Source organism: Rhinopithecus roxellana, chromosome 5, assembly GCF_007565055.1.
Source record: "Rhinopithecus roxellana isolate Shanxi Qingling chromosome 5, ASM756505v1, whole genome shotgun sequence".
Lineage (NCBI taxonomy): Eukaryota > Metazoa > Chordata > Mammalia > Primates > Cercopithecidae > Rhinopithecus > Rhinopithecus roxellana.
Genome location: NC_044553.1, coordinates 904,722 through 966,037, shown reverse-complemented (window position 1 = coordinate 966,037; position 61,316 = coordinate 904,722). Strand labels below are relative to the sequence as shown.

General features: G+C 41.8%; 1 protein-coding gene, 4 pseudogenes and 1 gene segment (V, D, J or C); all 6 read left to right on the top strand.

Annotated features, from left to right (window-relative positions):
* Positions 1-8,028: 8,028 nt before the first annotated feature.
* Positions 8,029-8,625, top strand: LOC104674293. The segment is given in 2 exon segments: positions 8,029-8,121; positions 8,208-8,625. Coding segments are annotated over 2 exon segments (363 nt in total).
* A 2,174-nt stretch (positions 8,626-10,799) lies between these two features.
* LOC104674294 lies at positions 10,800-32,882 on the top strand. Its single transcript, XM_030930009.1, is given in 6 exon segments — positions 10,800-10,942; positions 17,847-18,207; positions 18,209-18,266; positions 31,021-31,199; positions 31,593-31,743; positions 32,775-32,882. Coding segments are annotated over 6 exon segments (903 nt in total). The 5' UTR covers positions 10,800-10,896.
* A 6,827-nt stretch (positions 32,883-39,709) lies between these two features.
* Positions 39,710-40,169, top strand: LOC104682689 (annotated as a pseudogene). Its single transcript, XR_750721.2, has 2 exons — positions 39,710-39,749; positions 39,833-40,169. The product of XR_750721.2 is annotated as an immunoglobulin heavy variable 7-4-1-like (transcript).
* A 2,659-nt stretch (positions 40,170-42,828) lies between these two features.
* On the top strand, positions 42,829-44,356 carry LOC104682690 (annotated as a pseudogene). The gene is made up of 3 exons (XR_004057267.1): positions 42,829-42,960; positions 43,044-43,367; positions 44,202-44,356. The product of XR_004057267.1 is annotated as an immunoglobulin heavy variable 4-59-like (transcript).
* A 7,010-nt stretch (positions 44,357-51,366) lies between these two features.
* LOC115897487 lies at positions 51,367-51,848 on the top strand (annotated as a pseudogene).
* Positions 51,849-58,338: 6,490 nt separating this feature from the next.
* On the top strand, positions 58,339-58,953 carry LOC115897485 (annotated as a pseudogene).
* The last annotated feature ends 2,363 nt before the right edge of the window (positions 58,954-61,316 follow it).

Below are 61,316 nucleotides of genomic sequence, written 5' to 3'. Positions count from 1 at the left end.
ACGTGTTGTATTTATAAGAAGAGGAAGATACACCAGAGACCTCTCACTTTTCACGTGCATGCAGAGAAGAGGCCATGTGGAGACGTAGTGCACTAGAAGGTGACCAAGTGCAAGTCAGGAAGAAGCCGTACCAAGAACCAACCCTGCCAGCACCTTGATCTTCAACATTCAGACTTCAAAATTTTAAGCAAATCAATATTTGTTGTTTAAGCCATCCACTCCGTGTTGGCTTCTTATGAAGACCCAGACAGATTAATACCACATAACTCTGTTAGCGCTGTTCCCTGGATGGAGAATTAGTCCCCTGAGGCTGGGCACATCTCTCAGATTTCTACATAAAGTAGGCAAAAAATAGTAGCTCTGATATAAAAACTTGTCATGTCCCTGTTGACCAATTTCTGGGCAAAGTGTTTTAATGAAGCCCTTCGGGCTTTGTCACAAAAGTTGTCTTTTGTCTTTTCTTACGACCTAACTAATGGACAATGGGTACCAGCTGGATGGAGACGGACCACTGACCATCTTCTGCTGTCTCCTTAGTATGCCACAGAAAACCACACCAACGTGACTCTATGTCTCCAACTTTCTAAATTTGCACTGAATCTAGTGCTAAATGAGGAGCTACATGAGGTCTGAGTTTTGTTCCCTTCTTCCCAGTCTTCCTCAATTATCAAGGGCAGAAAAGAATTTCAATGAAATTTGGCTGTCAATGCCCTCAACACCACATCACTTTTCAAGGTCCAGGAGCTTTCTTGGGGGGATAGTGAAATACACTTGTAAATGGAAAGCCCTAAAGCACATACAACAGCTAAAGGAATGGCCACTGTGCACCTGAAGGCTGATGAGGCAAATGGTAGGGTCCCTTCCTCCAAGATGTTCCTGGGTGTGTGATGGTTGGATGCATCATGTATATGGAAATAAGGACTGGACTGAAGTAGATACAAGGGCCATATCCCATAGGAAAACAGGAAAAAAACAGATGGGCATCTGTGAAGTACAGTTAATTAAATTTATTGGGTTTAAGTTGAAATTTTTTTCCAAAGTTTTAGTGTTCTTAACTAAATATGAATCTTTTCAATAAACTGAGAATTAAAAGGAGAATGGAGTTAGAAGTTGAGAGAGAAAGAAAGTCCTGAAAGAACAGAAAGAAAATTCACACAAAACTATCACATGGCAGAGGCCAGAATGGAGCTGACTGCAGTTACGTCATTATTCTGCAGACCTAGTTGAGACTCTTTGGTATTTAAGGCAGGCCCAGTGTTGAAGAACTCCTTTAGTTTTTGCTTCTCTGGGAAAGGTCTTATGTATTATCTTTTATTTTACAAAAAGATTTACATCAGTAAAGTTTCTTGGTTGGCAGAGTTTTGTTTGTTTTTCAGTTTTTTTCCCCCAGCAATTTGAATACAGTCATGGGCCACCTAACAATGTTATAGTCAATAATAGACCTTATGTATGTTTGTGGCCACATAACATTGCAATACCTGTATTTTCACTAAATGTGTTCCATATTTATATGTGTTTAGATAGAGAGATACTTACCACGGTGTTTCAGTTTCCTAGTGTTCAGAGCAGTAACACGCTGTACAGGCTGGTTGTCTGGAAACTTTGTGCTGTTTCAAATAGCCTATGTGTAGTAGGGTATTCTTTACAGGTTTGTGTAAGTTCACCCTATGATGCTTGCACAATGATGACATTGACTAGAAACACATTTTCAGAAATAATCTCTATCACTAAACCATACATTATCAAATATAATTCCTCTCCATTCTGAACTGAAAACCTACTGCTGAGAAATCTGCTAAATCTGCTCTTTTCCTTTCTGTTTTCAAAAACCTTTCCTTTTAACAATGTGGTTTCATACTATCTCTGATTTTTCTCATTTGGTTTACCTTATTTAAAAAATACAGAGCTTCTTGGATGTGGATGAATATTTCCTCCTCAGATTTAGAAAATTTCTATGCTATTACTTCTTTAAATAACCTTTCTGCCTCTCTCGCCCTGTCTCTCTATCTCTGTCTCTCTCTGTCTCACCCTCTTCCTTCACTACCCCTTTTATCTAATCTCTGCATAACTCCTCAATGCATAATTTCATTTTCACTGCGCTTCCTGACGCGTAAGTCTTTAACTCTTTTTTATTTCTTTCATTTAAGTTTTTCTTCTCTGTCTCTACTATTTCAAACGATCTTCCTTTGAGTTTACTGTTTCTTCTATTACTTGATCTAGTCTGGTCTAAAATCCTCTGTTAAATTTTTGTCTGACTTATTGTATTCTTCAGCATCAATATTTTTGTTTAGTCATCTTCTAAATGTTTTATCTCTATTAAAATTCTCACATTGTTCTTGCGTGATGACACTAACTCATTGAACTTGTTCTAACATTTCCTTTACATTTTCTGCCAGGTAATACATATGCTTCCTTTTCGTTGATGTCAGTTTCTGGATCTTTATGTTGTTCTTCTGTTTGGACCATGTTCCCCTCCTCCTTCATTTTCCTTGACTGTCTTTGTTGCAACCTGTTCATTATAACAAATCCGCCATACACTCTTCAAAGACTGAGGCTTATAGAGATCATCCTCACCAATCAGTCCAGGCAGTAATTTGGGTCTCTCAAAACTTCATAGTATTCAAACTTCTGTCTCTGTTCTTAATGGTCCCTGGGTTTTAGAGGATGATAGATTCTGCCAGTAATCACAGGTAGGGGAGGCAGAAACTATTTACTCAAGCAGCCCCTTGAAAATGTGGACCACTGGGCAAAGTTTTGTTATTGATGTGTGATTCATCAAAATAATGTTAGCTCAAACTTCTCTCAACCAGTCATTAAACATAGAAATTGTATCATTTCTTATTTGAATCTGGAGTTTATTCTTTGAATATATGGGTAAATTTGCAAACTAGTTTAAATCTGCCTATTTGGCAAAATTATCTGTTGCTGAATTTCCATTTTCTGTGTTAATCTCTTTTGCATTTAAATCTAACTCTGTATTAGACATGTATCTAGAATGCGGAAAATGTAGTTCTGTGAAGTGAGGGGCACTCAGCTGACTCTGTCTCCTTGTGGGAGGAATCCCAGTGCTCAGGGTGGGGCCTCCTGGGTGGATAGAGGCCCAGTTCCCTCTCAAGCCTTAGGGACAGCAGCACCTCTGCTCTGGATGCACATCTGGGAAGCAGATGCCCCAGATGTGCATTGCCCAGGACCACAGAGATGCTCAGGACTCAGGTTGGAAGGGGCTCACTGAGGAGTCGATGTGGACTAGACAAGGAGGGGAGCCTCTGGACAAATCCTGGGTCCTCCTTTAGCTGAACCATATCAAACCATCGGGAGACCTTCCACTACATTTTGGTAACCCATGCCCTGAACTTTCCAAACTCTAACACAGTAAACTTGGTGAATTGAGCTGGAAGTGTGAAAAAACTGAAATGAAGACGACTCAAGTTGATTCTGTAACAATGGATCATTTTCCAGGGAACATCCCAACAATATTGATAATAATAATGTTAATGTCAAAATCCACACACTGTCAACATGATGGCAGTGTGTCTCATGGTATAACGAATTTATTTACTTGAAAATTATGTTCACACCAGTCCTTTCCCACAGAAAATCCCACTTTCTCTTCTCACACAGTCAATTTCAGCAGCCTGATCCTCAGAGTTGGAAGCAACGTGTCCTCAGGATGTAGGAGGGGAAATCACTAGCATGGCCCTGGAGTCCTGGTGCCAGGTCCTTCTCCATCTTTTTGGGAATCAAATGTAAATATTCTGTATCTATTTGAAGAACTTTATGCACAAATTATGATTCAGTTTACAAGAATATTACTTCACACACAGACACACATAGGTTTTTAATATTTGTTTGCTGTCTTTTCCATAATAATCTCTTACAGTGTTTTACATTTATTTAATGTGTTAGTTTTATTTTAATTTCATGTCGGTTTCCTTATTCCTTCGTCTTTGTGTTGCATTTCCCTATAGCTATCACTATTTTATATACTTTGCAATGTAAAGCTCCTGGTGCAGCCAGCAGGGGGAGGAGGAGGAAATGGGTCACACTCCTGACCCTCCCTGTGCAGCCGCAGGTTCCCAAACACAGAGGTCCCTGCTCTGCACCTTCCCTGGGGACAGCTTTCTTATTGGTGGGTCCTGTGTTTAATTAATGAGAGTTTCTGTTTCAGGGGTGCCGACCCAGGTACAGCTACTGAATCCACTGCAGGAGTGGAAATGAGCTTCCAAAACACAGTATCACCTGAGAGACAACTGAGTCCATCCCTGTAGTACCATGTGAATTCCAGATTCCTGAGCAGAGCCCCAGAATCATAAAAACTTATCATATGTGTCCTGTGTTGTGGGTATTTGTGTCCCTGCATGTTCAGCTACATGTGTGATGCCACTTACACTTAATGAGATGAGATTCCTGCTGCTTCTGTCAGGTCACTGGTGATCTCTGAAGCTACTTCTGGTTTCTGCTTTAATATATAAAGAGCATGTCAATCATCATCCACATTCTTACAATAATATAAGCCTGGAAAATTGATTATCAATGATTTCTTACATAAGTTGAAGAAATGAAATTGCAGGGAAAACCTGGACCCCAAAGCTAGAAGGACATTACAATAGTGATCATCAGTCTGATGAAACAAATTTTCTGTGGCAATAAGATACCAAATTGTAAACAAGACCTAAGGTCTCACCGGGCAAGGATTAAGTCACTCATCCCTACAGTTAAAAAAAATAGAATAGATTGTAACTTCCACAGGGGTTTTTCTATTTCTCTAACAGTTAAACGAGCACTGGTCCTGAGATAAGCAATATTAAAACATTTGCAGCTTATGGAACTCCAGGCATCGGGTAACTGTGCCCCTGTTCCACAGCCATAAATAGAGCATTGATTGGACAAGAGACTGATTTCTGTAACTTTCTCTGAGAAGAAACCACTGACCATGGACTTGTCCAGGCCAGTTTCTGGAGGCTGTGCACTGTGTGTCTTTCTGCCTTGCACAAAGCCCTTTTGATGTGCATGGTCCAACTGCAATTCATTTAGTTCTTAAGTCCTCACCCCAACGCAAACCTGAAATGCATGTAGCACGTGTGTTTGCTTATTACACAAGGAGCCTGCATGCCATGCGAATATCCATAGCTCCTTCTACAGCATGCTGAGTGTATACACTTGGCCAATCCATTTGTTTGAATTCATTTCTCATCTCTCCCTATCTTGAAGTGCCTTCTCACAGTCTCTGTGGGAGGCTTTGCTTCTCAACCTGTTAAGATGGCTGCCCTGCAGTATCAACCCTTTATCAGAAATAAAGTCTCCTTTCTAAATTTATAAATTGGGTGATTCTTTGGTTAGCAGCACAAGCTGGTGGGAATAGTTCCAAGGTAATTTCATAAATGTCTGGAGGACAGATGTGGACAGGGTTAGGGTAAGATCTCCTGGGGACCACACACCCCACACTGTTATGGAATTCCCTCCAGAAACGTCTGGGTCCTCAAGATGACAATCCAAATAAATTGTCTCATGGCTCTGTCATCAGGATAACTATTCTCTGACAAATATGCTCAGATCTTCCTCCAGACAGACTCTACAGAGAAAAAATACTTTTCAAGATCTTTATTCTATGTGAGGGGAAGGGATTAATTTCCTTCCCAGACAGCTTCATCTGAGCCTTCCTGTGTCATGGAAATAGGGTACAGTTAATAAAACAACTGGGATAAGACTCAAGAAAATTATCTGTGGATGCTGCATCCAGGAGTGGGAGTACAGGATGGAGGAAAATCTGCTATACCACTGGAGACTGCTTGTAAATGGTGAAACTGGGAGAAAGAACAGCAAGAAACCATTGGAATTCAATTTCAAGAATATATACTGCTCCCGTACCCAATAATCACCTCCTCAGCAATATGATTAATCTGGATTAGAGAGAAAAGTGTGGCAATGCACAGACTCTGTCCAAGGACTAGAACTTAGGGAAACCAAAGGCAGTGGGAGAGAGCAAGTCAAGGAGAGTGAAGCGATTTAAAGCCTCTGAGACCAACAGCTTCAGGACCAAGGTCACGACCCTCTCCCTCAATGGCCCTAGATCTGCATCTCATGGGGCATCTGCAGGGCTCCCAGGTGAGAATGGGCAAAAACAAGGTGAAGACATGTTCCCAATCTCTGCTAGTACTGAGCTTGTTTCAGCTCTGTTTGAAAAACAAAAACAAAATGATAAAACAAAACAACAGCAACAACAACAAACATAACAGGACTAGGGTCAGAGTTGGAAGCACTTCTTTTTGGCAAGACACTAGGAAGGAGGGCAAATGTGAGGCTCGATACTGTGCAAATATGCCACTGTGTGTGTGTGTGTCTGTGTGTGTGTGTGTGTGTGTGGTGGGGGACTTTGAGACATAGGGTCTGTGTGTGTGTGTGTGTCTGTGTGTGTGTGTCTGTGTGTGTGTGTGTCTGTCTGTGTGTGTGTGTGTGTCTGTGTGCGTGTGTGTGTGTGGTGGGGGACTTTGAGACATAGGGTCTGTGTGTGTGTGTGTGTCTGTGTGTGTGTGTCTGTGTGTGTGTGTGTCTGTCTGTGTGTGTGTGTCTGTGTGTGTGTCTGTCTGTCTGTGTGTGTGTGTGTGTCTGTGTGTGTGTGTGTGTCTGTGTATGTGTGTGTGTGTGGTGGGGGACTTTGAGACATAGGGTCTGTGTGTGTGTGTGTGTCTGTGTGTGTGTGTCTGTGTGTGTGTGTGTCTGTCTGTGTGTGTGTGTGTGTCTGTGTGTGTGTCTGTCTGTCTGTGTGTGTGTGTGTGTCTGTGTGTGTGTGTGTGTGTGGTGGGGGACTTTGAGACATAGGGTCTGTGTGTGTGTGTGTGTCTGTGTGTGTGTGTCTGTGTGTGTGTGTCTGTCTGTGTGTGTGTGTGTCTGTGTGTGTGTGTCTGTCTGTCTGTGTGTGTGTGTGTGTGTCTGTGTGTATGTGTGTGTCTGTGTGTGTGTGTGTGTGTGGTGGGGGACTTTGAGACATAGGGTCTGTGTGTAAAGTAATAATCTGACGTGATCTTCAACCAGAGAATCATAAAAAAGAGGCTGCCCCAAATTTGTCATCAGTTCCGTGACTTCTCACGTGTCTGGACCATATCAGTGCCTCTGGAGCTCCAGGGAAGGGGCTCCCTGGTGGCTTTCGTCATTCCTTGCTTGCTGTGCTGAGGTGTCCCTACAGATTACGTTGGGTTTTCTAAGGCCTCTTTTCTATTCTAAGAGGTGTTGTGAGAAGTAATTGCTGTTGCGGAAGGAGCATGATGAGCCAAGGCATAGCCACTTCTTACTAGGCTTGAGATGCTGGGAGAAGAATTCTCTGTAAGACCAGACAGGAACCTCCATGCAGGGCAGGAGCTGAGCTTCAGTGGGTTTTGGGATGCACCCTGCACAGGATCCAGCCCTCGAGCAGGAGTACAGGAGGCTGGGGAGGGGTTTCCTCTTAGGGACTGGATATTCCTTATTTCAAAGCAATGACGACATAAAAGTTAAATAAATATTTAGCAAGTACTGATGTGTTTTTAAGTATTCTCTTGTATATGTAGTCTATACCTAATTCAAAAATTAATGCAAACCACCTTTAAAAGAAGAAATGTCTAGACCCTTCAAATGTATTTATAGTCAGGAATTGAGGGGCTGTTTTATTAACTCAATGGGTGTTACTATCGAGAGACACACTCATCCCAGAAGTTAGATGGGCAGAGGGCAAGGCTCAGGAAAAGTTCACCTTGACAGTGAGCCACAGGAACAAGGAATCACATTGAGGACCATGTCCTGTGACATTCCGGGTTTCTGTAAGACGAGTTCCGTCTTCATTGACATCTGAGCATGTCCGAGGACAAATATCATTAACCAATGATCATAGCATGGAGCTCTGAATCCCGCTGTGGCGTGGTCCACGTGTCACCTATCTTCTTCCTCAGGGTGGAGTGGCCTGAGCTATGAAATACCTGCCTCATGAATATGCAAATGCACTGGTGTCTACCGAGGTAAATATAGATCCGTCCTTGACCAGAGAGCATCACACAACAACCACATCCCTCCCCTACAGAAGCCCCAGAGCACAGCACCTCACCATGGACTGGACCTGGAGACTCTTCCTCTTGGTGGCAGCAGCTACAGGTAAGAGAATCCTCAGTTCCAGGGCTGATGAGGGGACTGGGTCTGGTCAAATGAGATCTCATACACTCCTATGTACTCTCCTACAGGCGCCCACTCCCAGGTGCAACTGGTGCAGTCTGGGGCTGAGGTGAAGAAGCCTGGATCCTCAGTGAAGGTCTCCTGCAAGGCTTCCGGATACACCTTCACTGACTACTACATGCACTGGGTGCGACAGGCCCCTGGACAAGGGCTTGAGCGGATGGGATGGATTAACACTGGCAGTGGTAGTACAGGCTACGCACAGAAGTTCCAGGGCAGAGTCACCATGACCAGGGACACGTCCACGAGCACAGCCTACATGGAGCTGAGCAGCCTGAGATCTGAGGACACGGCTGTGTATTACTGTACAACGGACACAGTGTGAAAACCACATCTTGAGAGTGTCAGAAACCCTGAGGGAGGAGGCAGCTGTGCGGGGCTGAGGAGATGACAGGATTTATGAGGTTGAAACCTGTTTAGAAAATGGGTTAATTATACAGGAAATATTATTTTCAACTTTCACCCTGTAAGTAACATTCATGGAGTGGGAAAGGCAGCCATCAATCAGGCTGATGCAAACATTCCCATGGAGGCTTTGTGGGGACATAAATTTTAAAATTGAATGGATACATCATTCGGAGCAGGATTACTTGATCACAAGGTAAGACTAAATATAACGTCTAAGAAGTGGCCGACATTTCTTCCTAAATGTCTTTGCCATTCCCTTTACATTGCATTTATTTGAAAGCTCTTTTTAAGATCACAGCAAAGTTGAGTAGAAGAAACACAGTTCCCATGTACTCCTGCCCAAGACATGCACTGAAGTAATAAATAACTTGCAACGGATGAACCCACATGGACACATTAATTGTTTCCTTTTCTGGTGGTCCCTGGTGTAACAAGCCTAAGCTACCTTGATGTACCTGAGGTTCTTCCAGTGGGTCACTGGGAATTACGGCAGGTAGAGGGAAAGTGGGTGGGGCCATTGCTCTTTGCACTTTTTCCTCAAGCATCCATAAAACGTACATTGACTTGGAGCTCCTGTTTCCCCTGGTTTTATATGCCCCCTCCCCTAGGGTAAGGTTTCCAAGTGTTTACAGCTGGGGTCCCCAATCCCCACGCTGTGGATCCGTTAAGGTGTGTGTTGTGTTAGGAGCCAGGTCGCACAGCAGCAGTTGAGTGCAGGCGAGCGAGCATCACTGCCTGAGCTCCGCCTCCTGTCAGATCAGCTGCACATTAGATTATCCTATGAGCCAAATTCTACTGTGAACAGCCCATGAAAGGAATCTAGGTTGAGCGCTCCCTGTGGGAATCTAATGCCTGATGATTGCAGGTGGAACAGGTTCATCCCGTAACCACCCACCGCCCTCATCCATGGAAAAATTGTCTTCCACGAAACTGTTCCCTGACGTCAAAAAGGTTGAGGACCACTGGTATAGAGGCAGGTCTATGCCTCGGTAAGCCAGCAGCTTCTGGTGAATTCCATAAATAATGACCTTTAATGAGAAATGGAGACTTGAGTCATGAGGGACTTCGTGAATAATTCCCTTCAGCTGCATTCTAAACATGATAAGCTCTTTTCTGGACAAAGCCCCTTGTGCAGAAAATGCAAACACATGCATGGAATCCATGCAGGAAAATAGCTTCCTTTACAAAGTGGTTTGGAACCTGGAACGAGCTCTCAGGATTGGCCACTGTATCCTTTGCTGCTTGCACTTTAGCCAGAGGCCTGAGTCTGATTGGTCTTGCAGCAGGAGAGCTTCCCTGGGGTCACAGGTTACAAAAACGCCTGTCATCCTCCAGCTGAGCAAGCCCATCTGCATGCTTGTCAGTGTCAGCCCCACGAGGGGCGCACTCGGGAAGGTGACAAGATGCTCACAAACCTCCTCCCACCAATTATCCACCACCACACACTCAACTGCAACCCGTGCTCCAGAAAGGGACAGGGGCCTGCAGGAATAAACAGAACGGAAGTGTTTTCTTACCTGGGAAAGACACTGCCAAATACCTCGTGTTTCAGGAAGGTTAACTCATAATTGTTCAGGAAGTGACTGAAGGGCAGTGGTGGGTGAGGTGACGGGACAGCCTCAGGGCTGCAGATGAGGAGGGCTCCCTCCCCACGCAAGCTTATTCTCCAGGAGCTGCACCAGGAACTCATAGAGGATCAGGAAGGATTCTGAGAACATTCTTCTGTGGTGCTGCCTAAAGGGGGAACATAAATTATAAAAAAGTAATCAATTCTAAACAAAGTATCACATTTGTTATCACACTAGGCACGTCCACCTCTGTCCTGGAGCTGGTTCAGGGAGTAATTGGGGCCAGTGATGAGGAGCACAGGCTCAGGTATCGGGGCTGACTCATCCCAGACATGAGCCCTTAGGCACATACTTAGCATTTCTACATGGAGAAACCATTGGCTCTGACAAAACATTTTACTGCAAATATGTACACATAAAATAGGGTGATCATTTCATAGTGTTTATCACAGCAGAATTTCATAATAAGACAATATATTTTCCAAATACCATCATTGTCACTAAACTCCAGCAAGGCACAGTCATCTCATTTGGGGACCGTCTTCTCCTCAGGCGTCCCACCCCAGAGCTTGCCATATAGTAGCAGACATGCAAATACCGTCCTCCCTCTGCTGATAAAAACCAGCCCAGCCCTGACCCTGCAGCTCTGGGAGAGGAGCCCCCGCCTGGGATTCCCAGGAGTTTCCACTTGGTGACCAGCACTGAACACAGACCACCAGCCATGGAGTTGGAGCTGAGCTGGGTTTTCCTTGTTGCTATTTTAAAAGGTAATTCATGGTGAACTAGAGACACTGAGTGTGAGTGGACGTGAGTGAGAGAAACAGTGGATTTGTGTGGCAGTTTCTGACCAGTGTCTCTGTGTTTGCAGGTGTCCAGTGTGAGGTGCAGCTAGTGGAGTCTGGGGGAGGCTTGGTCCAGCCTGGCGGGTCCCTGAGACTCTCCTGTGCAGCCTCTGGATTCACCTTCAGTGACTACTACATGCAGTGGGTCCGCCAGGCTCCGGGGAAGGGGCTGCAGTGGGTAGGTTTAATTAGAAACAAAGCTAACGGTGGCACAACAGACTACTCCGTGTCTGTGAAAGGCAGATGCACCATCTCAAGAGATGATTCCAAAAGCATCACCAGTCTGCAAATGAACAGCCTGAAAACGGAGGACACGGCCGTGTATTACTGTGCTAGAGACACAGTGAGGGGAGGTCAGTGTGAGCCCAGACGCAAACCTCCCTGCAGGGGCGCGCGGGGCCACCAGGGGGCGCTCGGGACCCACTGAGGACAGGACAGGTGCCAGGAGCAGGTGCAGGGGGAGGTTTCCTTTCTCCTCAGCTGGAGATGTCAGGTTTGTGTTTGCCGGACTCAGGAGCATTCTAGACTGTGATATTTTATTACTTGTGTTTATTATGAATTTATTATTGTTAGTATTTAAATTTTAGTAATTTAAAAATTATATATATGTATACACTTTAATGAAATAAACATTCCTAATTATTTGCACCGATTCTTCCAGAGTTTTATTAACATTTGTTGACATCAACAGCTACAAAGCTACAGGGACATAAATTTATAAACATAGAAAGATGTATAGGCCAGGCGCGGTGGCTCACGCGTGTAATCCCAGCACCTTGGAAACCCTAGTGGGGGCGGATCACTTGAGGCCAGGAGTTCGAGACCAGCCTGGGCAACATAGCGAAACTCCGTCTCTACCAAAAATGCAAAACTTATCTGGGCGTATTGGCGCGCGCCTTTAATCCCAGCCAATCGGTAGGCTGAAGCAGGAGAATCACTTGAACAGGAAGGCAGAGATTGCAGTGAGCTAAAATGGCACCACTGCACTCCAGCCTGGGTGACAGAGCAAGATTGGATCTCAAAAAAATAAAAAGAAAGAAAGAAAGAAAGAAAGAAAGAAAGAAAGAAAGAAAGAAAGAAAGAAAGAAAGAAAGAAAGAAAGAAAGATGTATAAATACACAGACATATTCATATATGTGTAGGAATTCATAATAAACATTACAATAAATTAATTCTAAAAATATTTCCTAAAGAATCAAACTTAGTGATGAGTTAATGTGAATTATTTGAGTATTTCACAATTGATTTTGGTTGTTTTTAATTATTTACATCAATTAATTTATATTTGTTCATTTAACTACTGTTAAATAATGGTCATTTCAAATGTGGTTGTCACAATAAATGGTAAGAATTTGAAGTGATAAATGATAATTATCTTACTCATTTCTTAATTATCTTAGTTATTCCATATTGTATTCACAAATCATAACATTGCTTCTTACCTGGTAAATATAAACAACCATAATTTGTGAATTTAAAATTTTTTATTTTAATTTTTAAAAATTAATCCCAGATCATTATCTTTTTCTTCAGTTCCAGATCTCATTTGATCATCTCGAAGGACCATCCGCACCCCTGTCTCCTGAAGACTTCTGGGAGTGGCTGCAGGATGGGCAGAAGCAGACACCCCATGTGAGTGCATACGACCTGGAGCCTCCTTCTCCCTGGGTTAGGCCATCTCCTCAGGACCACAGGCTAGTATTGGAGGTAAAACCTCTAAATGTATTTTTTCCAGCTACCAAGTCATAGGACAATAACAGAAGCATCCTTGGGGCAGAGGACCATAATGCCACAGTGCTAGTAGGAGTACATTTGTCCAAGGGAGTTCCAGGGTTTATTAAAATTATGATAATTTTAATGTAAGAATATCATTCTTCTAAACTTATGTGGAAGATTATGGGAGGTTATAACAATGTTGTGCTTTAGCATCAGCCGTGCATCACAGAATCACTTTATAATAGTTCCTTTCATGGGTGTGCTTCACTCAATTCATGCAAAATCTGGCAGGTTAGAGGCTAGAAATACAAAATACCAAAGTTTTTAATCATCTGAAAGGGCTGTAGCCTTTTCTCAAGGAATTATTTCAAGACATGGAGAACAGATAGATGATAAATAAAATACATTCACATCCCCGTAAGGAAAGTTTACCTAAATGTGTCCAAAGGACCCTGCGGCTTGGTTTCCATCTAGGTCCCAATGTTTGGGTTCTCCCAGGATTTTGTGACTAGCTGGGTCACATCTCATCAAGAATTAACCTCTGCTATTCCCTCAATTTGTTTATTTAATCTGATAACCAGTTTGTCTATAAACTGTAGAGCTGAAATGCAACAAATATTCATTTGAAATAATGTGGCACAAATTATCTAAACAAAATTGATAATGATGTTTTCTCATTCATTTGTATTTAAGATCAGAGGCCAAGCAATGATATTTTTGATGACATCTGTGGCTCTCTCAGCAGTTTTCTCTTCTGAGGATATGATATGGTGTGGCAGTTTTCTTAGCTTCAGTGTTACCTCTTTTTGCATTGACTTCCACCTTTATACTTGCCCGGAATCTGGGATATAAGAGTGCCTCTAAGAGCTCCCTAACGTGTCCATTTTGCCGGGTTTTCCAGAACATATTAAGAAATAAAGCGTATTCAATTAAGGAAAGAAGTCAAATTGTAGCTGTTTGCAGATGACATGATTGTATAGTTAGAAAACCCCATCGTGTCAGCCCAAAATCTCCTTAAGATGATAAGCAACTTCAGCAAAGTCTCAGGATACAAAATCAGTGTGCAAAAATCACAAGCATTCCTATACACCAATAACAGACAAACAGAGAGCCAAATCATGAGTGAACTCTCATTCACAATTGCTTAAAATAGAATAAAATACCTAGGAATCCAACTTACAAGGGATGTGAAGGACCTCTTCAAGGAGAACTACAAACCACTGCTCAATGAAATAGAAGAGGACACAAACAAATGGAAGAACATTCCGTGCTCATGGATAGGAAGAATAAATATTGTGAAAACGGCCATACTGCCCAAGGTCATTTATAGATTCAATGCCATCCCCATCAAGCTACCAATGACTTTCTTCACAAAACTGAAAAAAAAAAAAACTACTTTAAAGTTTATATGGAATCAAAAAGGAGCCCGTATTGCCAAGACAATCCTAAGCCAAAAGAACAAAGCTGGAGGCATCACGCTACCTGACTTCAAACTATACTACAAGACTACAGTAACCAAAACAGCATGGTACTGGTACTAAAACAGAGATACAGACCAATGGAACAGGATAGAGCCCTTGGAATTAATACCATACATCTACGACCATCTGATCTTTGACAAACTTGACAAAAACAAGAAATGGGGAAAGGATTCCCTATTTAATAAATGGTGCTGGGAAAACTGGCTCGCCATATGTAGAAAACTGAAACTGGATGCCTTCCTTACACCTTATACAAAAATTAATTCAAGATGGATTAAAGACTTAAATGTTAGACCTAAAACCATAAAAACCCAAGAAGAAAACCTAGGGAATACCATTCAGGACATAGGCATGGGCAAGGACTTCATGACTAAAATGCTAAAAACAATGGCAACAAAAGCCAAAAGTGACAAATGGGATCTAATTAAACTAAAGAGTTTCTGCACCTCAAAAGAAACTACCATCAGATTGAACAGGCAACTTACAGAATGGGAGAAAATTTTTACAAGCTACCCATCTGACAAAGGGCTAAGATTGAGAATCTACAAAGAACTTAAATTTACAAGAAAAAATCAAACAATCCAATCAAAAAGTGGGCAAAGGGTATGAACCGTATGAACAGACACTTCTCAAAAGAAGACATTTATGCAGCCAACATACACATGAAGAAATGCTCATTATCACTGGCAATCAGAGAAATGCTAATCAAAACCACAATGAGATACCATCTCACACCATTTAGAATGGTGATCATTAAAAAGTCAGGAAACAACAGGTGGTGGAGAGGATGTGGAGAAATAGGAATGCTTTTACATTGTTAATGGGACTGTAAACTAGTTCAGCCATTGTGGAAGAGAGTGTGGTGATTCCTCAAGGATCTAGAACTAGAAATATCAATTGACCCAGTCATCCTATTACTGGGCATATATACCCAAAGAATGATAAATCATGCTGCTATAAAGACACATGCACACGTATGTTTATTGCGGCACTATTCACAATAGCAAAGACTTGGAACCAACCCAGATGTCCATCAATGGTAGACTGGATTAAGAAAATGTGGCACATATACACCATGGAATACTATGCAGCCATAAAAAGGATGAGTTCATGTCCTTTGTGGGGAAACTAGAAACCATCATTCTGAGCACACTATCGCAAGGACAGAAAACCAAGCACCGCATGTTCTCACTCATAGTTGGGAATTGAACAATGAGAACACTTGGACACAGGGTGGGGAACATCACACACCGGGGCCTGTCGTGGGGTGGGGGAGGGGGGAGGGAGAGTATTAGGGGATATACCTAATGTAAATGACGAGTTAACGGGTGCAGAACACCCACATGGCACATGTATACATATGTAACAAACTTGCACGTTGTGTACATGTACCCTAGAACTTAAAGTATAATTTTAAAAAAGATGTCATATTCAACTGACAATTGTAAAATTGGTTGAAGGCAATAGAATAAAGGGATATTTTCTGACCAGTCATGGGTCCATATTGTGATCCTGAGTCTGGGTGTCAGCTTCCAGTGTTTCTGAACTTCCTCCAGATGAGATGTCCGTCTGCGTGTTCTTGCTCTTTTCCCTGGGGAGAGTCCTCTTGTTTTTCCCAGTGTTCCCTCCCACAGCTCCCATGTTCTATTATGGTGCTATCACCTTCCAGATTTGCTGAACTGACCTGTAGGTTAAGGCTCTGATTCAATAAGAAAGGGGCAGGTAGTTCTCAAAGGAACTTAGGTGAAGACCTCTCTTCCCATCTCGGTTCCTAAGGATTGCCCGAGCGCCCCTAAGATTCTGGTTTTGGTGGCTTGCCCCTGCAGAGGAATTTCTTAGTTCTGCAAAGGGGATAAAGGAGGTGGGTCCAAATGCATTTCAGAGTGTAGGTTCGTTTTCTCTCCCAGACAGACACATTGGCGGAGAAAGATTTTTGTCACTTTCCTCATTATTGGGAAAAATGATTCAAGAGGATAGGAAAGTTCTTCAGTATGTGGTCCCTGAGAAATTCACACAATAGATTTACCACACTTGACTTCAAGCAATCCAATATATATGTGTGTTTTTATCTTGTAGGAGCCCACATTTTATATGCCAGACTCTGCCCCAGTTCAGCTCATACCCCGGCCTTGTTACTGCCTACAAGAACTTGCCACTCCCTGGATTTCAGATTTGATGTTTCTCTTAAAACTTCGAGTATTTAAAATATTTTTAAAAATTTGCAAAACCCCATCTTCTCTGTTTATCTGTTATTGTTGATGTTGTTATTGTAAAAAAATAAGCAAAATATATTCTTCATCTATGTACATTTCAAAACTGAGTTGCAGATTTTTTTGGTAAGACCCAGAGTAATAAAAGAATGCAAATATTGTAAAGTTGCTTAATAGAAAGACAAATTATGGTAAATTTGTTCACTAATATACTACCCATCATTTATAATAAATAAATGCCTGAGACACAGAACAAGGTAAAATAGTTAAGTATTTATATTGAGTAAAATAAGCCAAACAAATAAGAATATATACGATGTAATTTCATTTTTATGAATTCTGATAAATAAAGATATATCTAAAAAAATACAATGAAGATTGGTAGTTGCCAGGGGAAATAATAGAAGAAGGGAAGGGGAGAGGAGGAGGAATACAGCAGAACAAGAGATGTTGAGAAGAATTCACTTGTCCACTTTCTTGATAATGATGACAGTCACATCACGTTTATTAATAATACATTTTAAATATATGAAGTTTATTATCTTTCAATTAAGCCATGTAGAATGTATTATAAGCAAACAAGTGGAAATTCAGACAGGCATCGGATAATAGAAAGATACAAAAATATGTTAAATGTCACAAGTACCTGAAAATTAATGTGCCTGGCCCCTAATTCTCTCCATATTTTCAGGTGAGAGCTGGAATGTGGCAACATAACACATGCTCTTAATACGGAAAGTGGGTTCTGAAAACCGCAGTAGGAACATCCAGCTTTGTCCTGGAGTTGGTTTAGGGAGCAGTCAGAGCCAGTGACAAGGAGCACAGGGCCAGATACTGGGCTTCACACATTCCAGACAGGAGCTCCTAGATGCATACAGAGTCCCCACCACGTGTGGGTTCACTTCCACATCTGTAAATGGAGAAAATATTGACTCCTACAGAACATAATTTATATAAATATTTAAACATGAAATAGGGTGATCAGGGCAAAGTGCTTATCACAGCACAATTTCATAGCAAGGCAGCATATTTTCCAAATTCCATCATTAGCTGCAAACTTCTGCAGGGCACAGTCTTATTATCTGGGTACAGCCTACTCCTCAAGCGTCCCACCTAGAGCTTGTTATATAGTAGGAGACATGCAAATAGGGCCCTCCTTCTACTGATGAAAACCGACCCAACCCTGACCCTGCAGCTCTGAGAGAGGAGCCTTAGCCCTGGATTCCAAGGCACTTCCACTTGGGGATCAGCCCTGAACACAGAGGACTCACCATGGAGTTGGGGCTGAGCTGGGTTTTCCTTGCTGCTATATTAAAAGGTGATTCAGTGGAGAACTAGAGATATTGAGTATGAGTGGACATAAATGACAGAAACAGTGGATACGTGTGGCAATTTCTGACCTTGGTGTCTCTGTGTTTGCAGGTGTCCAGTGTGAGATGCAGCTGGTGGAGTCTGGCGGAGGCTTGGTCCAGCCTGGCGGGTCCCTGAGACTCTCCTGTGCAGCCTCTGGATTCACCTTCAGTAGCTATGACATGCACTGGGTTCGCCAGGCTCCAGGGAAGGGTCTGGAGTGGGTCTCAGCTATTAGCATTGGTGGTGGCACATACTACCCAGACTCTGTGAAGGGTCGATTCACCATCTCCAGAGACAATGCCAAGAACTCCTTGTATCTTCAAATGAACAGCCTGAGAGCTGAGGACACGGCTGTGTATTACTGTGCAAGAGACACAGTGAGGGGAAGTCAATGTGAGCCCAGACACAAACCTCCCTGCAGGGACACTGGAGGAAATCAGCTGCAGGGGTTGCTCAGGAGCCACTGATCAGAGTCAACCCCAGAGACAGGTGCACATGGAGGCTGATTTCCTGTCAGGATGTGGGACTTCATCTTTTTACTCTTTCTCTAGGGAACCTCTCTAAGTTTAGTATCCTGTGCTTACCAATGTCATCTCTACTGATTTTTAAAATGATAATTTTAATGTGAGAACCTGTTCTCATATGTACACAACGCAGATTGATGCTTACAGAGATGAAAAGTCCTCAACCATGGTCACCAGGATCAGAGTCATGAGGAAACACAGGGGCGCCTCGTGAGTCTTCTTCAATTAGACTCAGGCCAGAAATCTCAGCGAGATTCCCTGACTAGAACAGTCTTTAGGAATTTTGATCACAGCCAGTAGAGAGGCTGGGCCAGGGTCAGTGTCATGTAGAACTTCAGAGGTTTCATGTCTGATCCTTCTACGGACACTAAAGTAGGAAATCAGAATCAGCACTGACCTGGGATGCCGTTTACTCTTAGCCCATTCTATGTCTTTTTGTTTGTTGTTGTTCTTGCTTTGTCTTGTACTGCTTCTGCTCCATGTAAAGTGGGGATGTGGTTCTCGCTGCTGAAGCTCCAGGCCTCAAGCCCATTCTCTACAGCTCAGGTGGGGCTTAGGCTGTGGCTCCTGCAGGCTGACTTTCTTCTCTCCCATTGCTCAGCACCCTGCATTGTGTTGACTTACCTGGGAATGCAAGTGGCCAATAGTAGTGAAGGGGATGAGCTTGTGTGGTCAAAATGGGATGTGGATGTGAAATTTATCCTCTGCTGTGCAAAGTACCACAGAGTCACCTTCCTCACCAGTAGTGTTAGAAAGAAGGTTGAAAGTCGTCAGAATCAAAATGAAGCCACTTATGTTAACACCTTGACAAGTGGAACTAGGAATGACCAGGAAGAAGGGTTCCCATGTACATACTCCTGATAACAAGAGCTACCATAAATGGATTCTGCTTAACCACAACCTTGGATAGCAACCACCACAACCTTTTAAAAATCGCTTCTACAAGGACATCTTCCCAGCAGCTGCCTGTTTAACCCGACACTGATGCCACGCTTGGTGTTGATTCCACATGCAAAGAATAACTCTTTCAACCAACTTATGTAACCCACCTCATTTTTACTTCATAAACCTATGGATCGACATCCTGGAATCACTGCTGCATTTGTTCTTTTTTTTTTTTTAGAAGCACATAAAAATTTGAGTTTATTTTGGACAAGATCAAAGGCAATTCGATGGAGAAATGATAATCTTCTCAATAAAGATTGATAAGATAATTGAACATTCGTAAGCCAAAAAAAGTATTTTGAACTAAATCTCATACCTCATACAAAATTTAATTAAAAATGAATCCTAGATCTAAACGCAAAATGTCAACTATAAAACTTTTAGAATAAAACACATGAGAAAATATGCATCACCTGAGTTTAGGCAAAAATTATTAGATACAGCACTAAGAGCATAATCCATAGAATAAAAACAAGTTAATTGGACATTGTCGAAATATAAGCTTTAGCTCTGCAAAAGACACTGTTAAGAAAATGAGGTAAGACAATAATTGATAGAAAACATTTGCAAGTTGCACATTTGTCAGAGAATTTGTATCCAGGACATATTAAGAACTCTATTCATAATTGCTTAAAACAGGATGTAATCCAAATGTCCATCAGTAGATATATGTGTAAACAAACTGTGATACATCCATACAATGAAACACTGCTCAGTATCTAAAAGGAACAAACTATTGACACACAACATGGATCTCAAATGTGTTGATCTGAGCATAAGAAGCCAGTCTTGAAAAGTCATACACTATATGATTCCACTTAAATAAGATTCTAAAAAGCATAAAACTATAGTTATTGAATACAGATTATTAGTCCTTAAAGTTAGAGATGGTAGAAGGATGTGAATATAGAAGGATACCTTGAGAGATGATTTTTCTAGGGTGATGTAACTGTTCTGTTTCCTAATTGTAGTGTTGCTTACACAAATTTATTCATGTACATTTGTATGCATTTAGCGTGGTCAAAAAAAGTTCATTTAAAATATTCTTACTCCTCTTAAGACAGTTCTCAAGACATTACTGACTTACGCCTTTAATGTCAATGCCTTGTGATTTCCCTCATATTTCTGCCCCTTTAAACATATTTTCAATTTATCAATCTATTCATAACATTATCAAATATTCGTTTTGTGACAAACACTTTTCTAGATTCTTGGTGATATCAACAAAGTAATGATCTCTTTGGGCATGTTTCTTCCTGATGGTAATTTAGAAGCTCATCTTGATCACTTTGGCCTCTGGTAGCAATTTAAAACTCTTAGCTGTTTTTCCCTCTCTTTGACATTTTTTTCTTCAAGAAATTTACCCAGTTGACATACTGGCAACAAATAAATTTGTATGTGCCTTCCTTCCATGCACTCCATATTTCCCAAGTAATTTGTGACTCCCTCTAACTTTATCTAATTCAACTCACTAGTTATTGGCAACCACTGGTTTCAGGAACTAACTGGGTTTAAAATGTTTCCACACTGTTGGAAAGTGAATAAACATGAACCCATGAATGGAAAAGTCACAACTATATAATAAAAGGTCAACTTTTTGTTATTATGAGTATTTATTATTGAAACAGAGACATAAATATTAAAAGGTCATGGAAGAGGAAATCTTTTCTTCTTTCTTTTCTTTTCTTTTTTTTTTTTTTTTTTTTTTTTTTTAGCTTCATTCCATAGGTTTTGCTATGCCACAATTTTTTTTTTTTTTAATTATACTTTAAGTTCTAGGGTACATGTGCATAACGTGCAGGTTTGTTACATATGTATACTTATGCCATGTTGGTGTGCTGTACCCATCAACTCGTCAGCACCCATCAATTCATCATTTATATCATGTATAACTCCCCAATGCAATCCCTCCCTCCTCCCCCCTCCCCCCTCCCCATGATAGGCCCCAGTGCGTGATGTTCCCCTTCCCGAGTCCAAGTGATCTCATTGTTCAGTTCCCACCTATGAGTGAGAACATGCGGTTTTTGGTTTTCTGTTCTTGTGATAGTTTGCTAAGAATGATGGTTTCCAGCTGCATCCATGTCCCTACAAAGGATGCAAACTCATCCTTTTTTATGGCTGCATAGTATTCCATGGTGTATATGTGCCACATTTTCTTAATCCAGTCTGTCACAGATGGACATTTGGGTTGATTCCAAGTCTTTGCTATTGTGAATAGTGCCGCAATAAACATACGTGTGCATGTGTCTTTATAGCAGCATGATTTATAATCCTTTGGGTATATACCCAGTAGTGGGATGGCTGGGTCATATGGTACATCTAGTTCTAGATCCTTGAGGAATTGCCATACTGTTTTCCATAATGGTTGAACTAGTTTACAATCCCACCAACAGTGTAAAAGTGTTCCTATTTCTCCACATCCTCTCCAACACCTGTTGTTTCCTGACTTCTTAATGATTGCCATTCTAACTGGTGTGAGATGGTATCTCATTGTGGTTTTGATTTGCATTTCTCTGATGGTGAGTGATGATGAGCATTTTTTCATGTGTCTGTTGGCTGTATGAATATCTTCTTTTGAGAAATGTCTGTTCATATCCTTTCCCCACTTTTTGATGGGGTCGTTTGTTTTTTTTTCGTATATTTGTTTGAGTTCTTTGTAGATTCTGGATATTAGCCCTTTGTCAGATGAGTAGGTTGCAAAAATTTTCTCCCATTCTGTAGGTTGCCTGTTCACTCTGATGGTAGTTTCTTTTGCTGTGCAAAAGCTCTTTAGTTTAATTAGATCCCATTTGTCAATTTTTGCTTTTGCTGCCGTTGCTTTTGGTGTTTTAGACATGAAGTCCTTGCCCATGCCTATGTCCTGAATGGTACTACCTAGATTTTCTTCTAGGGTTTTTATGGTATTAGGTCTAACATTTAAGTCTCTAATCCATCTTGAATTAATCTTCGTATAAGGGGTAAGGAAAGGATCCAGTTTCAGCTTTCTACTTATGGCTAGCCAATTTTCCCAGCACCATTTATTAAATAGGGAATCCTTTCCCCATTTCTTGTTTCTCTCAGGTTTGTCAAAGATCAGATGGCTGTAGATGTGCGGTATTATTTCTGAGGACTCTGTTCTGTTCCATTGGTCTATATCTCTGTTTTGGTACCAGTACCATGCTGTTTTGGTTACTGTAGCCTTGTAGTATAGTTTGAAGTCAGGTAGCGTGACGCCTCCAGCTTTGTCCTTTTGACTTAGGAGTGTCTTGGCAATGCGGGCTCTTTTTTGGTTCCATATGAACTTTAAAGCAGTTTTTTCCAATTCTGTGAAGAAACTCATTGGTAGCTTGATGGGGATGGCATTGAATCTATAAATAACCTTGGGGAGTATGGCCATTTTCACGATATTGATTCTTCCTATCCATGAGCATGGTATGTTCTTCCATTTGTTTGTGTCCTCTTTGATTTCACTGAGCAGTGGTTTGTAGTTCTTCTTGAAGAGGTCCTTTACATCCCTTGTAAGCTGGATTCCTAGGTATTTTATTCTCTTTGAAGCAATTGTGAATGGAAGTTCATTCCTGATTTGGCTCTCTGCTTGTCTGTTACTGGTGTATAAGAATGCTTGTGATTTTTGCACATTAATTTTGTATCCTGAGACTTTGCTGAAGTTGCTTATCAGCTTAAGGAGATTTTGGGCTGAGACGATGGGGTTTTCTAAATATACAATCATGTCATCTGCAAACAGGGACAATTTGACTTCTTCTTTTCCTAACTGGATATCCTTGATTTCTTTCTCTTGCCTGATTGCCCTAGCCAGAACTTCCAACACTATGTTGAATAGGAGTGGTGAGAGAGGGCATCCCTGTCTTGTGCCAGTTTTCAAAGGGAATTTTTCCAGTTTTTGCCCATTCAGTATGATATTAGCTGTGGGTTTGTCATAAATAGCTCTTATTATTTTGAGGTACGTTCCATCAATACCGAATTTATTGAGCGTTTTTTAGCATGAAGGGCTGTTGAATTTTGTCAAAAGCCTTTTCTGCATCTATTGAGACAATCATGTGGTTCTTGTCTTTGGTTCTGTTTATATGCTGGATTACGTTTATTGATTTGCGAATGTTGAACCAGCCTTGCATCCCAGGGATGAAGCCCACTTGATCATGGTGGATAAGCTTTTTGATGTGCTGCTGAATCCGGTTTGCCAGTATTTTATTGAGAATTTTTGCATCAATGTTCATCAGGGATATTGGTCTAAAATTCTCTTTTTTTGTTGTGTCTCTGCCAGGCTTTGGTATCAGGATGCTGTTGGCCTCATAAAATGAGTTAGGGAGGATTCCCTCTTTTTCTATTGATTGGAATAGTTTCAGAAGGAATGCTACCAGCTCCTCCTTGTACCTCTGGTAGAATTCAGCTGTGAATCCATCTGGTCCTGGACTTTTTTTGGTGGGTAGGCTATTAATTGTTGCCTCAATTTCAGAGCCTGCTATTGGTCTATTCAGGGATTCAACTTCTTCCTGGTTTAGCCTTTGGAGAGTGTAAGTGTCCAGGAAATTATCCATTTCTTCTAGATTTTCTAGTTGATTTGCGTAGAGGTGTTTATAGTATTCTCTGATGGTAGTTTGTATTTCTGTGGAGTCAGTGGTGATATCCCCTTTATCATTTTTTATTGCATCTATTTGATTCCTCTCTCTTTTCTTCTTTATTAGTCTTGCTAGCGGTCTGTCAATTTTGTTGATCTTTTCAAAAAACCAACTCCTGGATTCATTGATTTTTTGGAGGGTTTTTTGTGTCTCTATCTCCTTCAGTTCGGCTCTGATCTTAGTTATTTTTTGCCTTCTGCTAGCTTTTGAATGTGTTTGCTCTTGCCTCTCTAGTTCTTTTAATTGTGATGTTAGAGTGTCAATTTTAGATCTTTCCTGCTTTCTCTTGTGGGCATTTACTGCTATAAATTTCCCTCTACACACTGCTTTAAATGTGTTCCAGAGATTCTGGTATGTTGTATCTTTGTTCTCATTGGTTCCAAAGAACATCTTTATTTCCGCTTTCATTTCGTTATGTACCCAGTAGTCATTCAGGAGCAGGTTGTTCAGTTTCCATGTAGTTGAGCGGTTTTGATTGAGTTTCTTAGTCCTGAGTTCTAGTTTGATTGCACTGTGGTCTGAGAGACAGTTTGTTATAATTTCTGTTCTTTTACATTTGCTGAGGAGTGCTTTACTTCCAATTATGTGGTCAATTTTTGAATAAGTGCGATGTGGTGCTGAGAAGAATGTATATTCTGTTGATTTGGGGTGGAGAGTTCTATAGATGTCTATTAGTTCCGCTTGGTGCAGAGATGAGTTCAATTCCTGGATATCCTTGTTAACTTTCTGTCTCGTTGATCTGTCTAATGTTGACAGCGGAGTGTTGAAGTCTCCCATTATTATTGTATGGGAGTCTAAGTCTCTTTGTAAGTCTCTAAGGACTTGCTTTATGAATCTGGGTGCTCCTATATTGGGTGCATATATATTTAGGAGAGTTAGCTCTTCCTGTTGAATTGATCCCTTTACCATTATGTAATGGCCTTCTTTGTCTCTTTTGATCTTTGATGGTTTAAAGTCTGTTTTATCAGAGACAAGGATTGCAACCCCTGCTTTTTTTTGTTCTCCATTTGCTTGGTAGATCTTCCTCCATCCCTTTATTTTGAGCCTATGTATGTCTCTGCATGTGAGATGGGTCTCCTGAATACAGCAGACTGATGGGTCTTGACTCTTTATCCAGTTTGCCAGTCTGTGTCTTTTAATTGGAGCATTTAGTCCATTAACATTTAAGGTTAATATTGTTATGTGTGAACTTGATCCTGCCATTATGATATTAACTGGTTATTTTGCTCGTTAGTTGATGCAGTTTCTTCCTAGCCTCAATGGTCTTTACATTTTGGCATGTTTTTGCGATGGCTGGTACCGGTTGTTCCTTTCCATGTTTAGGGCTTCCTACAGGGTCTCTTGTAAGGCAGGCCTGGTGGTGACAAAATCTCTAAGCATTTGCTTATCTGTAAAGGATTTTATTTCTCCTTCACTTATGAAACTTAGTTTGGCTGGATATGAAATTCTGGGTTTAAAATTCTTTTCTTTAAGAACGTTGAATATTGGCCCCCACTCTCTTCTGGCTTGTAGAGTTTCTGCCGAGAGATCTGCTGTTAGTCTGATGGGCTTCCCTTTGTGGGTAACCCGACCTTTCTCTCTGGCTGCCCTTAAGATTTTTTCCTTCATTTCAACTTTGGTGAATCTGGCAATTATGTGTCTTGGAGTTGCTCTTCTGGAGGAGTATCTTTGTGGCGTTCTCTGTATTTCCTGAATTTGAATGTTGTCCTGCCCTACTAGGTTGGGGAAGTTCTCCTGGATGATTTCCTGAAGAGTGTTTTCCAACTTGGTTCCATTTTCCCCCTCACTTTCAGGCACCCCAATCAGACGTAGATTTGGTCTTTTTACGTAATCCCATACTTCTTGCAGGCTTTGCTCATTTCTTTTTCTTCTTTTTCCTTTTGGTTTCTCTTCTCGCTTCATTTCATTCATTTGATCTTCAATCGCTGATACTCTTTCTTCCAGTTGATCGAGTCGGTTACTGAAGCTTGTGCATTTGTCACGTATTTCTCGTGTCATGGTTTTCATCTCTGTCATTTCGTTTATGATCTTCTCTGCATTAATTGGTCTAGCTGTCAATTCTTCCACTCTTTTTTCAAGATTTTTAGTTTCTTTGCGCTGGGTACGTAATTCCTCCTTTAGCTCTGATAAGTTTGAGGGACTGAAGCCTTCTTCTCTCCTCTCGTCCAAGTCATTCTCTGACCAGCTTTGATCCGTTGCTGGCGATGGGCTGCGCTCCTTTGCAGGGGGAGATGCGCTCTTATTTTTTGAATTTCCAGCTTTTCTGCCCTGCTTCTTCCCCATCTTTGTGGTTTTATCTGTCTCTGGTCTTTGATGGTGGTGACGTACTGATGGGGTTTTGGTATAGGTGTCCTTCCTGTTTGATAGTTTTCCTTCTGACAGTCAGAAGGACTGTCTGTTGGTCTGTTGGAGATTGCTTGAGGTCCACTCCAGACCCTGTTTGCCTGGGTATCAGCAGCAGAGGTTGCCAAAGATAGAATATTGCTGAACAGCGAGTGTACCTGTCTGATTCTTCCTTTGGAAGTTTCCTCTCAGGGGTGTACTCCACCCTGTGAGGTGTGGGGTGTCAGACTGCCCCTAGTGGGGGATTTCTCCCAGCTAGGCTACTCAGGGGTCAGGGACACACCTGAGCAGGCGGTCTGTCTGTTCTCAGATCTCAACCTCCACGTTGGGAGATCCACGGCTCTCCCCAAAGCTGTCAGACAGAGTCGTTCGCGTCTGCACCGGCTCCCGCTACTTCCCCTGTTGGTCTTCAGCTGTGCGCTGTCCCCAGAGGTGGAGACTACAGAGACAGGCAGGCTTCCTTGAGCTGCTGTGAGCTCCACCCAGTTCGAGCTTCCCAGCGGCTTTGTTTACCTACTTAAGCCTCAGCAATGGCGGGCGCCCCTCCCCCAGCCTCGCTGCTGCCTTGGGGATAGATCGCGGCAGACTGCTGTGTTAGCAGTGAGGGAGGCTTCGTGGGCGTGGGACCCTCCCGGCCAGGATTGGGATATATTCTCCTGGTGTGCCTGTATGCTTACAGCGCAGTATTGGGGTGGGAGTTACCCGATTTTCCAGGTGTTGTGTGTCTCAGTTCCCCTGGCTAGGAAAACGGACCCCCTTCCCCCTTGCGCTTCCAGGTGAGGCGATGCCTCGCCCTGCTTCAGCTCTCGCTGGTCAGGCTGCAGCAGCTGACCAGCACCAATTGTCCGGCACTCCCTAGTGAGATGACCCCAGTACCTCAGTTGCAAATGCAGAAATCACCGGTCTTCTGTGTCGCTCGCGCTGGGAGTTGGAGACTGGAGCTGTTCCTATTCGGCCATCTTGCTCCGCCCCCCTCGCTGCATTTGTTCTTAACGTTCATTAGCTCCTTTACAATATTTGAGCCTGTTTTTCTCTGATGTCTCTTCTAATATAAATAATTACCATGTTGACACCAATTAAGAAGCTATTTAGGAAGATGTAATAGGAAGACATTTTTAACATCCTGTTGAATGTTTCTGCATAGCACATTGATCCCCTAAAATACTTTGCTATATCAGCATGTGATGAATCAGAGTATGATATTGAAGGTAACATGGGAAATACATGGGCTTGTGATGAATCAAGTCATAGGGTGATAATGTGTGTGTCCTTGAGGAAGGAGACCATGGGTTGTAAGTTCTAGTGGGGGTACCTTTGGCAAAGGGAGCTCCTGAGTTTCTGAACGTTATGCTACCTTTAACTCAAGGATGCAATTTACGATTTCTTTTTACTTAAATATTTCCAGAAGACATTTGGCAGTAATCCCAGGGTAGTATTCATGTAATACTGATGACTTAGAGAGTTATTTTTTAATTGTTCCTGTAAGTTATGCACATTGCTCACTTGATGCAGAAGTTCAAATTGTCAGTTAGGAAAACAGGTATACCACAGATTTTATGAACTGTAATGACAGTAGTTTTTGGCAAGAAAGTGTTTCATGTCAGCCTGAAAATAAACAGACAACAATGAAAAATATTCCAATCCACGGGGAGCCTGACCTCTGTCCCTCTCTCTTCTTATAAGTACAAGTCTTTGCGACATCCAAAATATTCTTCAGGCTCCAGGGTATAAAATGCTTTTAAACTGTGTAAGCTAATTGCTCTTGCCTCAGGCAGGGCTGAAGTATCTGGGGAATGCAGAGTTGTGTTCACGAAGAAGATGGTATTATTGTATCTTCTAATGTGCCTGGTGACAGCTCCCCAGGGTGAGTGTCTCAGATGTCAGACATGGGTCTATGTGGTGAGTGCAGGTACATGTGACTGACAGGGACTGATTCCCCTTATACTCACATGCCCTGGAGCAGCTGCAGGAGTCAACCTTAGATCTCAGGAGCCTGCACTGGCCCTCTGCCTCATCTGCACTGTTTCTGGTCACTCCTTCACAACCAGTCCTTTCTACTGGACCTGGATCAGCCAGCTCTCAGGAAGGGGCTGCAATGGATAAAATGCATTGCCAGTGGTGGTGGGATTCCATTTGTCTGGTGGAAAATGTCAGCCTCTCTATTTTATAAGGCAGAATAATGTTGTATTGTGTACACATACCACATTGTCTTTATCCATTTGTCCATTGACAGACACCTAGTTTCCATATCTTGGCTGTTGTGAATACTGCTGCAATAAGCACAGGAGAGCAGATATGTTCACAAGGTGGAAATTTCATCCACTTTGGGTATATTTCCATAAGCCAGATCGCTGGTCATATGGTATTTCTGCTTTAATTCATTTGAGAGCCTCCATACAGCTTTGCATAATGGTGGGAACATGGAATGCCATAGCCATTATGGAGAAACATTTTTGTTTTGAGGTATAATCCAAAAACAAATAATGTTTTATCATGGTTCTTCATATGAGGCTCTAAATCTGATGTAAGTCCGGAGAGGTTTCCCACCTTGGGAAAGGATGAATTTGCTCCTAAATATCTTTGAGGCAGAAGATTGGCAGAATGTGAGATGGAAGCTGTTGGCAGGATTCAGGATGATTCAGTAATAAATAGTATTGACAAAGAAAGATCATAGAAATGGAGAGAAAGAGAGACAGAGAATATGAATCGCATAAGAAGAAAATCCGCTGAATATTAGTGTTGGGTTTTCAGTCACAGACACGTCAGCATGAGCGAGGAATCACGAAATCAATTGAGGAGTGGAGAACATGCTCAGTCCAAAAATCAGCGCATTCTTGGAGGCAACCATTGCCCCATCACGTGGGTGAGTTTATTTAGTCATCTATTAATATTCATTTTGATTTATGGATGTTTATTTCATACACTGAAGAAGATCCATGCTACAGTATGCATTTTATTGTACAAATCACCACAGCTTTATTAGGTGCTGGGAGCTGATTTAGTTTGCATCTTGCATCCTTACAGCACACTTCATCCTTTTGTTTTTGAACACTTCCCTGTTTCCTGGTATTACAATAGATTCTAAGCTTGTTTTCTATGTTACCTTTTTCATACATAAAATTAGCCATTTTTATAAAGAGTGCTTGTTTCTGATTTTAAAGAACAATATTACAATAAAATATTGTGATATTGGGTATGTGTGTTGTTAGTGTGGTATAAGTACTTTTAGGACATCTCAACCAATTGGCCTAGTAAATGTGCATGCTTATATGAAGCCATGTTTATGGACACATCGAAACTATTTATGTATCTAATCTTCTGTAGCTTGATTACATTAAACATGAGAACACACTGGTGCCTCCACCCAACTATGCTACCCCAGGGACCTTTCCAGCCTTCCTTCAATGACTGTCCATAACTATCCACTGCAAAGTGAGGAACCCCATCCCATCATATGCCATTTGATTACTTAGCTGCACTGTTTCAGGACACATGCACAGCAGCATCAGTAATGTAAAGCTGTACTCTTATAGGAAACATGTTTATGTACTACATTGAGTGCTTATGTGTGATTTCTTTATAATGTAAACTTATAGAACCTCCTCATTTTCAAAGTTACTTAGGTCAGCAACTTCATTTTCCACTCTCCTCAGTGAAAGCATTGCAATTACACGGTATAGTTTCATTTGTTTGAAATTCTGTAAAAGCCAAAACTAGAGTCAAGTAAACAGACAGGATATTCCAAGAATTTAGAGAGTGGGTATAAAATAACTAAACAGATCCTGTTTAAGAAGAGTAAGAATATTCTAGTCATATGCAATGCTTGAGACGTGACACATTTAATTTGTCTAAGCTCATAATTTTGTGATGGAAAATATAAATCTAAATACATACAAATGAAATATATTTAGCAGTTCATTAACCCCTGGATTAAATGCATACTGTATAAAATTATCTAATGACGTATTTGGGAGTGTGGGGATATTATGAGATGCATGCAACAAAGAATGAAGTAATTTTCCTCACTTGCATGTGCGATGTTTCCATTCAACGAAGATATTTAATTAAAAAAAAAATTGTCTATGTCACCCAGGTTTTCTCTTCCTGACAAGCAAACAACCCAGAACATTCTTTTGCTTCCTTGGTTGAGAAAGGTTTTCCCCAAACTTCAGCTCAGTTCAGGCATGCACTGCCCCTGAATGGGCATTTACCCTCAGATGGGTACACACACCTGTCAGCATGCGGGCTCTTCTGTCAGACAAACACACGTTTACTCATGTGGATTCTCCCCTCAGACAAACACACATGTCCCCACACGGACTCTTCCCTCAGACCACCATATATGTCCTTACAATTACTCTTTCCTCAGAAAACAGACATTTCCTCATGTGGACTTTTGTCTCTGACAAGCAAACATGTCTCCATGTGAACTCTTCAGTCAGATAAGTACACACATTTCCACATTGACTGTTTCCTGACACAAGCACATATATCCAATATCGAACTGTTTTGTGAGAAAGGTATCCCTTTCCTCTGGAAGTATATTTTTATGTTCTTACTGGACATATATTTTGATAATGTTTGCTACTATGAAGATACCTGAACACTGTCCATACTAGAGAATAAAAAAGAGTGATGGGCAGATTCACCCTGTGCATCCAGACACAGGAACCTTTGACCCTGCCCTCCCTGAAATGGAGACACAGAGGATGGATGAGCAATGCTGAGCGGTGCACCCACGACCACAAAACGAAAGACATGGAAATGTGTCCTCTCCCCTCCTCATGAAAGGCAGCTCATCCCCTGTTCCTTCAGGCCCTGGTGAGGAGCCACCCCATGTCTGTGCCCTTCCTCGGTGTCCGCACCGTGGGGTCTGCACTGATCTGGGCTTCCCTGCTCATCACCCTCGATATTAGTGTCCCTTGTGAATCAGGTCCAGCTGTGGCTGCTCCACATGGGCCTCTTCTTCCATTTCCTGTTTGCAGAAGTCCTGTGTGAACTTTATTGATGGAGTCAGAGGAGGGGAATTGTACAGCCCAGCGGTTCACTGAGAATCTCCTACAAAGCCTCTGACGTCACCTTTATTGGCTGCAGCATGAACTTGGTCCAGCAGGCTTCATGACAGGAATTGGTGTGAGTGGCAACAGTGAGTGACCAAGTGGGAGTTCTCAGGGTTACTCTCCACGAGCACAAATAAATTAACACCCCCAAGCGACCCTCTTTCAAGTGCAGTTTACCTTACAATGACCAACCAGAAAGCGAAGGACAAGGCCTTGTATCACTGTGAGGGACACAGGAGAGGGAACATCTGTGTGAGCCCAGACACAAAAGTCTCTGCAGGAGAACAGGAGGGAACTGCGTTGTAGATGCTCCTCATACCCACAAAGGGGCAGTGGAGGACCACCAGGAGGCGCTCAGGACACCTGGGGCTGCTCAGAACCACCACAGGTGCTCAGGACACCAGGGGGCGCTCAGGACCACGAGGGGGTGTTCATGACACCAGGGGGCGCTCAGAACCACCAGGGGGTCTCAGGACATGTGAGTTCTCTTAGGCGGCAGCTCCACATCAGGAGCCTGAGAGGCTGTGGTTTCCTTTTAAACCTTGGTGATTCCTGACCTGGTCAAGGAAAAGTCTTTCTCAGGATCTCTCACCATGAAATTCTTTGTATAACCATGATTTCTTTTAACTACAAAACATTAACTTAGAGCAGGGATTTAATTCAACTTTGAATGCTGCAGATTTTCCAAGTAATACTAGCAATGATCCCTCAGGACAATTTTAAAAATAGTTTATTTGCATACTTTTTTAAATTTAAAATGATACTATTTTTAAAACGGTAAAATTTTTATAATCACACCTGTAATCTGAGCACTTTACGAGGCTGGGACAAGCAGATCACTTGCGCTTAGGAGTTTTAGAACAGCCTGGCAACACAGCTAGATCTTTTCTATACACAAATACACACAAAAAATAGCTAGGTGTGGTGCTACCTCTGGTACCAGTTACTTGAAAGGCTGAGGCAGGAGTATCCCTTAAGCCTGGGAAGTTGATGCTGCAATCAGCTGTGATTGTGCCACTACACTACAGCCTGGTTGACAGAGAGAGACCCTTTCTTTAAAAAAAATGCATATCCTCAATACAAAATGTTTTAATAAATAGAGCTTTGTGTTTTTCTGCTGTAATAATCAGTTGTACATATTTTCTAATTTTAACTCAGCATATGCATGGTATTTTGTTTCTTTTTCTTTCATCTTTTTTTTATTTTTCTTTTCTTTTTTTTTAAAATTAAACACCACTTTAAACACTCCTGTTCTCCCCTTTGGTTCACTTCGGGTATACTGTTTTTCAGACTATTTCTCTATCTTCCCTTTTTCTTTGAAAGTCTTTTTTCTTCCTCAGTCTCCACCCAGGATAAAGAACTTCCCTTTACTTTGTGTCCTCCAAGTCTGGTGAATCAGATCCCTTCTCTTCAGAATCACTGAAGCCAACCAAGTTTAGGAGGATAACAGTTCTCCTTAGAATATGCACATCTACATGCAGACTCTCTGCCCTCCTCACCCTTTTCTAGGGTCCTGCAAACATCACCTTCATCCCATCCTCTCCCTTCTCTAAGTACCACCGAGTGGGCTCTGCAGCTCCTGCTGGCCTCTGTGTGCTCAGCCCTGGGGCTCACTAGTGCACTGATGATGAAATCTAAATCCCCGTGTGCTTGGACTCTCCCAGGCTACCCTCTAGGTAACTGGCGTTGTGAGTGAGTCCTGAAAAGCACGGGCTGTGTTCAGTTTCATATTGCTGTATCTTCTCTATTGTAAAGGAATACTGGCAAATAAAGACTCGAGTTTGTATTGAATATCCATGCCAAAAAAGTTTTCTTTTAAAACTTTTCAAGTGAAACAATTTTTCCTGCCTACTTTGAAAACCACAAAAATGTAAATTCAGCAAATAACGTAATACAATTTTAAAGGTGATGTACACCTTATTACTTATTCAATTTATTAAAAGCAGACTGATATTTAAAATAAATTCCATTACACATTTAAGTGACATATTTGACAAGAATGGCATTTACATACACTTTTACCAAAACATGTATTTAAATATATTTGTCTTTTTAATATTGGTATAGGCAGACACACATGTGGAAAAGCATTATTTTGTACTACAGCCTCAAACTGCAAACACAATTTAAATTCAATTAAATAATTAGAATAACATGACACAAATAGGTGTGTTGTTTTGGTTTCTGGATACACATTCACTTTTGCATGGGCACATGTATGTGTCTTTGCTGGGCTGTTGTGTGTGTATGTGTGTTTGTATGACCATGAAGTTTTCAAATACATCATTAAATTACATATTTATATTAATCTTAAGCAGGCACAGAGGCTCAGGCCTGTAATCCCAGCACTTTGGGAGGTTTAGGCAGGCAGATGACTTGAGGTTAAGAGTTCAAGACCAGCCTTGCCAACAGAGCAAAACCCCATCTCTACTTAAGTTAGAAAAATTAGCTAGGTGTTGTGGCACATGCCTTTAGTCCCAGTGTGACAGGGAAATGTGGGGTCAGAAATCCCACACAGAGTCTCCACTGGGTTACCACATAGTGGAGCCTGTAAGAAGAAAGCCACTGTCCTCCAGAACGCAGAATGGTAGATCCACTGACAGCTTGCACCATGTGCATGGAAAAACCACAGACACTCAAGGCCAGCCGGTGAAAGCAGCCAGGGCAGCCTGTGAAAGTGCCCTGAAAAGCCACAAAGGCATAACTGCCCAAGACCATGGGAACCCACCTGTTGCATCAGGTAACCTGGATTTGAGACACTGGAGTGAAAGAAGATTATTTGGAACTTTAAGATTTGACTGCCCAGCTCGATTTCAGACTTGCATGTGACCTGTAGTTTGGACAAATTTCTCCCATTTGGAATGGCTGTATTTACACAATGCCTGAACCACCATTGTATCTAGGAAGTGACTGGCTTATTTTTTATTTTATAGGCCCATAGATCGAAGGGACTTGCCTCGTCTCAGAAGAGACCATGGGCTGTGGACTTTTGAGTTAGGGCTCAAATGAGTGAAGACTTTGGGGGCTGTTTTAAAGTCATTAATGTTTTTGAAATGTAAGGACATCAGATTTGAGAAGGGCCAAGGGTGGAACTATATGGTTTGTCTGTGTTCCTGCTCAAATTTCATCTTGAATTGTGTCTCACACAATTTCCATGTGTCGTGGGAGAAACCCAGTGGGAGGTGATTAAATCATGGAGGGAGTTCTTCCTTGTGCTGCTCTTGTGATAGCGGCTGTCTCTCACGAGATCTGATGGTTTTAACAAACGGGAGTTTCCCTGCCCTCTCTTTGTCTGCTGCCATCTCCATGTGAGATATGACTTGCTCCTCCTTGCCTTCCACCATGACGTTGAGGCCTCCCAAGCCATGTGTAACTGTAAGTCCATTAAACTTTTTCTTCTGTAAATTACCCAGTCTCATGTATGTCTTTATTAGCAGTGTGAAAACAGACTAATACAGCAAATATCAATCCTTAAAATATTTTGTTGTTTTGCATGTAGCGTAGCAGAGTCTAATACAGGAGGTAAAACAAATAATCCATAGACATTCAAATATTAAGTCATAGGGTAATTATGCCTGTGTCCCTGAGAGAGTGAACCAGAGGTCATACACACTAGTGACAGCACCTTGGGCAAAGGGTGTTCCGGGGTTTCTGACAGTTTTGATAATTTTAACTTTAAAATTGAATTCACTATTTATTTCTTCATCAACCTTTCCAGAAGATTGTTGGCAGTAAGAACAGCCTAGTATTGGAGTAATACTCATGAGTTAGAGAGTTATTTTGTAATTATTCTCCTGAGATTTGCATGAGTCAATTGATATGGAAGTTCAGATGTCCTTATTTGAAATATCAGAATCAAGAAGTTTTCATCAACCTTAATGGCTGTAGTTTTTGGCAAGGCAGTGCTTCAATTCAGCCAGAAAGAAAGACGACAATAAAACTTTCAAATACAGTGGAGTCTGACCTCAGTCTCTCTCTCTTATTAAAAAAACCTGTCCCACATCAAGATTTTTCTTCAAGCTCTCAGATAGAGTCAACATTGGGAATGGAAAAGCTAATCACTTTCTCCTTAGAAAAGGCGAAGGTCTGAGAGGAATGCAGAGTTGTGTTCATGAAGAAGACGACATTGTTATGTCTTCTCCTTTGCCCAGTGACTGCTCTCAAGTTGAGTGTTTCAGATGTCAGACATGGCCTATAGGGATGGCTGTGACTGCACGTGACTGACAGGGACTGAGTATATCTCTAAGTGTCCCGTCTGAGGAGCAGCTACAGGAGTCAGCCCTAGACTGGAAGTGCCTTCACTGACCGTCTGCCTCACCTGTGCACTCTCTGGCCAGTTCAAGAAAGTTTTACCCCTGCAAAATCTTTTGCTAAAAAGTACTCCAACTGGTATGTATGACCTATGGTCCACACCCTCAAGTACACAGCCATGGTCATCCTATGACTTGGTGTCTAGAAGACCCCTGCACTTTTAATTTTACCTCTAATATTAGACTCCACTTTATCACATGCAGACACAGCAGAATATTTTAAGACATCGATGTGTTATGCTGAAAAATACAACAGTTCATAAAAGTCTACTTCCCATCACAGCCAGTATTTACTGCTGAATAAGGATCTGCCATCCCCTACAGAAGAACTATAATGGATGGCGTGCCCTGTTAGTAGTGATGGGATTCAATCCATCTTGTGGAAAATGGCAGCATCTTCTTCTTTTATAAGATTAAATAGTATTCTATTGTGTCTACATACAACATTGTCTTTATCCATCTGTCTATCTACTGACACTCAGATTGTTTCCATATCTTGGTTGTTATTAATAGTGTTTCAATAAACATAGGGTTCAGATATCTTAACAAGGTGGTGAGTTCATCTGCTTTGGGTTTATTTCTAGAAGCAGAATTTCTGGTCATATAATATTTCTAGTTTTAATTCATTTGGAGCCTTTATAATGCTTTCCATAATTGTGAAAATATAGAATGATATAGCCACTAGGAAAAACAGTTTCAGTTTTGAGGTATGATCCATAAACAAATAATGTTTGATTATGGCTCTCAATGAGAGTTTCTAATAAATATGATAGAAGTCAAGAAAGTTTCTCACCTTAAAGCAGGATGAATTTGCTCCCTTGTTCCCTTAAAAGCAAAAGGTTTGGAGCATGCATGATGGAGGCTGTTGGCAAGGTTCAGAATGATATCATAAGATGAAACTCAGTTGGATAAAAGTGGTGGGTTTTCATTCACAGACATGCCAATTCTAAATATGAAACCATGAAGTCAAGTGAGGATCTAGAACGTGTTCACTTGAAGCATCAGCACATTCTCAAAGGCACCTACTGCTGCATCACAAGGGAGATGAACTTTTGAAACCAGTAAAGTGTGAGTTCACAGAAAGGGATAAAGTTATCATGTTTAACATGAGATTTGTTTAATATGCCAAAGGCTTGTACAGATTAATTATACACAAATATACACCGTGTGTTTTGCATACCTACATGTCTAGAGGATGATTCTCTTAGGGAAATTTCTTCAGGTCACAGAAATCTGTGTAAGTTGTAAGTCCCACTAAAAGTCTATCTTTACGAATACTGGTCTATTTTTCAATTAGGGAAAATTATCTCTGCTGGAGTAGGCTTCCAATTTTGTAGATTTTTTCGTTGTTTCTTAAGGTTTAAGACATAAACCAAAAAATTGGAGATTTTTTGGAGTTTCATGGCTGGAGTTCACAAGATCTCAGGAAACCACTTCTTTGTTGCTTTAGTTTGAAAAACTAACGTCCTAGGAAAAGAAGCTTCTGTCTAACCATGATGAGCTCATTTCTTCTGCATACCACGAAGTCTGAGACCCCATTGTCAAGAATCATGAAAATTTTACGCTCCAGTTTACTGAAAATCCTGACTCTTGAATTTAATATTGATTGGCATTGACAAAAATGTTCATTTTTGGATGTTTCCTAAGTTGCTGGCCCAATGTATCAGTGGACTGAGAATCCTCCATTAGCTCCCTGTCTGTAGCACTGAGTTGATTGACAATCTTCAGAATCATCCCTGAAGAAGAGTCCTGAGGTTCGTCGGATTCTTGTAGACACTCAGGTGAACCAAAGGAATTAACTAAATTGAGGGCTGCCAGCCATTTCCATGTCACTAGGAATAATTACCACATAAGTGTAAAGGTCTACATCACTCAGAATACCCTGCATGACAGGCTGATTAAAAAAAATCCAACCCCACAGAGGCTCCACAGCAACCCTTACAGTTCTTTCAAGGAAGAAATAATCTCCAAGTTAGGTGAGTCATTATAGGTGTTCTGAGCTGTGGTAAACATTGGATTGGGCCCAGATTTGTCTGAGTTCAATGTGATTATTATACTCAGCTGCTGGTCCCATATGGCCTGAATATGGATAATTTAAATGAGCCTGGCTGTGTGATTTGTTATATGAAAATCTGAACTAAATAAACATAAAGAGCATGTGTGGACTAGCATGAGGGTGAGAGATCCTGGGAGCCTCACCCCCCATACTCTCATCGCCCTTTCCCCCAGGAACCTCCAGGTTCTCAGGGTGAGAATCCACCTAGATCCCTGCATGGCTGTATTACCAGGAGACCAAATCTCTGATAAAAACACTGAGACCTTCTTCAGGCAGACAACCCATTTTTACATCCTCATGTATGTGGGGAAAGGTAATCCATCCCCATTACAAGCCCATACCAGCAGCCTTCCTTTATCATGAAAATGGCTAAAATTAGGAGAAAGGGGCACATTTATGAAAATTTTCCTGTGATGTTCCATTGAGAAAAGAGCAAAAATCAGCTACACACCTGGAGACTTCCTGTATCGGGCACAGTCCGGAGAAAGAAGACCACTATAGCATTAAGATTCATCTGTAAGAACATGTAATGCTTCCGTGTTCCACACATTACATCTCACCAGTTTAGTCAATATGGATTAAATATGAGAGTGTGGCAATGCACAAACTCTATCTGAGGAGGGAAATAGGATAAAAAATGTTCAGGAAAATAGAGCAATTTGAAGCCTCTGACAACAGCAACTTCAGCACCAAGGAAATGATTTCACCCTCATTGCCTCAAATTTACTTGTCATGGGGCATCTGCAGGGTTCCAAAGTGAGACCAGGTGAATGCAATGTGCACGCACTTCCCGGCTGTCCACTTGTATTCTGTTTTCTTCTGTTTGTAGAAAATAGACACATACTCAGCCTTAGTGCCAGTGTAGGGAGTGCTTTCCTTGACATGGATATCAGAAAAAAAGGAAACACATAGGGCCGATTAATGTAAAAATTAGCCACAGTGTGTGTGTGTGTGTGTGTGTGTGTGTGTGTGTGTGTGTGATTTGAATACTAGAGTTCTATCCACGTGCACCGGCACCTGCAGGCATTCTCAGGTGCAATAATCAACTGCAGGACGCTAAAGGAAATCAGAGTCCCCCCAAATCCCTGAAGAGTTTTTGGGTTCACCATATGTCAAACGATTCAGTGCCTCTGGAGCTCCAGGAAAGGGCTCCCCAGTGATGCATGAGATCTTTTCTTCGGGTCTCCCTCTACAGTTCTCTGGGTTTCCTGAGACCAATTCAGTATTTCAAAAGATGGTGTGAGAAGCATGTTGTGTCACTAAAGGAGAATTCTGAGCCAGGGCACAGCCACTTAATACTGGGCTAGATACACTGGTAGGAATATACTCTCTAAGTTCAGACAGAAACGCTCCTGCTGGGTAGGGGCTGGGCTGCAGGGAGCACTCAGGATAAACCCAGCACAGGCTCCCGCCCCAGAGCAGGTGCACAGCAGGCTGAGGAGGGGTTCCTCTCAGGGCCTGGGACTTCCTTTAAAAATATCTAATATAAGTATTTCACAAGGACTTCTGATGTTTGTATAAATATTCCATTCAATTGTGAGCATTTATCAAACTGGATGTTGTAATGAGAACCACTTTCACAACGAGGATTTCAAACTCTGCTAGTTATCTTAATAGTAAGCAGCTGGAGGTCAGGAAGAGCTCCTTTCTTTTAAATCAGTGCAATTTTTGGATAGACACACTCATTCCCAAAATAACGCATTCGCATATTAAGGTCTAGAGCTGGTTCAACTTGCCCCTGATTCATTCAAATGTGGATTCAACGTGAGGTGCGTGACCTGAGGGAGCTTGTTCTCCAGTGGGGGAAGCTCTGTCAACACAGAGTTCAGGGATGTGTAGGGGATGCATGGCCTTTAACAGGATTACGGCTTGAACTCTCAGCTTCTACAATTGTGTCGTCCACGTGTCATGTATTTGTTCTTTTTTATACTGGGTCAGGAATTGGACTGTTAAATAACATCCTTCAAGAATATGCAAATCACTGAGGTTAATACAGATAACTCTGTGCCCTGAGAGCATCACCCAACAACCACACCCCTCCTCGGGACCACACCCCACCAACAGCACAGCTCCTCACCATGGACAGGACCTACAGGATCTTCTTCTTGGTGGCAGCAGCAAAAGTTAAGGGGCTCCCAGTTCCAGGGCTGAGAGAGAAATCAGGCCAGTCAAGTGAGACTTCACACAATCCTCTCTCCTCTCCACAGGTGCCCAGTACCAGGTGCAGCTGGTGCAGTTTGGGCCTGAGGTGAAGCAGCCTGTGGCCTCAGTGAAGGTCTTCTGCAAGGCTTCTGGTTACAGCTTTACCACCTATGGTATGAATTGGGTGCGACAGGTCCCTGGAGAAGGGCTTGAGTGGATGGGATGGATGAACACCAACACTGGGAACCCAACGTATGCCCAGGGCTAAAAGGACGGTTTGTCTTCTCTATGGACACCTCTGTCAGCACAGTGCATCTGCAGATCAGCAGCATAAAGACTGAGGACACTGCTGTGCGTTACTGTACGAGAGACACAGTGTGGAAACCCACATCCTGAGAGAGTCGGAAGCCCTGAGGGAAGAGGTAGCTGTGCTGAGCTGAGGCAGTGGTGCAGCAGTTTCTTTATCTTCCATATGATCTCATTTTGCATCAACTTCCACTGTTATATTAGCCATGAATGTGGGATACGGGTGCTCCTAAGAGATCCCTAACTTGTCCTTTTTGATGGGTTTTCCAGAAGACGTGAGGAGCCACTTTGTTTGCAAAGCATCCCAAAGCCATGCCCTGCTCCACATACATGAGTGCCCATTTCCTGGTCTTTGGTTAACTGTAAAATGCTCTTCAGTGCACCTGGGCTAATTTCACATCAGGTAGAGGAATGTGTTCTAAAGGAAAGCTAAAGCTGTAATAGCAATTCCTGCTCAATAACCTTCAGCTTCACTGCTTTTGTGTGACCCATCAATTAATTACATTACATCAAGGTTCTCAATGGGAGTGTCTAATAAATATAAGGGACGTACAGACGTTCCCTAATTAAAATAATACAATTGTGAACACAACCTCAGTATTCAACCATGTCTCCACCCTTCACACCCTTCACCACAAAGGAATTTTCGTCTCTCCTGGAAGTTGCGTTCATTTTGAAATTAGTTATTTTTTATTTTAATATCTCAAGATTATCGTATGTGACTATTTTAGCAGAAAGTGAGTGATGGGAACTTGAACTAAACAACTGAAAACAAATTCACAACTAATTAAGCAAGATGATAGAATGTGATTGGCTCCAGGCTTTGATAATTCAGCAGTTTATGTACCCAGACTTTAAATTTACACATCTTCCTGTTACCTTCATGACACAGTCAACTCCCATTATGAAAGAAATGGTGACTGATTCCCAAGGGTCATGCACAGTTACAAAAATAGACTGGGTAAGGTGAAGAGTTGATGGTTTAAATTCCCGTTTGAAGAAGTAGGATCAACTACTTTTCTGAATGGCTCACAATGACTCCAGCTCACTCACAGAGCTCAGACAGAAACCTCCCTTCAGGGTGGGAGCTGGGCTGCAGGGGGCACTCGGTAACCATAAAGGTGAAAATGAGCTGTCAGATGGAACTTCCCCATCACCTCCACATGGAATTTTTTGTTTGATTTCATTAGCACTCTTTACATAATGGTTCATTTGTTTTGGTCTGTTCATTACTTGTATTTTTCAAAGGAATCTCACTTGAATCTTTATTCTTTTGCATTTTGTCTCCAGGACAAGGTTGGGAAGTGTTACCTCCAGCATCATAACATGATCTAGTGACCTGACACATTTGTGGCAAAGAATACCTACCGATTCAGAAGCTCTTTGGTTTTCTTTCCACGAAGTAGAATTATTTCTTCTGTTCTGTGTATGAGCGTATCCTAGCAACCCTGTACACACTCACATAGATGTCTACAAGCCTATGAATTATTCTCCGTAAATAAAAAGTTATCTCAATTTCCCTCAATGTCCATAATTCTCCTGAAGGTGAGGAAGGTCTTTCTGGATGTGTTTAAACAAAATGTCCAGAGACCACCTGGTAGGTAAGGAGCTCACCTGGCTCTGGATGTTGGCTCTGTCTCTTTCCCTCTGTGTCCCACAGGTCAGCTCACTTGTTCAGGTCCTAACAAGACAGCCCAGGTTTGTCCTGATGTTGAAACACACCCAACTTCTGATGACTCTCCTGTTAACCACATCCATGGAGATAGATTATTTATTATATAATTCACCAAACTAATGTCAAATGCCCAAGATGCAATTCCGCAAACTCTAGGGTATGTTCATGCAATTCAATGAAGGAGAAAGTCTTTCAGACACAAGTGTACCTGAAATGATAAATATGTGGGTGAGGACTCTGGGCTTGAGTGTCATTGTCCAGCCATGTTTCAGAAGTGTGACCTGTCAGGGAGGAACCAGAGTTCCTTGTGCTCTCAGACGAGAGGGCTCACAGATGTCCTCTCTTGTTCCCAGGAAAGGCAATTGCACTAATCTTGATGATGAGACTATGCTCCTGTGCTGACCTATTATAGTTTTTGACTGAAATTGTCACTGTGATCCCCAATCTACATCTATTCACACAGACCTGTATAAAGGTCAGGCCACATTCTCAGTGTCACACATTGACACGTTTGGAGATACGTCCCACTACCTTCTCCTGAGATTGCAGACAGAATCCCAAATTTCAAACGTTCACAAAAGGGAAGGTCTCAGATTTTTTTTTTTAATGACTCACTCTCTAGGACAGACATATTCCCTCTAACATGATGGATATTCTGAATTACAATATACATTGCATGGATGTAGGTTTGTATAAGTTCACTGTGACGAATATATTTAGCTGCTGCCCTAATGTTTTTGAATGGAGATTTGGCAATTTAGATAACCTGGATGTTTGGTTGGTTTCATATAAATCTTCACGGGTAGAACAGCATTGAACCTATTCCAAAATCTGTCCTAGATCCATGATCACACTCATCTCCCAGACCAGCTCCTTCAGGACATTTCCCTACCTGGAAGAAAAGGACTCTGCGCTTGGTGAGGGGAGGCTCCAGGAAAAGACCTGAGTTCTCAGAGGGCACAGCCAGCATCCTCCTCTCAGGGTGAGCCCCAAAGCCTGGGGCCTCCCTCATCCCTTTTCACCTCTCCATACAAAGGCACCACCCACATGCAAATCCTCACTTAGGCACCCACAGGAAACCACCACACATTTCCTTAAATGCAGGGACCAGCTCACATGGGAAATGATCTCTGAGAGTCATGGACCTCCTGTGCAAGAACATGAAGCACCTGTGGTTCTTCCTCCTCCTGGTGGCAGCTCCCAGATGTGAGTGTCTCGGGGATGCAGATATGACGATATGGGAGGCTATCTCTGATCCCAGGGCTCACTGTGGGTCTCTCTGTTCACAGGGGTCCTGTCCCAGGTGCAGCTGCAGGAGTCGGGCCCAGCAGTGGTGAAGCCTTCGGAGACCCTGTCCCTCACCTGCGCTGTCTCTGGTGGCTCTATCAGCGATGGTTACTACTGGAGCTGGATCCGCCAGCCCCCAGGGAAGGGACTGGAGTGGATTGGGTATATCTATGGTAGTGGTGGGAGCACCTAGTACAACCCCTCCCTCAAGAGTCGAGTCACCATTTCAACAGACACGTCCAAGAACCAGTTCTCCCTGAAGCTGAGCTCTGTGACCGCCGCGGACACGGCCGTGTATTACTGTGCGAGAGACACAGTGAGGGGAGGTGAGTGTGAGCCCAGACACAAACCTCCCTGCAGGGAGGCGGAGGGGGCGGGCGCAGGTGCCGCTCAGGACCAGCAGGGGGCGCGCGGGGCCCACAGAGCAGGAGGCCGGGTCAGGAGCAGGTGCAGGGAGGGCGGGGCTTCCTCATCTGCTCAGTGCTCTCCCTCCTCACCAGCACCTCAGCTGTCCCCAGGACTGATATCTGTGGTTCTACTTCCTCACATTCTTCTGCCAGAAAAGAAAGGAGGAAGACACATTTTCCTCTTACAATTGAACATTCACCAATTACTAGGAACTTTCCTACAAGTTCCTGCATGGCCCATTATTCCTTAGTGATTAAAAATATATATATTCTAATGCTTCTCACCACCTCTTGGTTTGTGTCATCAATCGAATTGTGCCCTCTTTGAAATTCATATGCTGAGGCCGGGCGCGGTGGCTCACGCCTGTAATCCCAGCACTTTGGGAGGCCGAGGCGGGCGGATCACAAGGTCAGGAGATCGAGACCATGGTGAAACCCCGTCTCTACTAAAAATACAAAAAATTAGCCGGGCGCGGTGGCGGGCGCCTGTAGTCCCAGCTACTCGGGAGGCTGAGGTAGGAGAATGGCGTGAACCCGGGAGACGGAGCTTGCAGTGAGCCGAGATCGCGCCACTGCACTCCAGCCTGGGCGACAGAGCGAGACTCCGCCTCAAAAAAAAAAAAAAAAAAAAGAAATTCATATGCTGAAACCTTAAATTGAATGGATCTATATAGGAATTTTAATGATACAATTAAGGTTAAATGTGGTCAGAAGTGTGAGAACCTAATGCAATAGACGTGCTGTCTTTATAAGAAGAGGAAGAGACACCAGAGACCTCTCACTTTTCACGTGCACGCAGAGAAGAGGCCATGTGGAGACGCAGTGTATTAGAAGGTGCCCCAGTGCATGCCAGGAAGAAGCCGCACCAAGAACCAACCCTGCCAGCACCTTGATCTTCAACATTCAGACTTCAGAATTGTAAGAAAATCAATATTTGTTGTTTAAGCCACTCACTCCGTGTTGTCTTCTTATGAAGACCCAGACCGACTAATACCACATAACTCATAACTCTGTTAGCGCTGTCCCCTGGAGGGAGAATCAGCCCCCGGAGGCTGGGCACATCTCTCAGATTTCTACATAAAGTAGGCAAAAAAGAGTAGCTCTGATATAAAATCTTGTCATGTCCCTGTTGGCCAATTTCTGGGCAAAGTGTTTTCAAGAAGCCCTTGGGGCTTTGTCACAAAAGTTGTCTTTTATCTTTTCTGATGACCTAAGTAATGGACAATGGGTACCAGCTGGATGGAGACAGACCACTGACCATCTTCTACTGTCTCCTTAACATGCCACAGAAAACCACACAACATCACTCTATGTCTTCAACTTTCTAAATTTGCACTGAATTTATTGCTAAATGAGGAGCTACATGAGGTCTGAGTTTTGTTCCCTTCTTCCCAGTCTTCCTCAATTACGAAGGGCAGAAGAGACTTACAATGAAATTTGGCTGTCAATGCCCCCAATACAACATCACTTTTTAAGGTCTAGGAACTTTATTTGGGGGGTAGTGAAATACACTTTTGAATGGAAAGCCCTAAAGCACATGCAACAGCTGAAGGAATGGCCGCTGTACACCTGAAGACTGATGAGGCAGATGGTAGGGTCCCTTCCTCCAAGATGTTCCTGGGTGTTTGATGGTTGGACGCCTCATGCATATGGAAATAATGACTGGACTGAAGTAGAAACAAGGGCCATACCCATAGGAAAACAAGAAAAAAACAGATGGGCATCTGTGAAGACAGGTAATTAAATTTTTTTCCAAAGTTTTCAGTGTTCTTAGCTAAATATGAATCTTTTCAATGAACTGACAATTAAAAGGAGAATGGAGTTAGAAGTTGAGAGAGAAAAAAAGTCCTGCGAGAGCAGAAAGAAAATTCACACAAAACTGTCACATGGCAGAGGCCAGAATGGAGCTGATTCAGCTATGTCATTATTCTGCAGACCTCGTTGAGACTCTGTTATTTAAGGCAGGTGCAGTCGTGAAGAATTCCTTTAGTTTTTGCTTCTCTCAGAAAGGTCTTATCTGTCCTTTATTTTATAAAATGATTTACATGATAAAGTTTCTTATTTGGCAGACTTTTGTTTGTTTTTCATTCTTTATTCCCCAGCCATTTGAATACAGTCATGGACCACCTAAGAATGTTTCAGTCAACAATAGACCACATATACGTTTGTGGCCACATAACATTGTAATACCGTATTTTCACTGAAGATGTTCCATATTTACATGTGTTTAGATAGAGAGATACTTACCACGGTGTTTACGTTCCCTACAGTGTTCAGTGCAGTAACACACTGCGCAGGTTAGTTGTCTGGAAACACTGTGATATTCCACATAGCCTGTGCATGGTAGGGTATTCCCTGTAGGTTTGTGTAAGTTCACCCTATGATGCTTGCACAATGATGACATTGACTAGAAACACATTTCTCAGAAGTAATCTCTATCACTTAACCATACATCATGGAATATAATTCCTCTCCATTCTAAACTGAAAACCTGCTGCTGAGAAATCTGCTAAATCTGCTCTTTTTCCTTCTGTTTTCAAAAACATTTCCTTTTAACAATGTGGTTTCAAATATCTCTGATTTTTCTCATTTGGTTTACCTTATTTAAAACTTACAGAACTTCTTGACTGTAGATGAGTATTGGCTTTTCCAGATTTAGAAAATTTCCATGCTATTACTTCTTTGAATATTCTTTCCACCTCTCTCTTGCTCTCTCTCTCTGTCTGTCTCTCTCTCTCTCTAACACACACACACACACACACACACCCTCTTCCTTCACTACCCCTTTTTGTCTTACCTTTGCATAACTCCTCAATGCATAATTTCATTTTCACTGCGCTTCCTGACGCGTAAGTCTTTAACTCTTTTTTATTTCTTTCCTTTAAGTTTTTCTTCTCTGTCTCAACTATTTCAAATGATCTTTCTTTGAGTTTACTGTTTCTTCTATTACTTGATCTAGTCTGGTCTAAAATCTTCTATTAACATTTTTGGCTGACTTGTTGTATTCTTCAGCATCAATATTTTTGTTTAGTCATCTTCTAAATGTTTTATCTCTATTAAAATCCTCACAGCTGTTCTTGCATGATGCCACTAGCTCATTGAATGTGCTTCTAACATTTACTTTAAATGTTCTGCCAGGTAATCCGTATGCCTCCTTTTCATTGACGTTGGTTTCTGGACCTTTATGTTCTTCTTCTGTTTGGACCATGTTCCCCTGCTTCTTCGTTTTTCTTGACTGTCTTTGTTGCTACCTGTTCGTTACAACAAATGCCACCATACACTCTTTCAAGATGAGGCTCATAGAGATCACCCTCACCAATCAGCCCAGAGACAGTAATTTTGGGTCTCTGAAACCTTCATAGTATTTAGACTTCTGACTGCTCTTAGTGGCCCCAGGTTTTAGAGGATGATAGACTGTGCCAGGACTCACAGGTAGGGGAAGTAGAAATTATTTACTCAGGCAGCCCCTTGAAAAAAGTTGGACCACTGGACACAGTTTTATTTTTGAGGTGTGATTCATCAAAATAATGTTAGTTCAAGCTTCTCTCAACCAGTTATTAAACCTTGAAATTTTATAATTTCTTACTTGGATCTGCGGTTTATTCTTTGAATATTTAGCTAAAATCACAAACTAATTTCAAGCTGCCTATTTGGCAAAACGCTCTGCTGCAGAATTTCCATTTTCTGTGTTATCTCTTTTTGCATTTAAATCTAAGTCTGTATTCGTCATGTATCTAGAATGCAGAAAAAATGTCTTATAGTTCTTAATTTATTTAATTTGATGTGGTTTCCAGAAGATGTGAAAAACTCCTTTATTTATAAAATACCTGATTCCCCATTGGTCAATCATTTCCTCGTTAATTTGCCTGTCTCTTCTCACATGATCTATAATAAGCAAGGAGAAACGAAGACACACCATCGAGAGTTTGCTTAGATATCCCATCAGCTAAATTTCTAAGTGTCAATTACTAATTCTAATTTCATCCATTCTAACATAATTAAGATAAATTCTATAGCAAGGTGCACATACTTTCCCGTTCTAATACGATGTTCATGACAGAAACAAAGCAGTTGTCTTCTCTGCAATGTGGTCACCTGAAGTCTGAGATGAGGAGTCACACAGGTGTTTTTATAATATTTAAGGGTTTGGACAACAATAGTGATAACAATGCTGAACAACACTGGGTCCTAACTGAAAGGTTACAGATAAAGTTACTGCTGCTATTTTATATTAACACCTAGTTAGAATGAAGCTCAGAGGAAGAGGCCACATCCTAGGTTACACAGTGAGGAGGAATGGAGCTGTGCTCTGCTCTCCACACTACGCACAAGATCCCAGACGCGAGCCCAGGTTCCACTGACACGTGGCATCTACAGGACAGTTCTCAGGGGATGATGTTAGGGCACCTGCTTCCTGGGGCAGGGCGCTTCCTTCTCTCAATTGTGCACTTGCTCCTTCTGCAGGCTCTAAAGTGAGCACTTGTATTGCCATGATTTCTACATGTTCTTTCCCCAATACGGAAAAATATTTATAAAATTTTCAATTTTTTTCTCTGATGCACACTGCATTAGCAGAAAGGAATAAATCATGTTTCTTATCCTCCCATACAGTCAAAGATTCCTGAAGACAGAGCTGATGTGATGTACTCATAGGTGGATCTCTGCCTCTCAGAGGTGGCCTTGGTCTTCAAGCTTCAGCAATTCTGGGAAGCCAAGGACACCTCTGTCTCCTCCTCCCTGCTCTGCAGCTCACCTGAGAACAGCTTTCTTACTGGAATGTCTTGTGTTTAAGGAATAAGAGTCACTATTTCAGGTTTGGGGGCCTGAGTGCACCTACTGGATCCAGCCCAGGATTGGAGACACTTTTCAGAACAGAACACATCACCTGCGACATGACCAGTCACACTGTTTTACTTGCACAATTTCAGCTTCCTCAGAAGAAAATTAAAATTGCTGAGACTTTTTAATAAGCATTGTGCTATGTCCTTTCTCTGTTTTCCTGCCTGTTCATTTATGTGAGACCGGGTGCTCCATCTATGTAATCAGATTAGAATTCTGCCTCCAGTAACACATGAAGAGGACCTTTGGTTGTACTTTTGGGCTTTGCTCCAAAATGTAAAGATTACAACAGTCATCACCTCATTCTTATGTCAAGAGGCATCTGCACAATGTGATCTTCAATACCTTTTAGAATCCATCAGATGAATGAAGTTCCATTTTTTTAATGACCACTCCAAAAACTGGACAGTTGGTCATGTCCAGAATGGCAGTTGACACGTGCTTAACTGGAACCGAAGCTGCAGAAGCCACAGGCTGTTGAAGGCACGTGCATGGTAAGCACTATAGAGGCCTGCAAGACAGATGTGGACTAGGGTGAAATGACAGTTCCAGAGGGCCACACAATCCTCAGCCTTCTGGAATTTTCCTCCAGAAATCTCCAGAATCTAAAAAATACAATCCAAATACATCTCCTATGGGTCAGAATTGGGGAAGTTTAATTACTGAAACACACACCAGGAGGCTTCTCCAAAAGATCCTACAGGGAAGAACTTTTCCAGATGCTTATGCTATGTGAGAGGAAGACAAATCTGCCCATTCCAGATCCCTCCCCGATTCCTCCATTATTATACGAATGAGTAATGTTAGCCAATAGGGTAAGATGTAAGCAAATAGTCCAGGGAAAATGAAACCACAAAAAGGAGTAAAGAAGAAAATTCAGCTTTTCCCCTGGAGACGCCTGGTCAAGGTCACAGCCCAGAAGAGGAAGGTGATCGCCTCTCTAGGTTTCCACTGTAAGAACAGACAGTGCTGACCTGCACTGCACAATTCATTCTAACCAGGATGATGGCTCTGGATTAAAGATGAGAGAGTGGCAATGCACAGACTCAGAGGAGAACATACAGAAACTTAGGAAAAAAAGACAGAGAGTTAGACAAGGACGGTAGAGCAATATGAAGCCTCTGACTTCAAGATTTTTAAAAACAAGGTCTTGGAAACTCCCTCATTCACCTCAGCTTCTTTTATCATGAAGGCTTTTCAAGGTTCTTAGCTGAGACAAAGAAATTAACAACCGGCATGCACTTCCCAAGTCTCCACTTGTATCCTGTTTGCTTTAGATCTCTAGGAGAAGAAAGTCAGATACTGGGCCTAGTGTCAGTGTAGGAGGCACTTTCTGCAGGTGAGGCACTAGGAAGAAGGGAAAACATGTGTTATTGGAATATTGGATATGAAGTGTGCTCTCACCTGAAAATATCTACACCTGCTGGAAATCTCAGATGCAACATTCAGCTGCAGGGAACAAGGCACACCCAAATCTCCTGTAAGGTTTTGGATTCATTTTCCACTGATTCGGTGCATCTGGAGCTTAGAGAAGGAGCTCCCTCCTGGGTCATAGAATGCTTGCTTTGGGTCTCCCTGTAGAGTTCATTAGGTTTAGTAAGGCTAATCAATTGTTTCAAGAGATGGGGTCAGCAGCGTATGGTGTCACTGAAGGATTATTCTAAGCCAGGACAAAGCCATTTCATGTTAGGTTAGGGAAGCTGAGGGAAAACGCTTTGTGAGCCCCATGGGAGCTTCCTCACAAGGCAAGGGCTGGGCTGGAGGGGACACTCAGGAGCCACCCAGCTCAGGTTCCAGCCCCGGAGCAGGTGCACAGGAGGCTGGGGACGAGGTTTCCTCTCAGTGCCTGTGTCTTCCTTTGTCAACAACAACAACAACAACAAAACCCTAAGTGTTCAAGAAGTAGTGGATATGCCTTTAAATGTCCTGTTACATCAGAAGCATTCATATAACATAAGGCAACAAGAACTATTTTTCAAAGTAGGTTTCTAGGACTGTAAATATCTTAATAGTGAGGATATAATGGATAGGAATTGTTTTACTAATTGAAAGGACACAGTATTCTGGGAGGCACTATATTCCTACGAATAAAAAATTCAGACTTTAGTGTTAAGTAATTTTGCCTACATTGTGTGAGTGACAGGGTAGTGATGGATCTGACAGTGTGGCAGGTGTACAGACCTAGTGAGTCAGAAATCAATATGGAAAGATGAGGATCTATGGATATGAACTGAAAGGATGTAAACAGTTCATGAAATTCTATTAAATGGAGTAGGAAATAAAACCCAAACTTATCCAAAACACAAATTCCTTTACAATTATTTTGGGAGCGGTGAGTTCATCAGGAACCCCAAACTTCTCTTACATCTTCTGATTCCTATCGTCCGTGAGAAGAGAAAATCAGATCTCACTGTGCATCACAGGGCAAATCTGTAAATCAAGAGTGTTTCTATTGAAGATCATGGAGGATCAGGAAGCCAGGCAGGTGCTGGAGACACTGTCTCAGGAGCGCCCAGATGATCTCAGAGGGACCTGCTGGACACTCACATGGGACATCAGCAGTCACTTTCTCAGAGTCACCAGTGAGCTGTACTGATGCCTGATGGGACTAGGATGAGGTCAAGGCACCTTCTCAGTGTCATGGAGAGTGATGGTTCCAGAAATCATCCAGGTAGGTCTCTACGCTAATCAAATATGGGTTCACAGTGAGGAGCATGTCCTCTGGGAGCTTGGTCTTCAGTGAAAGGATGTCTGGACATCAAAAGTTTGTAAATGGAGCACAGCCTGCATTTCCTCAAGGAGGATTAGGGCTTGGAGCATCAGCATCCCACTCTTGTAAGGCTGATGTGTCATTTACCTTTCCTTTCTTATCCTGAATCAGGGTCTTGAGCTATGAAATGCTCTGACTCATGAATATACAAATAACCTGAGATCCACTGAGGTAAATATGGATATGTCTCAGCCCTGAGAGCATCACCCAGAAACCACATCCAAGTCACATATTTGTTAAATGAATTCCAAGCTAGAGAAGCCCCAGGCAGCGCAGCTAGAGAAGCCCCAGGCATCGCAGCTCCTCATCATGGACTGGATTTGGAGGATCCTCTTTCTGGTGGCAGCAGCGGCAGGTAAGAGGCTGCCAAGTCCCGGTGATGAGGACTGGATTGAGACCAGGTAAGGGGGCTTTCATCAGCTCCTGCGTCCTCTCCACAGGTGCCCATTCCCAGGTCCAGCTGGTGCAGTCTGGGACTGAGGTGAAGAAGCCTGGGGCCTCAGTGAAGGTCTCCTGCAAAGCTTCTGGATACACCTTCACCAGCTACTTTATGCAATGGGTGCGATAGGCCCCTGGACAAGGACTTGAGTGGATGGGATGGGTCTACCTTGGAAATGGTAACACAAACTATGCGCAGAAGTTCCAGGGCTGAGTCACCATCAACAGGGACGTGTCCATGAGCACAGCCTACATGGAGCTGAGCAGCCTGAGATCTGAGGACACGGCCGTGATTTACTGTGCAAGACACACAATGTGAGAACCCATATCCTGAGAATGTCAGAAACCCCAGGGAGGAGGCAGCTGTGCTGGCATGGAGGAGATGACAAAGATTATTAGATTGAAGACTTTCTTAGAAAATGGCGTTAAGTCATTAAAGAAAAGGAAAAATATAAATGTGTAGTTAAAAAATTTTAATTATTTGAGAGATTGTTCACACAGCATTTATTCTGTAAGAGAATTTCAGGGATTCGAGAATGAATCAAATTAACAAATCTGATAAAGAACTTCCTTTGAACAAATCTTTGTAAACATGAATTTCTGAATCAGTGTTGTAAATATTCTACGATACAAACACAAGTTCACATTTTAAGTTTACTTTTATCTCTATTTAAAAATGCCAAAAAATCTCATTTTGTGCATGTAGCATTTTGAATTCTCACCATCAATTCATGATAGTCCTTGATTTCCCACATTCGTATTGCCATTTATCATTATGAGAATTGGGTATTTTAACCATGCTAATAGGCAAGTAATGGTATCTAATTTTTATTTAAATGCACATGTTCCTAATAAATATATTGTTGGTAAGATGCCTCTCCTGATAGTTGGTTAATTTTTAATTGCATTTCTTTTGATGAGTTGTAAGTTTACTTGCATACTGGCTATAAAAGTGATTTAACAAATTAAAAGAATTCATTTAACAAATATGTGACTTGGAATTATTTTCTCAAAGTCTGTGGCTATCTATTACTCCCTTATCAGTGATCATTGCAGAAAAATGTGTGTGTGTGTGTGTGTGTGTGTGTGTTTGCACACATTTAGATAAAAAAACATAAAAAATTTATTCATCCATAGATAATGGCTTTGGCATTATATCTGAAATCTCATTATAAAATACACTAATAGTGATTATTTTTTTCCATGTCTCTAATCTCAGGACACAATCAACTCATGAGTGTTTAAGCTTCACCTACTTGATCGGAGGACTCTCCACCTGAGATATTTGGAATGCTTCTGTAAGGAGATGTGTTCTTCTTCCCATTATTTCTCTATTTAGTCATCTATTAATATCCGTATTGGTGTATGGATGTCTATTTCATTCTCTGAAGAAGATCCATGCTACAGTATTCATTTTATTGTTCAAATCATGACAGCTTTATTAGGTGCTGGGAGCTAATTTATTTTGGATCCTGCATCCTTACAGCACACCTCAAGCTTTTGTTTTTGAACACTTCCCTGTGTCCTGGCATTACAATACATTCTAAGCACGTTTTCTATATTACCTTTTTCGCACATAGAATCGGTCATTTTTCTAAAGACTGCTTGTTTCTGATATTAAAGAATAGTATTAAAATAAAAAATTGTAATACTGGGTATGTGTGTTGTTAATGTGGTATAAGTACTCCTAGGACCTTTCAACCAACTGACCTAGTAAATGAGCATGTTTATATGAACCCATATTTGTGGACACATCGAAACTTTTATGCATCTAATCTTCTGTAACTTTATTGCATTAAAAATGAGAACACACTGGCCTCTCACCCAACTATGCTACCACATGGACCTTTCTAGTCCTCCTTTATTGACTGTCCATACCCACCCACTGCAAAGTGAGGAACCCCATCCCACCATATGCCATTTGATTACTTAGCTGCACAATTTCAGGACACATGCACAGCAGCATCAGTAATGTAAAGCTGTACTCTTATAGGAAACATGTTTATCTACTAGAATAGAGTGTTTATGTGTAATTTCTTTTCACTTTAAACTCATAGAATTTCCTCATTTTCAACGTTCTTTAGGTCAGCAACTTCATTTCCCATGTTCTTCAGGGAAGTTATTTCAATGACACGGTATAATCTGATTTATTTGAAATTCTAAGAGCCAAAACTGTAGTCAAGGAAACGTATAGAGGATATTCCAGGAATTTAGAGAGTGGGTATAAAATAAGTTTGAAGGGCACTGTTTAACGACACTAAAACTATCCTTACTGATATGCAATGGTTGAGACATGACACAATTTGTCTAAGCACACAATTTTGTGATGGAAAATATAAATCTAAATAAATACAATTTAAAAAGTTCATTAACCCCAGGATCAAATACACCTTGTATAAAATTATCTAATAACTTTTTTGGTGAGTGTAGGGATGTCATGAGATGCATGCAACAGATATTGAAGTAATTTTCCACATTTGCATATACCATGTTTCCATTCATTAAAGACATTTTATTTAAAAAATCAATTATCTGCTTGACCCAGGTTTTTTCTTCCCGGCAAGAAAATAACCCACAGGATTATTTTCTTTCATTGGTTGAGAAAGATTTTCCCAAACTTCAGCTCAGTTCAGGCATGCACTGTTCCTGAATGGGCACTTACTCTCAGATTTGTACACACACCTGTCAACATGTGGGCTCTTCTGTCAGATAAACATACCTTTACTCATGTGGATTCTTCCCTCAGACAAACACACATGTCCCCACGTGGACTCCTTCCTCAGACCACCACGTATGTCCTTCCATTTACTCTTTCCTCAGAAAACAGACATTTCCTCATGTGGACTCTTGTCTCAGACAAACAAACATGTCTCCTTGTGAACTCTTCACTCAGATAACTGCACACATTTCCACATTGACTGCTTCCTGACACAAGCACATATATCCAATGTTGAACTGTCTTGTGGAAAAGATGATGGCAATTATAAACCCCAGCCCTGACAAGGTGTAGATCTGCATTTTTTTTGTTGTAACTTAACTTTGCCTCATTGTCAGGAACAGTGGTTTGCAGCTCTAAATGCACTGATTACAGACAGATGTCCATTTTCTTTGGAAATGCGTATATTGCGTTCTTACTGGACATATTTGTCAAAATTGTTTGCTACTATGAACATACCTGAACAGTGTCCACATTAGAGAATGAGAAAGAGTAATAGGCAGATTCACCCTGTGCATCCAGACCCAGGAATCCTTTGCCTTTGCCCTCCCTGAAATGGAGACACAGAGGATGGATGAGCAATGCTGAGCGGTGCACCCATGACCACAAAAAGAAAGACATGGAAATGTGTCTCCTCCCCTCCTCATGAAAGGCAGCTCATCCCCTGTTCCTTCGGGCCTTGGTGAGGAGCCACCCCATGTCTGTGCCCTTCCTCGGTGTCCACACCGTGGGGTCTGCACTGATCTGGGCTTCCCTCCTCATCACCCTCAGTATCAGGGCCCCTTGTGAATCAGGTCCAGCTGTGGCTGCTCCACATGGGGCTGGTCTCAGTCTGTTCCTTCTGTGTTTGCAGAACACCTGTGTGAAGCTCAGCAGTGGAGTCTGAGGTGGAAAAATTGTACAGCCCACCGGTTCACTAAGCCCCTCCTGCAAAACCTCTGGATTCACCTTCACTGATTGCAGCATAATCGTGATTCATCAGCCTCCAGGACTGGGGCTGTTGTGAGCAGCAACAGGGAGAAATTCAAGAGGAAGTTCCCAGTGGTGCCCTCCATGACGACAAAGGAGCTTCTCCATCCCCAGGGCGCCCTTAAGTGCATGCTGTCACTGACAGCTTTACTTCCTTAATCACGTTTGTTCTGTAAATCATAATGAATGGGGCATTCTTCATCTATTATTTATTTGTTAAGTCTTGTTTGGCATCTTTTTACAAAACTGGTCACTTTATCTTATGTGACATCCCTGTTAATTCCTGAAAATCTTTTGTGATGTCTACTTTGTCTGAAATTTACACAGCAACTATAACTTTCTTTTGGTTCATATTTTCATCGTCCATCATTTACCATCTTTATCTTTTCTATTTGTGGATATGTACAGTAACTTCCTTGTACATAGCTAATGGTTGGGCTGTGCCTTTTTAAATCAACTACAATAAATTGTATTTTAAAATTAATATTATTTTTCTGTTATTTTGTGTTTAAATTAGCATTTCATAACAATCTTTATTTCTCTATTAAAATATTATCTAATTCACGTTTTATAAATATTATATTGGCTGCCATAAGGTTTACAATAAGAATTGTATGGAATTAGATCCTAATGCAGATACTGTGATGGCCTTGATCTAAAGTACAGAGATAGTGTAACTGTGTGCTTTGAATTCCTCCTTTGCACCACTCCTTCTTCTTTACTCTCAGTTTGCACTTACATATAAAATATAATATATATTTTTATCGCTTTATATAGTTATATGTTATAGCAATTACAAAGATAATAACTGCACTTCATCTTGATTTTCCCTTTTTTTACAATCTTAATTTCTTTGTATAGATCTATGTTTTGAGTGCATATCATATGGCTACTCAAAGAGAAACTTTGCTAACATGTGCCCTGAAAATGAATCTGCTGACAAATTGTCTCAGGATTTTTTTTAATGACATAATTTTATTTGCTTTCACGTTTTTATAAAAATGAAATGCATGTATAATTTCAGTTTACATTTTGCTTGTAATTTATTTTCTTGCATTTATTTTTTTCTTCCAGGAGATGATCACATATTACATTCTGCTGGGCCTTTATTAACCACGTTTCTGTGAGTCTACTCAGGGTTGGATTTCAAGTGTGTGGTTGCAATGGCTATCACAGTTGAAGTTAGCTTCTCCTGTTCACAAAAGCTTCAGGTTCCTCCATCAATACCTGATTTTGTGTCCCTGTTTGGCTTTGGGTTTTCACATTTCATTCTCCCCAGAGAGCCTCTTTCAGCTGTGGCAGGTGCATCCTGCTGACACTTTTACTTGGTGATTGTTTGTGTGGTGAAGGGGCTTGGACACAGGGGCACGTTCTCCAACCTTCTGACTAAGCCTCCTTCTTAGCTATGGGTGGTGTGACTGGCTCTGAAGCATGGCCTTACAAGTGTTTCTGTTCCTTCCTTTCCCCAGTGTCAGAATGTCTCTTCCCAGCCACAGTGGATTTTCATCAGCGTCCTCAGCTTCTGACCCACTGTCCTTACACGACAGATTCAGGATTTCATTCCTCAGGAAAGAGATGGGAGGTGTTTCTGGGCAGAGTTTCCTTGGTGTCCTCTGTTTCTTTGTGTTCTGGTTGATTCTACCAGTGCCTGAAGGACACAAGATTTAATAAATGTGTCTCACATATAGTGAAGGGGGATTCAGCATCGAACAGAGCTGCTGTTCCTCCTCCCCAGTCCACACCACAGGACAGCAGGTGGGTGAGTTGTCTGGGGATTTCCCCAATTCTGTGGGAAAAGCCTGCAAGTGCCGGGAGTTTCACTCTCACACCATTAGCACACACGTCCTCAACAACTCATGAAACTTTTCCAGGTTAGCTTTTTCCTTCTTCAGTACCATGCTGTGAGTGGCACCTGCCCCAGTTACTCTAATAAATGGACCCTAGTTCTCTCTGCAGGCCCCTATTTTCTCAGAATACAGGGATTTTTTTTTCTCTGTGACACCAACTCAGATATGTTGAAGGATTTATTTTTTGTAGTTATTCATGGTTTTTTTAACGAGGTCAGAATAAGATTTTCTCAATTTTTACATTATAATGCTTAGTATCTAATTTCTAAATAAAATTCAGAAACTGAGACAACATATCAAGTATCCATTATTTGGTGCATTGTCAAACAATTTGAGAAATATTAATGTAACAAAATATGATGAGCCGTTGAAATCAAGGCATGAATCATTCACATAAGAACACAAGGATATTATAAAATGATTGTGGCGAGTGAAGGAAGCTGAAGAATTCACAGAAAATCTCAAGTGATTTTATTTGTATGAATTGTAGAAGATGCAACTATTGTAAATTAACATGAAGAAGATCTGAATTTTCTGAGAAAAGGGTGGTAAGAGTAACAAGGTGGTGAAATGAAATTACAGAGAAGTGAGAGAAAAAAAGAGGTTAATTTAATTGCTAACAGCATGATTGAAGTGCTGATTCAATGACTGCACACATACATCCACATTTCCCAAATGCTGCACTGTCAATTTGTTTCCATTATTAATTGATTTTATTAAAGCAGTAACAAAAATGAATATATTGGCTGGGAAAAAGCAAGAAAGATAAATATTGACACTTGAATAATCACGGACTCCTGACAATACACGCATGTGAACACTGATTGTATATTTCAGGTAAACACTAGAAACGGCAAAATTCCATAAAGTTGTTATGACAGGTGGGACATCCTGAAAACCCCTCTAGGCATGTCGCACACCACCCTGGAGCTGTCTCAGGGGAGCCGACTCCTCCAGTGTTTAGCGTCACAGGCACAGATAATAGAGCTAACCCTGTCCAGATGTGTGATATTGGACACATTGCACAGCTGCTCCGTTCTGCATGTAATTATCTTCTCTAAACATGTGACATTCACACTTGCATTAAGTACATTCTACAAGTATGTAAAAATTAAATAAGATGATGAATACTAAATGATTATCAAGGCACAATCACATAATCTGAAGTTATATTTCCTGAGAGATAGAATTGACTCCAGTGTTTTCCGGGACACTCTCATCCGCTCTGAGCACTGCCTTCTCCTCAGCCGTCCCACCCCAGAGCTTGCTATATAGCAAAAGACATGCAAATAGGTCCCTCCCTCTGCTGATGAAAAGCAGCCCAGCCCTGACCCTGCAGCTCTGGGAGAGGAGCCCAGCCCCAGAATTCCCAGGTGTTTCTGTTCGGCCATCAGCACTAAACACACAGAACACACCATGGAGTTTGTGCTGAGCTGGGTTTTCCTTGTTGCTCTTTTGAAAGGTAATTGAGGGTGAAGTAGAAATTCTGTGTGTGAGGGGACATGAGTGAGAGGAACAGTGGATATATGTGGCAGTTTCTGACCTTGGTGTCTTTTTGTTTGCAGGTGTCCAGGGTGAGGTGCAGCTGGTGGAGTCTGGGGGCGGTTTGGCAAAGCCTGCGGGGTCCCTGAGACTCTCCTGCGCAGCCTCCGGCTTCACCTTCAGTAGCTACTGACATGCACTGGGTCCGCCAGGCTCCAGGGAAGGGGCTGGAGTGGATCTCAGCTATTAATAGTGGTGGGGGTAGCACATGGTACGCAGACTCCGTGAAGGGCCGATTCACCATCTCCAGAGACAATTCCAAGAACACGCTGTATCTGCAAATGGACAGCCTGAGAGCCGAGGACACGGCCGTGTATTACTGTGCGAGAGACACAGTGAGGGGAAGTCGGTGTGAGCCCAGACACAAACCTCCCTGCAGGGGCGCGCCCGGCCACCAGGGGGCGCTCGGGACCCACCGATCAGAGTCAACCCAGAGGCCGGTGCACACGGAGCCTGATTTCCTGTCAGGATGTGGGACGCCATCTTTTCAGACAGTTCCTCTAGTGAACCTCTCTGAGTTCAGAACTCTGTGCTTAGTAATGTCATCTCTACATATTTTTCAATGATTGTTTTAATATGAAAACCTATTCTCGTGTGAACAAAATGCAGACGATCCTTACCGAGGAGATGAGAAGTTCCCAACCGTGGTCGCCACGATCAGAGTCCTGAGGAAGCTCAGGCTTCCTGGTGAGTCTTCTCCAGTCAGACTCAGGACAGGAGCCTGAGAAGGATTCCTGACCAGAACTGAGGTTTGGCTCCTCACAAGAGGGCACGAGCTGCGGGGGCTGTTCCTGCAGAGCCCTGATTCGGCGGCGGATGAATGAAACACACACGGACACAGGTGTTCCGCTTTGCCAGTTCAGCGGAGGGCCCGAGGCCACTTACTGACTCCAAGGAGAGTCCTGTAAAGAATGGCCGCGGCGGCCTGAGCCGCTCGCGCTCCAGGCGTTTATTTAGTATAGAATTCACAACAGACGCTCCGAGTCAACACACTTGTGGATAATTAACATGTTAAGAGAGTAGTTCTATGAAGGAGTAAAGCTCAGGGACTGCGGTCTAAAGTAAATACCATTAGGGGGCAGTGTCCTTGGTCGACCTCCCCCCGAGAGGGCCAGTAAGCTTGTAAGGGACTTGTAAGCTTCAAATATGACATTTTTATTGTCATGCCTCTAAATCAGGATATGTAGTTATGTTAGCTAAGAGTAAAGAAAAGCAAATTTAGCTTACTAAAAATCAGGAAAATAAAACCTAATGAAATGAAAACTGGGATATGAGTGGCTCCAGACTTGGCTATTCTAAGAGTTTATGTATCCAGGTGAGTTCTTTTCTCAATTTTACACACAGACACACCCACAATGCCAGATTCATGTCGCATTGACTCTCATTATCTCTTTTTTCATCAGTTTGCTTAGAATTTTGACTTCCAGCTGCACCCATGTTTCACAAAAGACATTATTTTTCTATGACTGCATAGCATTCCATGGTGTCAATATATTGTATTTTCTTTATCCAATCCACCATTAATGGACACGTAGGTTGGTTTTTTGTCTTAGGTATTAAGAATACCATAGCAATAAACATGAAAGTGGGTGTATTTTTTGGTAGAATGATTTGTTTTCTTTTGTGCATATACCCACTTATGAGATGACTGGGCCAAATGGCAGCTCTGCTTTAAATATTTTGCAACTCTCCAGACTGCTTTCCACAGTGCTTGGACTAATTCACATTCCACCCAACACCGTATATGTGTTTCCTGTTCTCCGCAACCTACCCAGAATCTGTTAATTTTTGACTTTTTAGTAGTACTGATCTTGACTGGTATGAGATAGCATCTCTTTGCAGTTTTGAATTGCATTTATCTGTTGATTAGTGATGCTAACCATTTTTTTCATACGTCCTGGCCAGCTTATATATTTTTGAGAAGTTTATGCTCATGTCATGCCTATTGTGTAAATGTGGTTATTTTGTTTTTGATTGTTGATTTACATTTCTTACAGCACCTGGATATGGGACTTCCATCAGATGCATAGTTTGTGAATATCTTCACCCATTCTGTAGGCTCTCTGCTTACTCTCTTGATAGTTTATTTTGCTGTGTAAAAACTCAGATTTCATCAGGTGCCACATACAGAATTTCCATTTGCTGCAATTGCTTTTGGGGACTTTGCCAAACATTTCTTGCCAAAAACAATTTGGGAACAGTATTTCTTAGGTTGTCTTCCAAGATTTTTATAGTTTGAGGTCTTGTACTTAAATCTTTACTCCATTTTTTTGTTAATTTTTGTTAATGGTGAAAGGTAGACATGTAGCTTCCATCTTCTGCATATGGCTAGCCAGTTGTCCCAGAACAATTTATTGAATAGGGATACATTACCTCATTGCATGTTTTTAGTGTCCTGGTATAAGATCAGATGGTTGTAGTTGTGCAACTTTATTTCAAAGTTTTGTATTCTCTTTCAGTGGTCTATGCATGTTTTTGTACAGGTACCAAGCTATTTTGGTTCCTGTGGTTTTATAGTACAATGTGATGTCTTATAGTGGGATACCTTTGACAGTATTTTTGTCAGTTAAGATTGCTTTTGTTTTTAAAGTTCTTTTTTTGATTCCATAAAAATTTTAAGAAGTGTTTCTTCTAATGCCATAAAAATAATGCTGGTAGTTTGATAGGAATAGCATTGAATCTGATAATTTATTTGGGCATCATAAAAACTGATAACCTTAAATGATTTCATCAAGTAATTAGAAAGG